General features: G+C 43.2%; 2 protein-coding genes and 1 pseudogene across 3 annotated transcripts in view; 2 read left to right on the top strand and 1 right to left on the bottom strand.

The window, feature by feature from the left end:
• LOC148443212 (mitochondrial import inner membrane translocase subunit Tim23) overlaps positions 1-1,015 on the top strand; it is a 25,583-nt gene extending 24,568 nt beyond the window's left edge. The window contains exon 7 of the mRNA XM_088463080.1: positions 113-1,015. Coding sequence (XP_088319206.1) covers positions 113-228 — 116 coding nt within the window. The 3' untranslated portion in view covers positions 229-1,015. The remainder of the gene's footprint in view (positions 1-112) is intronic.
• Positions 1,016-17,555: 16,540 nt separating this feature from the next.
• Positions 17,556-50,773, bottom strand: NCOA4 (nuclear receptor coactivator 4). Of its 2 annotated transcripts, none has more exons than XM_088463048.1 (10): positions 50,670-50,773; positions 29,383-29,531; positions 25,280-25,420; positions 24,595-24,683; positions 24,254-24,362; positions 23,816-23,914; positions 21,532-21,681; positions 19,916-20,908; positions 19,355-19,447; positions 17,556-18,801 (listed from the first exon to the last, which is right to left on the bottom strand). In XM_088463048.1, the coding sequence occupies exons 1-10, from the start codon at positions 50,671-50,673 to the stop codon at positions 18,796-18,798; spliced, it is 1,833 nt and encodes a 610-aa protein (XP_088319174.1). In that variant the 5' UTR covers positions 50,674-50,773; the 3' UTR covers positions 17,556-18,795. The 2 variants fall into 2 exon arrangements, with proteins under 2 accessions (XP_088319174.1, XP_088319173.1); XM_088463047.1 differs by lacking the exon at positions 50,670-50,773 and adding an exon at positions 32,719-32,811.
• Positions 50,774-53,504: 2,731 nt separating this feature from the next.
• LOC148443210 (5S ribosomal RNA) lies at positions 53,505-53,621 on the top strand (annotated as a pseudogene).
• Positions 53,622-72,089: the final 18,468 nt, after the last annotated feature.

Raw genomic sequence — 72,089 nt, 5'->3', positions numbered from 1 at the left:
GAAATTGTACTGTCAGTCAATATTTGGGAGGGGTGCTAAAAGTGTGTTTTCATCTGCTAGTGCTAGCTTTTGAATTTTAGGAGACTAACATTTCTTAATTTTTCTCCCTTAGCTGGATTGCGTGGAATCGCCCGTGGTGGACTTGCCGGCTTAGCACTTACAAGTATCTATGCAGTATATAACAACTGGGAGCATATTAAGGGATCATCAACACATCTGTCGTTATAAAAATTATTCGGACTGCACAGAAATAATTAACTATTGTTGGAACTGTACTTCGTCTCTTTCTGGACATCAGTCTTGTGAATATTTTTGCATTTGGACCCCTGAATTGAACACGTTTTGGTTGGAGATTGGAACGTTTCACTGGCACTGAACATTGATTTTGTGGTTGTGGTTCTAAAGCCCTCGTACCCCACAGTCATTCCTGAAAGACTGAAGTCTATAGCCGGCAAATAGTGCTGGCATCTATAGGCTTAATTACGATGGTCTTCTGTCAGTTTTAATGCAAAAATAAATAAATCTCTATATTTAAATGTTATTTTGCCAAATATTTAATGAGTTGCTGTATTGTAACTCTAGATTTTCTGTAATTTTAGTTAAAACAAACCTTTGAAGTCAAAATATGTATTTATCATTTAAAAAAAAGAAAAATTAAGTGAAATATATATCAAAAGAAATCTTAATATTCCTCTAGCATCGCTGTAACTCGATGTATAGTTATTTTAAAGTGGAGCTGAGCACACGTTGGTTTTATGTAAGAAACGTTACGACATGCCTTTTAGAAATGACAGCAGAATGGATGCATGCATCTCCTGTCACAGCCTTTTCTTGCCTGACTGGGAGCTTATGTTATGAGGACAAAGCATTCCATGGCAATGGTCACTACTACTATCTTGTTAGATTTAGGTCCCATGAAACCCAATGGCGCCAGATCAGTGATAGATAAATTATAATGGTGATGTCAAGTTTAGTTGTAACATTGGAATAAATGGTACTGTAGTTATTCAATGTAGTTTTTTCACCCTCTTCTGTCTCTTATTTTTCATAATGTTACAGTCAGCGTTAAGTTATTGTGCATGTTGTATGTAGCTCAGAACACTTAGATCCCTTGTGTATGGGAGGGGTAAAAACAAAATCACTTGGCGAGCCAAACAACTGTTAAGTTTTTCTTTGCTTGCTGATAAATTGTACTATTGTATATATGTTCAAAGCATTTTGAAATCACTATGTTCATGCAGCCTCTGTGCTGCCTATATGACAGGTATCCAATAAGGATTTTACACTTTTTGTGTTGCTGAAACTCTTGACTGTTATTATTTCAAGGATTTCTCCAACATACAGTGCATCTGGAAAGTATTCACAATGCTTCACTTTTTCCACATTTTGTTGTTACAGCCTTATTCCAAAATGGAATAAATTCATTCATTGTCCTCAAAATTCTACACACAATACCCCATAATGACGTGTACATTTTTTTGAGAATTTTGCAAATTTAATAATAAAATAAAAAAAAAAACAGAAATCACATGTACTTAAGTATTCACAGCCTTTGCCATGAAGCTCAAAATTGAGCTCAGGTGCATCCTGTTTCCACTGATCATCCTTGAGATGTTAAGGCCCCCATATATCAGAGATGGATTGCAGCAATCGCGCAATTTGCAATCGATTGTGTATAAAAATCTGCAATGTATGGGCTTCACAGATTGTAACCAAAAAGTGATTGGAATTGTTTAATCAGATTGTCCAACATGTTGGATTTCACAGATCGATCGGGCCTGTAAATTGCTAGTGTATGGACATGATCAGAAGATTTGCAGACCGTTTCTAGCAAAATGATGGGCCTTTCAAGATTGCCAGATCTGTGTTTGCTGCAATCGATCTGCAAATCACTGAAAAAGATCTGTAGTGTATGGGCGCAGATTGCTCGATTGGGAAATCCTAAGATCGGGCAATAAATCTTCAAATTGTTCAATTGTGGTTTTCAGATTGCTGATGTATGGGGGCCTTTAGGCTTAATTGGAGTCCTCCTGTGGTAAATTCAGTTGATTGGACATTATTTTGAAAGGCATACACCTGTCTATATAAAGTCCCACACTTGACAGTGCATGTCAGAGCACTAACCAAGCATGAAGTCCAAGGAATTGTCTGTAGGCATCTAAGACAGGAATGTTTTGAGGCACAAATCTGGGGAAGGGTACAGAAATATGTCTGCTGCTTTGAATGTCCCAATGAGCACAGTGGCCTCCATCATCCGTAAATGGAAGAAGTTTGGAACCACCAGGACTCTTCCTAGAGTTGGCCGGCCGTCTAAACTGAGCGATCGTGGGAGAAGGGCCCTAGTCGGGGAGGTGACCAAGAACCCAATGGTCACTTGTCAGAGCTACAGCATTCCTCTGTGTAGAGAGGAGAACCTTCCAAAAGGACAACCATCTCTGCAGCAATCCACCAATTAGTCCTGTATATTAAAGGGGCCAGATGGAAGACACTCCTTAGTAGGGATGTGCGGGCTCGGATAGGTTCGAGTTTGCACGCCGAGTTCGGCTTTTTCCCTCCAAAAAAAACGGAACTCAGAAAGAGGCTAAACGTCATCTTGCATGGACAAACGCCATCATTCCTGGACAAAAGTCCAGGAATGATGTTTGTCCATGCAAGATGACTTTTAGCCTCTTTCTGAGTTCCGTTTTTCTGGAGGGAAAAATCCGAACTCGGCGTGCAAACTCGAACCTATCCGAGCCTACACATGCCTTCTCCTTAGTAAATAGCACATGGCAGCCCACCTGGAGTTTGCCAAAATGCACCTGATGAGACAAAGATTGAACTCTTTGGCGTGAATGCCAGGTGTTACGTTTGGAGGAAACCAGGCACCGCTCATCACCAGACCAATACCATCCCTACAGTGAAACATGGTGGTGGCAGCATCATGCTCTGGGGATGTTTTCAGCTGCAGGAACTGGGAGACTAGTCAGGAGAGAGGGAAAGATAAATGCAGCAATGTACAGAGACATCCTGGATGAAAACCTGCTGCAAAGCGCTCTTGACCTCAGACTGGGGCGACTGTTCATCTTTCAGCAGGACAACTACCCTAAGCACACAGCCAAAATATAAAAGGAGTGGCTTCAGGACAACTCTGTGAATGTCCTTGAGTGGCGAAGACTTGAATCCAATTGAACATCTCTGAAAATGGCTGTGCACTGATGCTTCCCATCCAACCTGATGGAGCTTGAGAGGTGCTGCAAAGAGGAATTGGCAAAACTGCCCAAAGATAGGTGTGCCAAGCTTATACAATCATATTCAAAAAGACTTGAGGCTGTAATTGCTGTCAAAGGTGCATCAACAAGGTATTGAGCATACTTATGTACGTGTGATTTTTGTGTTTTCTTTATAAAATTTGCAAAAATCGCAAAAAAACTTTACACGTCATTATGGGGTATTGTGTGTAGAATTTTGAAGACAAAACATGAATTTATTCCATTTTGAAATAAGGCTGTAACAACAAAATGTGGAAAAAGTGAAGCGTTGTGAATACTTTCCGGATGCACTGTACAGTACTTACTTGGGGAATTTTACCCTACATAGTTCTTCAATTATTGATTCATTTAAGGACTTGGAGAACAATATTTTTTTTTCTGGGATTTTAAACTTCACCTTTTCTTGATGCATCTTATTTTAAAGAATTTCAATAAATTATGTCTTAATATTTAAACTACACTTTTTGTAAATTTATTATGCACACATTTAATAAAAATACCAGCTCAAATGGTGGTAGAATAGCACAAACTTTTTTTTTTTTTTAATCTATTAATGTACTTACAGAATTTTCAAAATAAAATTGAACTTTGTATTTTTTTTTTAAACCACCTCCCAAAGATTAAATGTTTCTAATTGAGTTCCATGGTCATGCAAATTTTTATAAATTATTAATTCTTATGCTGGGCATACATCATGTAATTATCGGTCTGGTTGAAATGAAAAATTTTGTAGTGTATGAGAGCAAATGACAATCTACTATATACGCACAAACACAGGACAACAGACAAATGATCGTTCAGACAAACTGGTTAAATCAAATGAATTTAACCGGTTTGAACAATTGTTTTTGTTAGTTTTACAATGGTTGGAACCATAAGGTTGAATGTTATTTGCGCTCATACATTACCAGGTTTCTCCTTCATCCACTAGGGCACACTAGAAGCTTCAAGACAGTGGGGTATAGACTGTGCCCCCTCCCCTCCTACAAGCCCAGTCCTAGTTTGTGCCCGAGGGGAGCTGGTTGTGTTTCACACTCCTCAGGGTTTTGTAATTAGAAGTGCTGAAGTACAGAAGATTCAAGAAGACAGGCAGTAGCACTTTGCCTGGGGTCCCTGACTACAGAGACCTCAGTCTCCACTTGATGCACTATGCGCGCTGCAAGCAGCAGCATGCAGGACCTTATCTACACACACTGCATGAAACTGGTAGCCTACCTGGACTGTAAGTAATACAGTGGGGTTTAGGCTGGTCAGGAGAGTATTTAAAGCAGATAAGTAACTAATTATCAATGGTTATTTCTTTTATATGCCTAGCGTTTTCTGACACTGCTAGGAGCGCTATTAGGGCAAATGTGGCTCTCTCCTGACTATAATCTTTTTCACCTTGCGTATGTTGTTTGTATGTAGCCTGAATGGCAGATCTAAGGCGGCTCAAGTTATTTACCTGCAAAAAGTGTAGATATTTACACGGGCAGTCATCTACCTCCTGATTGTGTGACATTTGTAATTCTGAGCAACGATCAGGGATGTCAGAACCACCGCAGGTTACATCCGTTATGTCCGCTCTCTTTGCTGAACTGGAGGCTTCTTGAAAAGAAAAAGAGTCTTCCAGATCAGCGCCTCTAGAAGAACCAGCATGGGCAAGGTCCTCAGCAAGATCCATGGAGGGGATTTCAAAAGCCATGACTCTACGGGAGCCACTCCTCAGGTCAAGAGACTGTTACCCTCCAGTCCTCCAATCGGAGGATATGCCAGTTTTAGAAGAAGGCGAATATGCTCCAGATTAGCCTAAAGAACTCAAGGAGGAATCTGAGCAGGTATCTGAGGGGATAGAGGCTTTAATTTCTGCAATCCGCCAGGTATTGTAGATACAGGAGGAGGACACAGGTCCTGTTTGACAGTCTTTCTAAAGAAACAAAGACATGCTATTGCTTTTCTGGTCTCAGAAGAGCTGGATTCTCTTCTGATGTCAGCTCGGGAACATCTGGATAAAAAGAATATCAGATGTCCAGGTGGTTATTATCCTTTTCCAATAGAGAGCAGAAAATGTTGTAGATGGTAGATCCATCGGTATCATGGTTGTCTAAGAAGACTATGCTACCAGTTCCTGGGGCCACGTCTTTGAAAGACATCTGAGTGCAAGAATTTATTCCGTTAGAGTATATAGGCGAAGCTGCGACTTACCTGGGTGAGGCGTCCAAAGACGTTTGCAATATTGCATCCAGAACTTCAGCTCTGTCAATTTCAGCATATAGGGCGCTGTGGCTTAAACAATGGCAGGCGGATGCAGAATCCAAGAAAGCTGTGGCATCACTTCCATTCACGGGAAGTGTATTATTTGGAGCAGAACTAGATAAATGGATTTACCTCCTGTAGCTTGAGAAATTCACTAATCTTCCTTCTGCAGCTCCTCCTCCTAGAAGATTTTACTTGGGACCCTCGTTTCGGTCCTTTTGTGCTCTGGGATGTTCACGTGGTCACTTTTAGAAGAGGATCATCAACTTCACGTGGTTCCAGAGGTCGGGGCAGAGCCGCAACCATCTCTACTCCAACTTGAGGTTAAGTCCACTACTTTCAGTTTCTACCACCTCCTGTTTCTTACCACAGGTTTGCCAGTTTCCGATGACAGGAGTTTTACAGCAAGCTATAGACAAGCATCTGTCCGCCAGAGTAGTGGTCCACGTTCCCATCTTTCATCTGCAACCTACGCAGAGGCTACAGTTTCTGGGAATGATCATTACACCTTATGTCAGCGAGTGTTCCCTCAGGAAAAAGACAGTGGAGTACATTAACAGACAAGGCGGCACCAGAAGTTGAGCAGCTATGAAAGTAGTAAGCCGGATACTAACCTGGACGGAAAGGATCGCAATGGCAATCTTCATTCCAGGCGTAGAAAATTGGGAAGCAGACTACATCAGCCGGCAGGATGTGCATCCAGGGGAATGGGCACTACATCTGCAGATTTTCCAACAGCTGGTCCAATGGTGGGGTCTTCTAGGGGTCGACCTCGTGGCATACAGTCAAAATAATCAACTGCCTCTCTACTGCTCTCGGACAAGAGACCTGGAGGCAGTGGACACACTGTCAACTCCGTGGCAGTTCCAATTTGTCTGTTTCCTCCATTTCCTCTTCTCCATCACATTCTACAATGCATCAAAAGGACGAAGTCCAAGGTTCTATTGGTAGCTCCGGATTGGCCTTGCAGAGCTTGGTATTCCAAACTTCAACTTCTGCTGCTCGATGATCTGTGGCCCCTTCCTCTGAGAGTAGATCTCTTACCACAAGGTCCTTTAGTCTAGCCAGACTTAAATCGGCTACGTTTGACGGCGTGGCTGTTGAAAGGGCCATCCTGAGACGTAAAGGGATCCCATCCAGGGTAATCCCTACTATGCTTAGAGCTCAGAAGGAAGTTACTTCTAAACATTACCACCGAATTTGGAAGACTTATGTTTCATGGTGTGAATGTAGAGGGCTCTTCCTACAGTATTCAACCTAGCCAGACTTCTGCAAGCAGGTTTCTCAGCTGGTCTGTGGTTGGGTTCTCTGAAACTTAAAATTTCAGCTCTGACTGTTTTCTTTCAGAAGAAGCTGGCCTTGATACCGGAGGTACAGACTTTTCTACAAGGTGTGATTCGGTTACAACCTCCCTTTGTTCCTCCTATGGCTCCATGTGATCTTGTACTTTCCTTTTTTAAGTCTCCTCTGTTCGAACCTTTGGAGTTAAAATATCTTTCGTGGAAGGTAACACTTTTTCTTCTAGCACTGGCCTCAGCCAGGAGTTTATCGGAACTAGGAGCTCTATCCTGTCGTCCTCCATACTTGGTATTTCACGAGGATAGAGCAGAACTCCGTACAAGAATGGACTTTCTTCCAAAGGTTGTTTCGGCTTTCTACATCAACCAATTCACTTTCTTCAAGATCCTTGGATGTTGTCAGGGCTTTTTGTATTTATGTGGAGAGGACTGCAGCCATATGTAAAACAGACACTATTTGTTTTGTATGATGTGCTCGTCCTGGTTGCCCAGCATCCAAACAGTCGCTGGCCCGCTAGATTCATCCGACCATCAGACAGGCGTATATGGCCTCATCTAAGGAGCCTCCAACTTCTATAACAGCACATTTCACTCGCTCTGTGGGTTCTTCATAGGCGGCTACTAGCGGGGTTTCCATGGAGTCACTTTGCCGAGTGGCTACTTGGTCTGGCCGACATACCTTTATTCGTCTTTATAGATTTGACACGTTTGCTGCCTCTGAAGCGCAGTGTGGCCAGTCTGTTTTGCAGGGTTCTCTGCATTCTTCCGCCATGGTTGGGAGCTCTGGGACGTCCCTATTGTATTGAAACCTCCAGTGTCCCCTAGTGGATGAAGGAGAAAATGGGATTTTGGTACTTTACAGATAAACCCCTTTCTCCAAATCCATAGGGGACACTGGACGCCCACCCTGCGCTGTTTTTTCCTATAAGGGTTGTTATGGCATGTTATGATTGTTAGAGAACTGTTTGATGTCTCTGGTTGTGTTAATGTTATTTCAACCTTTTCATATGTTCTGTGGACTTGCTTCGCCTCCTCCTCTTCCGTTTGTCTTTTTCTTGCCTGCCCTCGGGCAGTTTCAGAGCAGTGGCAGAGACTTCCCTGATTGGCCAACCACCCGCTCTATAAGGCAAGTAGGATGTCTATCAATCGATTAATGCCATAGATGATTCAGAGGGTTAACAATCAATTGGCACAAAGAAGATCTAGGCTTTTAAGCGTCTTAGTCATCACAACAGCAATTCAAAGACACAAAAACATTATAAACCAGGAAGGCAAAGACAATTTTATTTCCACATCTAAGCAGCCACTTGGGGCCTTTATTCTTATTTAAATGGCCCCACCAAGTGTCCATAGTGCCATAAAAGGGACAAGGGGGGGGAATCATACACCGTGAAAACAGCCACCATTCAAAATTAAGAAAGTCCATATGAAAGAAACACAATGACTATTGCCAGGATCAGTCCCATGTAAGAGGCAGAATTATGAGCTATGCACACATTCAATTAAAAATATGTATTCTAGACATCAAAAAGAATGGTCACTATTTAATTTGCAGCTCAGTCTTTATATGCAGATATATGCTAATGCTACATCCAAAGAAATTTTTAGAGATGACTAAAGACCGTCTGCAATCTGCCGCTTGCATACAAAGATGCACCATCGATCTTCTAAGCAACTCTATAGGTACACAGACGCAGTCTCTATCTGTGACATGTTTGTGTTTGACTTACCTTTCAAATGCACGCTGACTGTCACTCTGCATCCAAATGTCACTGTGACCGCCGTTGGTAACCATTCTCCACACGTGCGCAGTATATAAAACAGCTCAACTGCACGAACTTTGGCATAGTCTCCACCTCAGAAACAGGCACAGTGTTTCATCAGTATCCAAAAGGAAGTGCATTTTTACAGAAGACTCCTATACACAGAACTAAAGGCATTGCAGAACAGCCTGCACGGTATAATCAAAATCTGTGTAGTTGCCCGAGTATCTTCAGATCAGAAGGGCAAAAGCTTTTATTCCAAACTATTTTTGTCAAAAAGCCATTGAGAGCCTTTCGTACCATTCTAAAGCTGAGGAGGGTAAAACAAAAGTTTGTCAATGCCAGAGTATTCCAAATGGAATCCTTGAACTCAATCTTCTTGGCTACCAGCAAAAAGGAATTACAATCCCACTAAGATTTGTAACATACTTAATGTTAATAGCAGCTCAGGAGAGGAATTGTCTGAATAACACAATAATAAAATTTTCAATTGTTGGTCTTTTGACCTGGTAATTTCTTCAAGAATCTTTTAAAAAAAAGGTTGTTACCTCACAGCAAATGCACTTCTAGGGCAACAAATACCATACAGTACAAAGTGTCGAAGTCGGATGATTGGCTGAGACCAGATCTTAAAATTAATATCTGCACGACGCCATCTTGCGGAGCCTACACTATACCTTCGTGTACAGCGCTAGGTTATGATATCATCTGCCACTGCCCTGTATTAAAAGTCCTCACAAAACAATACATACATTTATTAGAACATACTGTATAATATGAACAACTCCGCAAAGCACGTACCATGGTGTACTCCACAAACACGTAGACGCACAACGCCTACTAGCGTCTTTACTTAAATATCCCTACACTTACACATTGCACACTTACACTGAAAGGTTCCCTAGCATTAAGGTTAATATCCAAGGTTTTATTCGTTATCAATTATGTTGTGAAATGAATGTATTTGTGATCTAAGGTTTAGTACATAATAAGCAGACTGTGTTTGGTGCCATTCTAAACCACTGTCAATTTGCAGATCTCCGGTTCCATTGGCAAGGAGATCGCAACATGCGTCTGCAAGTTATGAAGTATGGAGAATTAGGTGATAGAATGTACTTTGTATGTAGTGTCTATTGATTACTTATTCAGCGGAAAAACACAAAGACGTTGGAGGGCTGAACTCCTACTGCACAAATTGACCTATGAACTGTACCATAACAAAAGAACCAAGAGGAAGAACCAATGGGATTATGCCAACTCGTTCCTATTGTATTGCCTACTCTCTGTGAGGGTATATATTCAGGCACTCTATTGCCAGTAGTCAGTCATCTTATTCTTTCTTTTGAGATGGAGGCTTCACCGTTGATGCCAGGAAATCTGGATCCAGAGCGCCTGCGTATGTATCGACTGTACCTTGTAAATGTATAGTCTTTTTGCGCTAATTGTATTTTAGATCAAGGAGTGTAACTGAATGTTTTTACATGAATAATAACTTTTTGTGCTTTGGAACCACACTCAAAGTCTGGAAAGCAATTATTTCTTGTGCGACTCGTAACGCTAAATAGCGACATTTGGGTATAAAGATTATTAGGTATTCATAACTGTTGGAGGAAATGTGCTTCTAAATACAGCACCTCATCTATTAAGTACTGTTTTATCACTGGACAACAGCTGTTGGGAATGTTCTCCACAATAAGAAAAGTTCCCTGGGCAAAATGGCACATGCACAGTCTCCAGCTAGAATTTTTAAATTAGGTGGAATCACAAACAGGCTTCACTAAGCTTATCTGTCTGTCATGAACTACCAATAATTTTATAATATAGTGCTTATAGTGTGTACCAGCTCCCCCCCCCCCCCCCTCTCCTTTTTGCTGTAGAACTACTGGTCTCAGCATGGTAGCACCTATTATCATGTTTAATATTAGGATGTGCAGCATAGCCCCTCCCATTTCCTGTGTGTGTGTATTTAAGGTACATTCTGAAGGTGAGACCCCTTCTTTGGCCTAGCACTGCCCCAGGTGATTTTAACTGGTATGGGTCCTTGCATTGCAGTACACACATCTAATGGGCTCTATGATAGGTAAGACCTAGATAAATTAATTAGTGTATTAGTATTAGAGATGTTAGGGACCCACCTGTATAAGGTTCACCGTGACGTGGTAGGTGGGCAAACATCTTTGGCCAAACATGTACTAAGAAACCTTACATTTAAAACCATGTTAATTATTGCAGTCTATTATAGATATTTTGATCATTTGTATTCTTAGTACTTATAGTGTGCACCTGCTCCTCCCCCCCTCTCCTTTTTGCTGTAGAACTACTGATCTCAGCATGGTAGCACCTATTATCATGTTTAATATTAGGATGTGCAGCCCAGCCCCTCCCACTGAATGCCCCATTTGTGTGTGCATTACTAGCAACACCCAGGAATGTCCATCAATTTTCTGCCTCCTTTCTGATACTGTCTTTCCTGATCGCCACAGCACCTATGTGTGTATTCACATTGTAACGCATGCATCGTAGGGGTTTTCAGTCAGTCATTTTCACACACATGCACGGTTGAAAATAATTGCTCCACTATATTAACATCGGCATTCTGTTCCACTAACAATTGGTGTTTTCTTATAGGCTAAATTGGCTTCAGAAGAATTAACCATTTGTTTTTCCCAGGTGGTGAGGAAACTTCTCCCCTTTGTTAAATCCTGTGTCTATGTACAAGGGTAACAGTTATAAGAACCAAACCAACTTTTATACCAAAAGTATATCAAAGAAGAGACCATCTTCACTAATTTAGTTACAAAAATTTGTACTAAATTGATAAGAACAGTTATTTTGTGATTCCAGCAGGTCCTTGGAGAGGTTTTGCCCCTTTCAAACAAGCCATTTCTGGAGTGCTCAGATAAGTTATCATACATGCATACAAGAAAGGTGGACAAAGTACCACAGATATTGAAAGCTCACTCTTTTTTTACAGTGGTGACAACTTCTTAAGGCAGGTATCCACTTATAGATATACAAACGAGAGCAGGATTAAGACATTGCTGTCGTGCTCTCGTTTCTATATCTAGTGATGTGCCTAGACTGAACATTCACTCGTTCAGTCCAGGCACATCTCTAATCCCCGCACATGCTGAACCTGACGAGATCGTCAGGTTGACCAGCATGTACGGGCGATGTCTGAAGCGACCAGCGGGCACGAGCATCGCTGGTCGCTTCCAACCAAAACATGCACGATGCATGCGCGATTTGCAAGCGATTGCACTATAACGTCGTTATCGTGCAAGCGCTTGGCTAAATCGCTGAGTGGATACCCCCTTTTAGGCTCAGGCTATGGTGACATCATTTTGCAAGGCAGCAGGATGTCTATCCATACCTTCTCTAGTCATTAGCACTTGTTTGGAGATCAATTTGGGAGACATGTTCTCCACACAACCACTAAGTGTATGACTACATAGCATTTGTGGATTGTGTCCTAGGTCACTTTCCCTATTGTGTTTGAGTATATCCCATTGTAAGGGTTGTTACAAAGTTACATCCACTGGAAGCAGTCTTTGAGATATTTTGAGTTGTTAGATATTTGACCAAAAGCAATTGAGTGTTTTGATTTTATATAAATAGAATTGGTACTCATCCTTTATAAATGCCAGACGGGTAAGAGCATAATTAAAGACAACCGTACCATTTCTATGAGATTCTGCAGCAGTCATCTATATAAAATATCTATGTAGTCTAGTTTGTTAGTAAGAATAGCCAATGGTTAAACTAGGATTCCAGAAATAGGACTCAAATATTAAGTGTCATCCTTTCTCTCTTTTGGAGATTTTAAATGCCAGTTGTACCACGTACTTTTATTTCAAAACATATATTCTTACATGCTTATATGTGCTGTGTATCTGCTCTAGAATCCTGAAAACTAAGAGAAGAATTTGTATTAAATTGTGCAAAATATCTCAAAGCAATTCTGATTATTTTACAGCGTAATTTTAACCATTGTAGTTATAACAATAAATTACCTTGACCTGTCCTTCCAAGAGTTTGTTGCAGAGTTTATCAGTAACTAGCTGGCGTTGCCCGAGTTGAAGACTGGACCCTGATGTACACCTGCAGCCTTCATTTTTTATTTTAATTTTTTTTACATTGTCCTCGCCTATAACCTGAATAACTGTGCAAATTAGGAGTACATGACAGTGCAGGCAGGCGTATTCTCATACCATTTGGAATGGAGTATATCGGGCAGACTGACTTACAAAACAAAAATCAGTATTGCTTCCAAAATCACTTGAGTTTCAGAAATCACTGCAGAATGGGGTGATTCAGCTGCGGATGGATATGCTATCGCAGCTGCTAACATGTTAGCTGAGTGACCACGGGTCATGCAAGCCGGCTGCCGCAGATGAGGTAAAGTGGCCAGGAAATCTCCATCACCCCGCAGACCCATACTGCACTTGCACATTACGTGTCAGGTGCATGACCTGTAATGTGCAATCGTAAATCTGTGTGATCCCCATCAATGCGTCTGCAGCTGTATCACCACCTGAAATCACTCTGTAGACCAACACTGAAGACGATGTCTAGCCATCAGGGGAGGGAGGGGTGGGATGTTGGGACTGGAGTCCCGTTCTACGGACAGAAGAGGGCCCGCCCCTAGTGACACTGTGTGGCTGCGACTAATCTTCCCTGCTGTTTGTAAGCTCTTTATGTTGAGCTTTGCCAGGAACAAAGATTGTGAATTGCTTATGCTGTCTGCCAGTCTAAGTATCGAGTGCTGAGCTGCTCATGAGCTTGCCAGGCATTCTACCAAGACCCCCAGGCAGCTGCTGTAAAATGAGACAGTGAGTGAAAAGCTAATAATGCACACGGTTTAATGATAAAGTTTACCATGCAACCACAGAGGGCTGACTTACTCCATATTTCATGTATGTGGATGTTGGAAATGTGATATAAGACAGCACTTTGGAAGAGATGATAGTGTGACAGCGTGTTTATTAATCCAGAACCAGTGTAATTTAAGAGTGTCCCATTTTTATGGGATTGTGTGACAGCGTTCGGCCCTGACGAAGTGCTAACCTAGGCAAAGTCCTAATCCTGTTCAAACTATACCACCATGCCAAATGTGGTAGAGCTAGATACAAAACTATGGCCATGCTTAAAGGACAGACACCTTCTCGCTTATTAGATTATCTGTTTGTAGTTTTAGTATATTATGTATCACATTATGTAACAGTTTAATGTTCCACCAAATCAATAATTTAAATTACCTATATAAAAGGTAATCTGTACATGATATATTAAAATTTACTAGAAATGTTATGTTTATGGACTCATAGGGGGGAATTCAATTGTTTTATCACTGTGTTTTTACCCGTGATAAACATGTGTTTAGGTGTGATAAAATTCAGTCGCTATTCAATTGAACATTTTGTGATCGTGATAATTGTGATTTATCATGCCTAAATTTCAGGCCATCTGTAACATGGCCAGGGCTATTCAATTGTTGGAAATTAGACGTGATAAAAAATATTTTTGTCGACCTATTTTTCGCTTTATCACCTGTCATTTCTCACCACCCGTAAGGGGTGTGAGTTTTGAATGAAAATTATTTTAATATTTGATTTTTGTTATTAACTGGTATGTTATTTTTAAGGGTTAATATAAATTATTTACTCAAATATTTCAATAAAATGACTTTTTGTAGGGACAAAGTACAGGGAAAAAATAAGCTGCGTGGGAAGGTGATCAGGAAGTAGCCGGTGGGTTGGGTATGAAATCCCGGCTGTCGGGATGCCGCTGGTCAGAATACCGACAGCGGCATCCCGACAGTCAAAATCCAGACACCCGTAAAGAATCAAGGTAAGGCTAACCCTAACCCCTACTTCTCCCACCCCGATGCCTAAACCTAACACCCCCTCCCCACACCCTAATCCTAACACTCCCTCCCTGGTGCCTAACCCTGCCGCTGCTCCTACTGCCTAATCCTAACACCGCACCCTAACCCCCGATACTTGAAATATACCAGATGGTGAAAACTCACAAGCATACCTTAATGCTTTGTGTATACCTTGTTTAAGTAATCCCAATGTAACCTTATTTGTTTTCATGAAAATCTAGCAACATTGCTTTAGTTATCCTTTTTGCTACACATGAAAATAGAAATATGTTACAGGATGTAGACAGGCATGATAAAAGTTTAAATGAACATTAGCCGTTCTAGTGCCTGGTACCAAAGCACGAGAGGAGCTTCTTCATGCAGAACAACCTATATGAATTTCATAATGACCTATGTGGCAATTGATCAGGAGCCATCTCTAATCAAAAGGATGGTGTGAGAAATTGGTACCCAGACAATTGTAACTAATCTGAGCAACAGCGGCGACAGGAGGGGAGGGGGCCACTTCGTAGTTACAACAAATATAAGGGAAATCAAGGCACGGGCTATGGTGGGGAAGTCCATGCTGGCACAGACGTGTGTAGGGAATACGTAACCAGTGCTGGCTGTACTGAAGGATGCCTTTCTCCGCTCCTCTGATCGCAGTGATTACACAACGCCTCCTGGTTGCTGCACGGGCTTGGAAGGGAAGGGTCTCCTGTGGATCCTCGCACATCCCCGAGTTGCGCCCAGTTGGTGTGGCAGGTCAGGGGATGGCACATGGTCCTTGTAGGGATCAGAGACCCGCCGCTACCACTACCATGCTTTCCAGTTACATCTGAGTAGATCTGTCTGGCTTGGCCCCCCCCCCAGCCAGCTCGGGTTCTGCTGCGGTGCATCCCAGCCACCACCCCGTTCCATGCTCCCTCCGAGCAGTGTGAGCTGCCTTGAGTTACATTATGGCAGAGGCACACATGGCGTGGAGGAGGAGGGGAGAGGGTCCCCTGCCTGCGGCCAGGATCCGGTCGAGATCCCTCTGTGCCCTTGTCATGCTGCTGGTGTGCGGTGAGTGTCGGAGAGGGGGTGGGGTTGCTGTGTGTGTGGAGGGGAGTAACTGCTGGGTCTTCATCACTGGTTAAGGCAGCCGGAGGGACGCTGAGTCTGGGCACTGAAGACAAGCGGGCGTGCTGAGAAGCTCATCGCCGCTCACCTGTTTACACGCCCACATCCTAAACAATTGAATTACGACCCAAGAAGCAGGCTGGCTAGCAGCGATGACGGCGAATAAACAGGGCAGTGAAATAGCGCGCCCTAAATAAAAACAATTGAATCACCCCCATAGAGCCTGATTCAAAGAAGGACTCAATACTGATGTTTACACAGTTGAGTGATTATCGGTGGTCTGCACATGCATCGTAGTCCATTTTCATTACCGATGGCACAGGTAGTGAGGATTTATTTGTAAAGTAAGTAACAGGCAGGGACCGCTTATAGGCAGCAACAGGGAGGTGGTGATTCAAATGCAGTCATGTAGTGATGGTTCCGGGGTGTGTCTTTACCTGCGACTGCGATCCGGTATACAGTAAAAATGGCTCAGGCGTCTGAGTTCCCACGGCAATAGGGTTATTCAGAAGTCCGATAATCAACTGATCTGCAGCCAAGCTGTGTCTTTTTACGCAATTTTTTGGATTTGTAAAGCCGCCAATAGGCGTCTCAATAGAAATTCCAGCAGCTGCGATAACTGAATATTTTCACAGCTGCGGCAGCAGTAGCGTACATCTTTGAATCAGGCCTGTGGACAGCAAAACCAAAATATACAAACATTTTCAGGTCTATTGCAGAGAACTGCATACATGCAAAGGTACTCCTCACAATGACCTTTTGCTATTGTTTTAGTCAAGTGAAATGAAATTCTATTAAAATAATAGTGTTTGCATGCTGTTATTAAAAGATGTGCTGCTGAACTCGGGTCACTGTGCCTTCAAGTGTGTACTTGGACATGTTGCATATGTAATTCAAACCAGAGAAATAAACAAACAGCTTTTTAAATTAGCATTACAATTTTATTTGAAACAGAAAGTTTTGGCAGAATGGGGCAGCAGAGGCTGGATGGCTGGTGACATGAAAGAGCATAGATGCAGTTTCAATATAACGTGGAGTTGTAGCAGGCCAAGTAGGGTAGAATATGTTCTTTAAAAATACTTGTCTGACATCTCAAGTCTTCTACTGCAACCATGTGAGAAGTATGTAGGGAAACAAAAGCAGCATTGTAAAAATACCACTATAATATGAATTATAACAAACAGCTGGAATCAATTTCCTCCAGAACAAAATGCTACTTGGGTATTAAATTACAGATGCAGTTAGAACCTCTAATGATTTCTTTTTATTATGGGCAGCGATACGATTATAAAAAGTCAGCAGTAAATACTGCCATTGTCATACATGTCACAGATCAATCTGTAGAAGTTTAATTCTTATTTGATCAGTTGGTTAGATTGAAATCTTTCGCTAGTCTTTAATGAACAGTTATAAGCTTTTGCAGAAACCATCTACTTTTATATTTGTTGTAACAGACATTAAGTCTTCCATTGCCAGTAGAAATGAATGGTGTTGGCATCATGCCCGTCTCCCCTAACTTTCCAGACATCAGACGCACTAATAGGCAGACTCAGTTAAAAAATGACGTTCCTCTTCACTGTAAGTAAAGAAATGAAAAAAGTGCAAACTTGTAGGAAAAATGTCTATATATGACCCCTGTCCCCAAAGCAAACTACAATCAATAACTAAAAGATGTCAGATTACAAAGTGGTTTTGGTGTCAGGCAAGAGAGATAATATATGTTAAACAATATTTTATTATTAGAGTCTTATTTTTTATTTTAATTTGCTAAATAAGTGTCATGTTCTTACTGTGGAAGTAGATCGGATAATTACTGACCCAGCAAAATAGGTTACCTCACCTGTGCACAGTCTAAGAAATCCAGCAAACATGACCTACTGGGGGTACCTGAGTTGAGTTTTTTCCTTCCGAGATTGTTTTTAATTTGAAATTATTAATTTGCACCTCAACAACCATCCCATGAAAATCAAAGATGCACTGTTAAACAATGTAAGACACACACACACCACAAAGCCATGTGTATTGCTGTAACTCTTTAATGGAACACTTCAAATGAAAGTAAAATAATATATTGAAGACATTTATCCATTATGAAAAGTTATGTAAAATAGGCGGTTTACAATGTTTGATGGAAAATAGATCATGGCACCTGTGCATTCCAAATAAAAATATATCTGCATGACACATTCAAGTGCTCCAAGCTAATCACCTACAAGCTCCTGATTGGGTATGCTGGGAGTTGTAGTCAATCATCAATTGAAGACCCTATAGTGTATCTATTTAGAGACTGCATTACAATAAAATGTTCCTGTGTTTTGTTGATGGAAATATACAACAATATGATAGGCTAAACTAAACAAAATTGATTAAATAAAATAAAGGCTTCCAAACAGTTAAACATAATCAATACAAATATATAGTTATTAAGTTTTCAGGAAGCAAAAAGAAAGAAAAAATTACATATCTAAATGTTAAAAGTCATGAGGTTTTAAAATAAACTGCCTTTCCCCCCATCATTCTGTGCAAATTGCTATAATTTGAAAAGGACTAGAGGATGTTTCCTGCTCATTTCATTACTTGTAAAAGAAATGTGATTTAAAGCACCTTTGCCTTAAAAACAATGCTTTATGTTTCAGACATTACATTGCCTTTTCAGTCTGTGGCAAGGATCTTTTGCTGTGATGAGAAGCGTTTTTTTCATTATATTAACATGTGTTGGCAAAAAACACAGAAAATCTTTAATTACAAAGTATTGTATAATAGAATACTGTAGTATGCTCAGATTTCATTTGCTACACATCGCTATAAAGAATGCACACAGATAACTTTAAGGTGGATCTTCAGGAATGCCCAATATGGAGGACCATGAACTTGGCAGTAATAAGTAGTAAGAAACCACTGCAGTTCTTCAGGCCACCTTTTATATGTAATTGGATTCTTTTGGTGTATTCTTTTTACAACAAAAGAATCCAATTACAGGGATAGACAGGTATAATTGGGCGCTGGAGAAAATGTATCATATATTGAAAACAGAATTTGATTTAACTGAAACAATGTTTCTAATGCTCAAGGTTTAAGCATCGCCTTAAATGTCATATTTCAACACGTTAATGATCAGCAGGATGACATTCTGAATGACAAAAAAAAAAAAAAAAAGAATGTGCAGAACAAACCGACAAACACTTTCATGGAGGTCTGAGAGAGAGTGCGTCGTCAGCGTGAAGGTTGTAGAGTGGTTCAGAAATCACAAGGTTCTACATTCACATCTATATATAAAAAGAAAAACAATCAATTAAAGCAAGTCAAACACATCCCTGTCTTACAGTACTTGCATAAAGATAAATCACCAATATTATGCAGACCCCTTAAATGTGTGCAACCGTGACGTTATAAACAACTTTAAAAAAAAAAAGGTAGTTATTATATTAGGTGTTGCAATTTTACACTAAAGCTGCGTACACACTGTAGCAATGTGTACCTGGACGATATGGCGGCCGACAGGTCTTATCTGCTGTACACATCAGAAGGATGTAATGAAGGGTGGAGCGCTCCCTCTTTGTCCTTCATTAACTTGCCGCATGCGATATCGTCCGATTGGCCAGCAGCACGGCCGACCTGAAGATATCGTAAATGGTGGCAGGTGTGCGCAGATTGGCCGAACACACTAAACTATATGTCGTTCCGATTTGGCCAGAAACTACATATCGGGCCGATATCACTCCAGTGTGTACCCATCTAAAGATGATCAATAATTTCTGGACTGCAAGCCCCGATACATTGAATTGTTGCCCAGTTGCATGAGACTGTGGAACATGTTACCTGTAGGGGTGTATGGAATAACCACTTGTCTTTGTCAGCTGCAAGTTTCATACAGGCAAACAGGTCACAGACACTGGGAAGTCCATTATAATCCTAAAGAACAAGAATGTGGATTATGCCCATTAAAAATACTACTAAAATACTCTTGTGGTGATAACCCATAAATAACTTTAATGTAGCACTTTTGATTATGCTATTAACATTGTTCAATAAGGACACTATATTTGTGATTGAATATAAACAGACAAGAATCAGGCTATTTTTCTCTTTGGGTCTGCTCAAGATTTGTAAAAACTTGCAGACAATGTGTCCATACAAACTAAATACTCCTACTAGATTACACTGCACAGACACACATTCAATAAGCAAACTGGAGGCAAATTAGGTAATGCTGGATAATTATTTCACTCAATGATACTATAATATAGCAATATGATATAATAGAATATGGCACTATGGTATTCCTCATTTCTGAAATCTGTATACCGGCTGCTCTCTCTTTCACTAGTTACCCTAATCTGCAGAGAGGACGCTAATAAAGACTGTTATCTAGACACTTACATGTGCTTTTTTACGTAGTAGCCACTTATCCTCCAGTCCAAGCTGTTCTAGCTTTTCCACGTTATCTGTATTCTTTGGGGACAACACCCAGCTGTCTGCATTTAGAGGAAAATGGAATGGAGAGAGTGTTTCTACTGTGGGAAGGTTCCATTTACTGTCTGCTTTTTCATTTGCTGTACAGGACTTGATAACCCAGTTGGTCAATGGCGTTTCAAGCAAAGATTTTAAATGCCGAAGGCAGTGGTCACGTTCTTCTGTCTTCTTGCTACAACTCTGGTCATCTGAGTCTTGTCTGCACGGATGTAGCCACATGTTAATGGAAGGCTTTGACTTTTCAGATTGCCCAGTTTTGTCTTTGTGCTCCTGATTTATGGGAATCCCATTCTTATCTTTTCCTTCTTTTTTCAACAACCACTTTCTAAGGGCCTCTTTCTCACAGCTTTCATCACAAACACACTCAGAAAAGGTAGAGCAGGGCTCATTAGCTTTGCAGATTTCTTCTACCTTAAAATGAGGCTGAGGTTGATTTAAGAGCCACATATCATTGGTAGAAACTGATGTCTTCTTTCCTCCAAGCTGCTCATTGAGGCACTTGAGGTTGCCAAGATTTTCTATCTCCAAAGCAGATGTTTGACCACCACAACAGTTACTACAGGACTCCATTTTCAGAAGCCAATCACTAATACTGTAGTCTTCCACAAAAGGCTTGAAGAGGAGCCTCATCTTGTCCATAACATCACTGGACTGTTCGGTTTCAGATGGGGAAATTAGCCATTCTGAGAGATCCATCTCTTCTTGATCTTGGAGGTCAAAATCATCATTGTCTACTTTTTCAAAAGAAAAAGAAGAGCTGGAAAAGGAGTCATCACGTGCACGGATGCTAGTTTTCTCTGGGCAATCTTCTTTATTCTGGGACTGTAGCCAATTGTGCAATTCCCCCAACTGACCCCACATTTGCTCAATATTAAATGTAGGTTTGGGAGTTTCGGTACACTGTGAGGTATAGAGTAAATAATTAGCTGCTATAATATTTCAATCTAGCTAATCTCCACAAATTAACTAGTTAATGGCTATAAGCTTGACAACTCAATATTTACCGTTCAACTTAAAAAATACATCAAAACAATATTTATACCATGCACTAACAAATACACTTCATTTTCAACAGACCACTCAATTGCAACTTCAAAGAACAAAATGACCATCAGAAATGTATAGTAGTAAAACTTATAATTGGTAACTCCACTCAAAAAAACATTGCTATGTAGCTAAAAACATTACGCTGGCTATAAAATAAAAGGAAAACCATAGTTTTATTACATATGTTGCCTGTAATAAATTCTAAAACTATGGTTTTGCAAATGTGGCTTCTGACAAAAGTCCTTTATCAAATCGCAGAAACCAATACAGTAATGTTACAGGAAACTATTCTTACAATTCAAGTGACCGTAGGAAAATCATTCTAAGATTATGCTAGTTCATAAGACTCAGGGAACGAACAGTTTAAATATTTTATCGATTACAAAGATTTAATGATTATATAACAGAATTCATTATATCACTACAAGTGATAGAACGTTATCATATATGCACCAATGACCTGCTTCAAAGCATACCTTGATAGGTTCAGTAATTTGTGTTCTTATAAGCCAATCTTGGGGAGAAGAGCTTGGAACCTGTACAGCAGGACACGGATGAAGGTTGGGAGCCTGGTTTTCCAACAGCCAATCACACAGAGGGGTGTTCAGAGTCCCAGACAGGGGTTTCTACTCACAATAAAATATTCAATCAAAATAAATAAACTGAGCAGTACAGTTCCTGGATTTACTTTACAATTGCAACAACACTAGTCCAAGTGCTATGATTTGTCTAAATGGCTATCACTCAGCTAAGCACTAAGGGGTGATTCTGAGTCGGATGCAGATCTCTCCAGCGTCTTCGTATGGAACTGCTTTTCGCGACACTCCCGTAAGATGCAACTTCGCCAGGGATTTTTTTAAGCCATCCCCGTTACCTCCCAGTCAGCGTCCAGGAACACCCCTCACATATCTGCAACCGTGCGTTCAAATTTATACTGTGACCCTGTATGAACTAACATCTGGACACATGTGCAGACAAGAAACATCGCTCCACTGCATCAGACTCAGAATCAAGCTCCAAATGTTTAAATTACTACAGCATGAATGTTTTCTCCTGCATCAGGTTCTCTAGATATAAGGGTAGAGGAGGTCCTTCCAGTGTGCAGATAAAACGATCAGTGCTAAAGTAGAACGGCAAGTAAATGTGGAGACATTTCTAGGTGACTAAATGTCTATTACTAAGAGGGGTATTCAATTTGAGGCGAAAACCTGTTATCGGCAATAATTTATCGCCGATGACATCATTTTCGCCTGTTTTAATTATCCCCATATTCAATTTCAAAGACTTTTCGCCGATGTGAAAAAAGTCTTTATAAAAAAAAAAACGGGGATAACTTTTCTCCACACAATAGGTGGCGAAAAAAAGTGCAGAATTGTTAGGGGTGCAGACAAAAAAAATAAAAAACTATATAGCCTGCACCCCTGGGAATGTCCCCTAATATTAATGTGTCAAAAAAAGTTAAACAATCAGGACACCCCAAAAAATTAACTTGAATTTTGGGGTTAAAACAAAAAAAAGAGAAAGGGGGACAAAATCCTAAAGTAGCTAAATAGATTCCAGAGGGGTTCCCAAGTATGCGGTAGGTGTTTTCTTCATTGCGGGTGGGTAGTAGCGGCAGGTGCATTTTTGAAGAATTTTTAAAAAAACATTTTAGGGACTTAAAAATATGCTTGCACCCATTTTCATGTACCCCAAATTTGATGGCCATAGTTATTTAAAAAAAAAAAAATGCTCTTCACCGGCGCATTTATGCACCTGCCGCAGCTATTTGAAAACCCCGACTCCCTTCAACAGGCAAAAACTGGGGTACCCATAGTGATCCCCCATGTCTGGACATCTTTAGGGGGTCCCAGGATGATTTCCCGAAAATGCCCTGCACTTTCCCATACTTACCTTTCCGCCTGGTCCCGTTGTCGCCGCATCCTAATTGAATACTGGGATAAAGCGGGCACGTGCCCGATACTTTATCCCAGAAAAATCGGCGATGATGGCGAAAAGTCCGACCTCGAACTTTGCCATCAAATTGAATACCCCCCTTAATGTACTACAACTTGTTACAGTTGTAATGTTCACATTTTGCATATTAGCTAAGCATCAAGGGAGTACAGGTTGAGTCTCCCATATCCAAAATGCTTGGGACCAGGGGTATTTTGAATATCGGATTATTCCTTAGTTTGGAATATTTGCATACTATAATGAAGTATCTTGGGTATGGGACCCAAATTTAAACACAGAATGCATTTATGTGTTATATACACCTTATACACACAGCCTGCAGGTAATTTTATACAATATTTTCAACAATTTTGAGTATCAAAAAAAAATTGTGTACATACATGAAATTCATTTATTTTTCATATACACCTTATACACACAGCCTGAAGGTTATTGTATACTGTATTTTAATGATTTTGTGCTTTAAAAAAAGTTTGTGTACATTGAACCATCAGAAAGCAAAGGTTTCACTTTCTCAGTCATACTAAAAATATTCCGTAATTTGGAATATTCCATATTTCGGAATATTTGGATATGGGAGACTCAACCTGTATTTGAATTTCAATTACAATAATTTCAAACAAATATTGTGCTTGCAACATGCAGTTTTCATTAGGAATATGCATCAATGATAATGTATAAAAACTCAAATAACAAAAAATTCAAAGAACACAAGCTCAGTATGCACATTAACTCTCCCTTTACAGCAAATTAACTCAAATCCTTTGAGGAAAAGACATTATAAAAAGCAGAGCTAAATATTACCTGTTCAATAGGCCGAACATAATTATTGAGAAGCCAGGGATTTTGAGTGACAAAACTACGATGTGTGGTGTTAAGTGTCTCTGGTATTTCATCACAGTTCTTGGAACACAAGTGGAGAAAAGAAAAAAAAAAAAGGAAGGTAAACACAGGAGTAGGTCTAGTAAAATCCAAAGAATACTACTAGTTCTAGGAATGCAAAAATAATGGGGTGATAACATTAAGAGGTACAACATGTGACTTATTGAGAAAATGGCAATGGAAAAAAAAAAAAGAAAGCTTCGGGGTAGGGTGCTATGCTAGTCCCAAGTCATTGGATATAAGAAAGTATAATACTACTCATCTTTGAAATACCTTGTAATGCTAATTTTTTTGGGAAAAGACTGTGTACAGAATTCTTTATTTTACTTTTAGTGGAGAGTTGATTTGACATTTTCCTACCACAGTTTTGATTGATCCAAACAGAGTAATTGCTTTTCTGAGAGAAGGGATGTCTGCTTCAAAACTCATGGTGGAAGATTCCTCAGGTTTCAGAGTAAGGCTGCCCAGCCTGGTGAAGGAAAAAATAACTCCATGTAAAAACAATATCGCAGAATTTACACATTTTGCAGGTAGACGTGTGCTTTTCAGGCACTTTCAGAACCAAAAAGTGCAGTCACATTGTAGAGATGAGAACAAAAGCCCTTTTATTAAAAAGTAAAAAAGTAGTACACACTTTTCTCCTGACCAAATTACTACTGTATATTCATGCTTTACTTTCTTTTTTTTAAAAAGGTACTAACCTTTCTAAGCAAACAGTGATCTGATTGGCAAGATCATTACTATGAGGGGTCTCCAGTTGATGAATCAGGCAATTGAACTGCCCCAACAACTAAACAAAGAAACTAGTGTTAGAAAAGCTAAAAATGTATTATGAAAACAAATGTCTAACATTCTTTAAGGACATATGCTTTAAGAGACTGAAGAGAAGAAATAAACAAACGGGACTGATGGAGAAATGTATAGTCATTTTAAATCACCTTCCTACAGTGAGTTGGAACTGGTGTGACAACTACACACTTGTGTCTTCTGAGCTGTAATTCCCGATACTTCAAGCTGTAAGGACCTGCTCTGCAAGCCTGCTACCCCCATGTAACTTACAGGCGTAGATCAGACCAAGTCATCTGTGCAGCGGGGCAACCGACTTATGGGGGCCCCGACCAATAAGTTAATCAATAAGATATGGTGATGTTATTAAAATGTACACTATGTAAATGCTCCCTGCACCACAAATGCGTAAAACACACTGTAGTGGGCCCAGTTCAAATTATGTCACACACAAACCCCAGTTTACATATGCCACAGTGGTTTCCATGCTGGTGATGTAGGCATGTGTGAGGGCCCCTCCAGTTTGTGGAATGGGCGATATATCGGTCAGTGTGTAGCCATCATTAGAGAGCCAGATATCAATTTGAACGTAACCCTTACCCAATACAGCTGCTGAGCTTGTTCCCGCAGGGCCTCTTCCTTAAGCTGCTGTATCAGGTCCGCCTGCTCCAAAAGATAGATTTCGCGGCTGCGCAGGCACTCCAAGTTACGGCTAATGCAAGAGTGGATCTCAGCTTTCACCTGCGTGGAAAATATTTTTGTACCATAATGTCAGCAAGCCTCCAAATAATTTGAGTATGTGTCATGAATAGATATTAGCAGCGTTCTGCATTTTGCTCTCCAAGCAATACAACACATACAGAACAAGTTTGTAAAGGAATGCATACAGATAGATGGCTCAGGTAAGTATAAACAGCTTTTCATGAGCACGAACATATACCCCATCTTCACTAGCTTATACTATAGACTACCATCTTCACTAATTTATGTACAGAGGCACACTTGGTTATCGTTGGACTGTATTTACCAAGCAAGGTATGGTTAATGCGAATGTCAAGCAGTGAGCGCTAATGTTTTCACCAGCTACACACCACCTTGAATGAGAATGACACTACTATAGATTGTAAGCTTGTGGCCCTTTTTCCACAATTTTTTTTTGTTCAGCAAAACAAATAGGAGTTTAGGTGCAGCAGAAATCAAATCATCCGCAGAACTGGCAAGAATCCAGGGGCGGATTGGGCCGCCGGGAAAGCAGGAGAGTTCCCGCTGGGCTGGTCCCATTCTCCCCTCTTCAGGGCCGGCTCACCCTGCCTGCACTCATTCATAGATCGGCCGGGCCAGCTGCAGAGCTTCCTGGATTTGCGTTCTGCTGTGGAACACAAACCAGAAGCTTTAACAGTCATCTACTCAGGCTAGCTCCGGGATCAGAGCAACGGGATAGCGATGCAGGGATGTCCTCATTACCATTATCAGCTGTACCGATTCGTGCGTGTGTGTGTAGAGCACGCTGCTGCATGCCTGGCTCTGCATATGAACGGTGGCCTCATGGGAGTTGTAGTGTTCCTTCCAATCCATAGAATGCTAGTCTGTGGCTTGGGAAACTCCATTTCCCAGCATGCTCTGGGACCCAACAGCTTGCTAGAGCATGTTTTAACAGGAAGTGTCAGGGATCACTGAGGAGAGCTGCCGATATCACTACACACAGGAGACAATCTGATCTGCACAGCCCTTTTTATGTAAGCCTTCTGCTCTGGACCACTGTAGTAAATGTGATTATAACACGCTTAATACAGCTCTGTCCTGCTCTTCTACATCTATCACCCTCTGTTACACACTATCCTCTCTGCTACACGCTATTCTCTTCTGCTACATCTATCACCCTCTGTTACACACAATATACCACACTGCTGTATCACCCTCTACTACACACTATCCTCCCCTACTACATCTATCACCCACTAATATACACAATCGTCCTCTACTACATACATCACCCTCTGTTACACACGATCCTCCTCTGCTTTATCTTTCACATTCCGCTTTATCTATAAGCCCCATAGACCCAAACTCCCCCCCCGGCTCTAGGGACATACACTCCTCACCCTACCCCTTGCCTACCTAGACACAGTACTCAACATCCCAGGGGCAAACACTATTCACCATATCACACATTCCCCACCCCCCAGCCCCAGGAACATACACTGCCCACTCTACACCTGTCCCAGATTTTATTTTTTTTCCGGTGGGGGCCAATGCATTTTATTCTTTACCTGTGTGGGCTATTGTGTTTTATATTTACTTATTGTGGCCAATATGTATGTTTGGTTTTTTTTCAGTGGGGGCCAATGTGTGTTTTTTTTTTTTCCTGGAGGGACAATGTGTTTTATTTTATTCTTATGCAATGTATTTTTTGTCGGCGCTTGCATTACAGCATCTCTTACACGCTACTGTAGGCCCTCAGTCCTTGCATATTCAGATGTACACCAGGGAAAGACAGCGTAGTGGCGTTAGCATAAAGTCGCAGACACCGATTCAGCAAAAGATGCAAGAAAAGCTACAACTGCATCCAATTCAGAATCAGGCCCTCCTCCTCTGACAGACCCCGCCCCCATTAGGGCTGCTTCCATAAATTTCCCGGGCTGGTTTTCTGACCCAATCCGCCCCTGCAAGAATCGGTTTTAAAATATCAAGGATATACTTCCTTACACTAACTTAGCACTCATTATAGAATATTCTGTATTAACAGGACTGGAGAACAGGCAATTACTTTCACAGCAATGCCACAACCAAACAAGAACACGGCTGATCGTGTCTTTGCAGGTCACAAATACAAATTGATGTTTGGGAAGATTGTGAATCATATGAAGAAAAACAGGATAATTGGGTTGTGTATTAGAGATGATAATATTGGATCGTGGATTATAGAATTCCACATTGCATCAAAACAAAAAACAGAAAAGCAGATTTACTGCACAACAACATACACATCTGTGGTAAAATATCACATACCCACACATGATTTCAGCCCTTTAATTCAGGACATGTGAATTACACAGGCTCTGTGGCTGCTTAAAACCAGGTGAAATGGAGACTTGAAGACAGCCAACCACATAATATTTTATATATATGATGCGTCTCCCATATCCAAAATATTTTGGATATCAGAATATTCCGTAATTTGGAATATGTGCATACCATAATGAAATATCTTGGGAATGGGACCCAAATCTAAACACAGAAACATTTGTGTGTTATATACACATAATACGCACAGCCTGCAGGTAATTTTATATAATATCTTCAATAATTTTGTGACTCAAAGTTTGTGTACATGCATGAAATTAATTTTTGATTCATGTACACCGTATACACACAGCCTGACGGTCATTTTATACAATATTTTTAATAATTGTGTGCCTTAAACAAAGTATGTGCACATTGAACTATAAAAAAGCAAAAAGCTTTCATTATCTCAGTCATGCCAAAAAAAAAAAAAAAAACTTTCGGAATATTGGATATGGGAGACTCAACCTGTATAAATATACAGTGTGATATATATATATATATATATATATATATATATATATATATATATATATATATATATATTTTTTTTATTTTTTTTTTATTATTACCCATACATATTATATATACACACACACAGCTCGATTCAGTTGAATGTAAATTAAATAGTGTCGGGAGGGATTTCCCGGAGCTATTCAATTCAGCACGCTGTTAAGGATTTCTTCTCGCACCCCTCAACAATCCGACAAAACTACAGGTGTAATGCTGTTTAGTCGTAGAATGCCCGCTCTTGCGACTAAACACCCTGTTAAGGCACAAGGGGCGGGAGAACCTGCATTCTCCGGCCTAACAGAAGGCTGAATGGAATAGCTCCCTCCCAGTGCTATATAATTCAAGGTCGATTGAATCGAGGTCAAGGTTTATACATGGAAAAGAAGCTTGACCACGATGTCAATATTTTTCATTAACTCTGAGGGAATGCAATTGTTTTAAAGCAGCCACAGCTCCCATCTAATATGACGGGAGCTATTTAATGGCTTGTGCCGCTGGGCGCGATTGCCGCGAGCACCAATTTCTTCAGCTCGCACCCTCTTGAGGTGCGAGCAGAAATTTGCCCAAAGTTGAGCTTTTGGGCGCCCAAACTCATCATGCACAATAGTTTTCATGGGTTTAGCAGTTTTACATAACAAATTCCGGTGCATTTGGACGCGAGATGCAAGATTAGTATGATAAGTAATGGGCATATAGTACGACCTATATAGTTAGAGGGTGGTGTCATACTGGCAATTACAGTGCCTAGTGTCCAAAACGCGCCATAGTAACCTCCTCTAATTGCAATAATTATATTTGAGCACATACTGACAAAAATATTTTAAGCACCATTATAAGCAGCTGTAAAAATATTGGACTTTTTCAGCAGAGATAAAACACTATGAAAACACACAAGTGTAATGCAAACATATGACTCCAGCTCCTTACAATAGGAATACAGAAGATGCCCAATAAAGCCAGATACAAAACCCCAAATAAATTTAGAAACAAAAAATGCATATGTACAATGTACTGGAATGTAAAACACTATGAAATTAGTGAATATAACAGATCCTATTGCTTGCAAGCCACCATTTATTTTAGCTGAACTCTCTCATTAATTACAGTTTATGTAACAAATGCAGTACCTCTCTACTGTGTTCTTTTATTTGTTGCTCTGCTTTTAATAGTGCTTCAATTGCAGATTCCAGTTCCTTCCTAGCGTGGAGGCATTTAGACAGCGGATCTCGGCCACGGGATGGGAGGTCTTGGCCCAAATCCATTTCTTTTGGCACTTCTAAAAAGACAGCAGGAACATGAATACGAGTCCACCAGGCAGTTGTACACATTATGCTGCTCTTACCAGGGACTGCAAGCTCAGCAACATTACCTACGTTGAATGTACGCTGTTTGGAAAAATTTAACAGATAAAAGGTCTTATCAGTAAATGACCATGTAAAAACATACCACAAGAAATAATGTGCCCCACTGCATCAAGCAATACAGCAAATACGAACACCCACAAATATCAGCTTCTTTTATCCCCCAGCAGCATGGTAAAGAACAACAGGGAAATATACTGCCTTTAAACGTTATTTATAGACTATGGGGCATACTCAATTAGCCGCGAAAAGTCCCGTCATTCCCGCCTGCTGGATTTTCTGCCTACATCGCATGTTTTTTTGAGAAAACACTTTCCGTGCGCGTGGCCGCTTTTGCACTCAATAGCGGCTAATTAGCGTCTTTGCAGAAGTGGTGAAGAATAGCATTTAGCAGGTTTTTTTGCTGAAAATAAATAGTCCCAGCAAATTTGGGGTACAGGATAATGGGTGCAAGCATGGTTAAAAATCGCTTAAGTGAGGTTTTAAAAACGTAAAAAACACACCTTCAGCAATCACCTGCAATCAAAAAAACACTCTGGGGACCCGCTGGAGTCTATTTCGCTAGTTTTTAAGTTTGTCCTCCAACTTTGGACTTTTTCGCTCCCAAAACGAGGGTACTTTTTTGGGTTGATCTAAAGTATTTTTTAAACTTTTTTTATGCAGTTTACCTTTGGGGGGGTGTCCCAAAGCTGCAGGGGTGTTCCCCCAACTTTGCACCCCAAACCCCCAATTCTGCACTTTTTTCCGCCTGCATTCAGAGGCAAATTTTTTCTGCTGGTTACGAGATTTCGCACTGGTGAAAGGTCTTTGGAATTGAATACGAGGATAAGTTATCGCCTAGAAAAAACGGCTTATCGCGGCTAATTAAATACGGCCCCAAGGCATTGTGGACCACTTGTGGTGCCTTAGAAATAAAACATAATAATAAATATTGATTATACATAAGTGTACATTGTAAGCAAACTATTGAAAAAACAAAAAAACCCTTAGGGTGCATACACACGATTTTTTTAACGATTATCGTTAAACGATAATCATTAGTAAAAATCGTTCGCTTTCTTAGTCAAACGATGAACGATTTTCGTTCATGCGCGTTCAACGTTTGTAGTTCAGTCAGACTTGTCAACTCAACGATTTTCAGTAAGGGAATATGCAAAAATCGTTTGTAGTTCTAAAAAATCGTTCATTACATTTAAATGAACATAGTAAATGAGCAACTTTAGTAAATGATTTTAGTTCATTTTTTCAAGGGAGAAAATCGTTTACTAAAATCGTTCATTAACTAAATCGTTGTGTGTGTATGCAGCTTAATGGTGCATACACACGGTCAGATTTTTCCTTCAGATATGAACGATAATGATTTAAAAATCGTTCAGTCGTTCATATCTGAAGGAAAATCGTTCATATCTGACATGCCTGAACGATGGACGATCAACGATGCGCGTTCCCGATGGTCAGATAACGATTTCTGACATCTGATGTGTTTGCAGTCAGACTTGGATGATTCCATTCATTTTAATGCAGTCAAAAATCGTTCAATCGTTCAAATCGTTCAAAACTTTGGTAAAATCGTTCAAATCGTTTAATCGTTCAATCGTTCATCTGACAAATCTGACAAGTCTGACAAATCTGACCGTGTGTATGCTCCATAAGGCTTGAAATTTCAGGAAACAATAAGGAGCGTACACACGGTCAGATTTGTCAGATTTGTCAGATGAACGATTGAACGATTAAACGATTTGAACGATTTTACCAAAGTTTTGAACGATTTGAACGATTTGAACGATTTTTGACTGCATTAAAATGAATGGAATCGTCCAAGTCTGACTGCAAACACATCAGATATCAGAAATCGTTATCTGACCATCGGGAACGCGCATCGTTGATCGTCCATCGTTCAGGCATGTCAGATATGAACGATTTTCCTTCAGATATGAACGACTGAACGATTTTTAAATCGTTATCGTTCATATCTGAAGGAAAAATCTGATCGTGTGTATGCACCATAATAAGATGGATATCACTTTTTCACCTTTTTTCCGTGAAATATTAAACAAATTCTAGCAAACTTTAACATAATAACAAAAGCTTATACATTTTATTACAGGAACAACTTCAGATTGATATATGTTGGAAATGCAGTAATAAAGTAGTGATTGCACCTAACATCAAAACTTCCATACCAACAGACGGGCTACATATGTCAATACTTAAAAAAACAGCGCTGTGAAAATGAAAGTGTACCCACGATTTAATAAAATATATTTTAATAAAACATATCAACACTCTAGTAATGACTGTTCAAAGCATAAAATACATTCTTTAATTTTCACAGCGCTGTTTTTTTAAGTATTAATTTTCGCTTTTTGGTTAGCCACCATTTAAACAGCTGCGTGAAGTGAAAATTTGAATTAGAGGTTCTCCTTTTTAGTTACTATACATCTGGAGCTACATATGCGCCTGACATATAATCACCATTTTCAGCAGTGCTTACTGGGGCCAGAACAAGGTTCACATTCCAGGCTGCATGCAGAAGCAAACTATACTGCAATACATTCTGAGCATAGATAGCTTTAGTATGGATCTTCCTTCTCCTACACAATTTCATATTCATCTATATTTATTTTACAATTGTGCCACTTTTTATATTTCCACCTAAGCTGTTCTGACAGATAGAGGGGACCATAGACCTGCGCAGGCAGCAGGAAAGTAGTATTCTAGGTAATGGTACTGAAATGTCACAAATCATATACACATTACATTCTGTATGTACAGTAGTTTTGACAATAGCCTAATAGAAGAATTAAACACTGCAAGTGGGCAGAGGTCACTGCCATTCTCCTGGTGAGTAACCCTATCAGTATAAGGGAGCATGCATAACTACACACACTTGGAAGACATAACATGGGCATGCATCAGAGTATAGTACGGGTCGCTCACAACTTAACATCACCTCTACAGACAGTAGCTGACACGTAAACACCTCACTCTTGTGATGCAATTCAACTGCTAAATAGCCACAATGCAGAGCGCTCCCAACAAACACATGCAATGCTCTGCAGACACACAATACCCTGCCGTATGACTACAGACGCCCGGTACCTGGGTCACCGCAAAGACGCATAGCCCGGTAGCAGCAGCAGGAGGAGGAAGCGCAGCCCGGATAACAGCAGGGTATAAAGCGCTGCCGGTGACGTCAGAGCACAGGGGCGGGGCATAGGGAGGACAGGGGCGGGGCTTAGGGAGGACAGACGCCACAGGCAGGGAGCAGCGGCTCACGTACACACACAGCTCAGCTGAGCTCAGCCAGGGGGAGGCGGCTAGTAGTGTCACTATCTCCTCATGCACATAACAGCTGAGCCTGAGCAATACACAACTGATAAGAAGTATTATTTTGGGACGTGTACAAAAAAATAATAATATATCCATATAACAGAGGTTCCCAAACACGGGCCTCAAGGTTCCCCAATAGTTCAGGTTATAGAGATAGCCATGGTTGAGCACAGGGGTTAAATGAAATTGACTGAGGTATCACCTATGCTTAACCGTGGATATCTGTAAAACCTGCACTGTTTGGAAGCTTTGAGGACCACGTTTGGGAACCTCTGCTATATAATAATCGTCTACATAGCAATCCAAATATATTTGATTCATTTTGCACACCCAGTGACCAACTTATAATTTCTAGTGACATACAAAACCATGCTGCAGCTTTACAGGCTGCTGTATATTCTGTCCATTACTCCTCACCCAAACACGCAGGGGAAAAAAAAGTTTCCTTAAGAGCAGTGAAACTTAATTTTATTTATTTTTTTCTACAATTTCATATTTTGATTACTATATTTAGACTTTCCAAAAGAGTCCCTTTGTATTATTTATTTCATTACAGACTGGGAACACACTTGTCAATATATCATTTGCGCAGCGGTTGTGTACACAATATATGTCTGAACAATGTAGTTCACAGACATATCAGGTCGTCCCTGCAGCACAGCCGATGCAGAAAAATCATGCAGCTATAACGGTACATCTGCATGTGTGCACGGGCGATCCACCAACCACCTGTACAATGGCTGCAGGGTCCGCCGACACTGATATCACAACTGGGATGGGTAATTTAAATGGCCGCCCCGGATGTGCTGTCTGGCCAGACATATCGAGTGGCTTATTGGTAAGGGGGTATAGCATACAAAATTGGCCATTTGGTCGGTGTGACGGCTGGGTCAGGTAAGTGTATCTACCTTCAGATCGCTGAGTAAAATAAATCTACCATGGAGCCAACATATAAACAAACTAATCAACATGCAAGCTTCTACCATCACCTCTTCTAATGTCACACAGACGAGTTGGGTATGGGATCCCAGCGGTTGGGATGCTGCTGGTTAGAATACAGACAGCAGCATCCCGACAGTCAGAATTCCAACCCTCTTCGTTAAGCAAGGCAAGACTAACCCTTACCCCTAACCCTGCCTCTCTGGTGCCTAACCCGAACCTCCCCCCTGAGTGCCTAACCCGAACCTCCCCCCTGAGTGCCTAACCCGAACCTCCCCCCTGAGTGCCTAACCTCCCCCCTGAGTGCCTAACGTTAAACCCTGCCTCCTTTGTGCCTGTGCCTAACCCTGCCTCCTTTGTGCCTAACCCTGCCTCCTTTGTGCCTAACCCTGCCTCCTTCGTGCCTAACCCTGCCTCCTTCGTGCCTAACCCTGCCTCCTTCGTGCCTAACCCTGCCTCCTTCGTGCCTAACCCTGCCTCCTTCGTGCCTAACCCTGCCTCCTTCGTGCCTAACCCTGCCTCCTTCGTGCCTAACCCTGCCTCCTTCGTGCCTAACCCTGCCTCCTTCGTGCCTAACCCTGCCTCCTTCGTGCCTAACCCTGCCTCCTTCGTGCCTAACCCTGCCTCCTTCGTGCCTAACCCTGCCTCCTTCGTGCCTAACCCTGCCTCCTTCGTGCCTAACCCTGCCTCCTTCGTGCCTAACCCTGCCTCCTTCGTGCCTAACCCTAACCTCCCCCTTGCCAGTACCCAAACCTCTCTCCTTAGTGCTTAACCCTAACCCTCTCTCCTTAGTGCCTAACCCTAACCTCCCCCTTAGTTCCTAACTTTAACCCTGCCTCCTTAGTGCCTAACCCTAACCTCCCCCTTAGTGCCTAACTCTAACCCTGCCTCCTTAGTGCCTAACCCTAACCTCCCCCTTGCCGATGCCCAAACCTCTCTCCTTAGTGCTTAACCCTAACCCTCTCTCCTTAGTGCCCAACTTCCCATCTTATTATTACATTTTATTTATAGGGCGCCACAAGTGGTCCGCAGCGCCGTACATACAGTAAAGGGCACACAGAACATTACAATACAGTAACCAAAATACAAACAGAACACAAGTAACAATTAGCAACACAATCCTCCATACACAGTACAGCTCTGAAGGGGAAGGCTGTCATAGAAGTGCTATAGAAGAAGACTGCGAGACAGTGGGGAGGAGGACCCTGCTCCTAGGAGCTTACAATCTAGGGCCTAACCCTATACTCCCCCTGCCCGGTGCCTAAACTTAACCCTCCCCCTAACCCCCAATACTCAGTGTTCACTCTTGGTCCTGCGGCAGGCAGGGAGCTGGACCTAGAGCAAGGACAAGTCTGTGCGCATCGAAGGCGCGCACGCGCCCCAAAAAGGGGGCATGGCCAATGAAAAGGGGGGAGTGTCTTTATGACGCATCCCCTTTTCGTCACTCTTGGGGGCGTGCCCAGCATTTCGGGACATGCCAGGAAGCCCCCAAGCACCGCCGTCACTGTGAATGGATACCGGGCGCATGCTCTGCCGTTTTCCACACCCGCGGGGGGAGGACAGAACCCGCAGGCTGTTTCAACGGGGCGCCGCGCTGGAGGGCAGGGTGCTTTCTACCCTTCAGAAATAGGGCAGGGCGCGGCACGCTATACTTACCTTCAGGATGCCAGCGCCAGCATTTCCTCCGTCGGCATCCCACACGCCGGGATGCTGACTACATCCCCACACAGACACTGCCATTTAGTACAGTTGAATAACCTGGGGATTATACAGCACACCTCTTGCAAGGAGTAATAATTCTATATATTTTTACACACTCTGATCAGCAGTTTACATCAAGAGAAATAATTTCCATAGACTTTCTGGTTTATACCAGGGGTATTCAACACGCAGCCCTCCAGCTGCTGTGGAATTACACACCCCAGCATGCCATTCCAAACAACTTGCCTTTATCGCAAAACTGTGGCAGGGCATTCTGGGATGTGTAGTTCCACAGCAGCTGAAGGACTGCATGTTGAATACCCCTGGCTTATGCTGATGCTCCTACTGCTCAGTCTTTGGTCTAGGCTCAATTACCTAAATCCTGCAAAAATGGGAATGTAAAGCACTATAGCAGGTAATAGCCTTCTTTATCTTGGGCAACTGTGGTGAGGGTTTTCTCAATCTTGTGCTGAACCCATTGTTTTTTCCTGACACGGACATTCTATTTTAAGCAGTACCCACACAAAATTACTCATTTCAGAAGACATTGCATTTTTAGAAATGATAATCTTTTTGCTCAGTCTAATATCAAGTACAATTTCACAAAATGACCAAAAAGTGGATTTTTAAAGAAAGGATTGGAATCACTGTTGTTCCTGCTTAATCCACCTTTCCAAAATTACTACAGTATTATTTTATTTGTATCTGACACATGATGGGGGAGATCTGGGCTTTAGATCCCCCATCTGTGCCAAACTTGATTTTTTGGAACGGCTTGTGTCATTGTCTGATCACCAGACAAGAACTACTTTACTAGGGTGTTGCCTGATTTGACATTTCATAGGAACCATAATTCCATGCTCTACTTCTGCCTCTCCAATACAATAGATTGCAATATGCATTATTTATATGCGATCATATACACTCTCAAAATAGCAGTAAAGCTGCACGGTAATACATATGTGCAGGCAGCAGGCAGCCTAGCTTTGTGCAATGACTATTCTGCTGTATTAGCTATGGAATCAACAGCTGGATAAGTAGAAGTAAATTGCCCATTATTTTATGGGGGTGGTGGTAATTATGTTGGCTGGAGAGTTCATTCAATTTTCAAAAAACACACTGGTGAGTTGCACACCAAAGTACACAGGTTCATAGTCTGTCTAGACATAAACAGTGTGTGTTCCTTGCAGGAAGACTACCTCATACTGTAGGCACCGTTCAGGTAATCAACTTCTACATAGTTATGGGACATTATTGTTTGGCAGCAAACTGGAAACTTCAGAAATAAGTGCAAGGGTAAATTTTGTATAGAAGTACATTATGGTTAATGTAAAGGGCTGCAAAGGCAGAATTCTTGAAGTGTGTTACATTAATTGTGATTTGGAAAAGTTTAAGGGACACCAATATCAATATTATGCATAAAATATTTACTGATTAACATAACAGAACCACATCTTTGATTTTCTTTTTTTTTATAAAATATATATATATTTTTTTTATTGAAGCGTTGTACAAACATCCATCCAATGATCAGTGAAAACACATTGGAAATCATTGTTAAATAGAAAAATAATATTATGAACAGAGAATTAGAGGAAAATTAGCTTAATACTACAAATTCAACTGCCTTGTACAATTTTCAAAGAGAATCAGAATCATATATTGTAGTTCCAAGTTTGAAAAACAACAACTACATCGATATTAGTGCCGGGTCAGGCTGCCAGTCTGAAAGGGGTCTCGCCTGTAAACAAAATCCCAGGTGTGACCCGGCATTCAGATGTGAAAAGGGTATTAGAGAGAACTAAAGAGGACTCGCTACTATTCAGCATTGTAATTTCTTAAGAAAACATGATGTTTAAAGAATTGAAACTACTGTAGGGATGTGTACACAGTCACAACTACATTCCTGTAATGGACTATTTATAACACTACAGAATGAGTCTATATAGAAACTGTCACATACAGTACAAGATGCAACTTTTACTTTAATTGGCATCTACATGTTCTTGCTGCAGAATAAGGTCCACAGACTAATTTATAGCTGATACAATATGTACTATTGTTTAAATTGAAATCTAGCTATTCTCTATCAATGATCTGGGGCGAGTTGTGGGGCCGTTGCAATGGCAACCTTCCCCCACGTACTTAATAGGTCAACCCCTTAAAGATATTAAAGTGAGCTCCGCAAGCTCTAATTGAGGTGGCGGGCCTGCCAATTTCATTAGTCCCAGGACCCACAATTGCTGATGGCAGCCTCGCACATGCACAGCATTGGGCGCAGATCATGCAAATATGGACTTCCAGAATGTGTCTATGGTCACTCAGATTGGACTCCCAGGGGGTCTAAGGGTTAGGCACTCCCCACGGGAGGGTTAGGGTCAGGCACCCCTGGGGGAGGTTAGGGTTAGACATCCCTAAGGGAGTGTTAGGGTTGGTAGGCGGTGCGGGGGAGGGGAGGGTTAGGGGTCTTACTTGACTCTGTCGGGACCTTCATGTGCCGGACTTCCAGCATCTGTATTTCATCCGCCGGGCTTAGGCCCGCGGTAATTCATACAGATTCCCCCAAACTAACAAACTACGTGGGACTTCTGTCTCTTTATTGAGTCAGTGGGTATAAACCCTGCTATCAATTTTCGCACAAAGCACACCCTCCCATTTAATGGAACATGTTAAAATTCATAACTTTCCAGGAATCTGTCAAAACATTGTTTTTACAAAGTTGCATATTTCTATTAGTAAAAATGTGCTGAGGTTTCAATATGTCACAAAAACAACTTTCTTCCCTGTTTCAGATCTCATATCTGGATATGTTCAAAAGGGCAATAAACTGCAGCATTCTGCAGAAAGCAAAGGATGTCAAGAGTTGAAACCACAAAGCAAAGGATTGCACAGCCAACTTCCGTTTCCATTTGACCATCCGATTGAATAATGTATTTCATAATCATGACAACTGTACTTTAAATATAATGCTTCAAATCACATAAAGAAGCTTGTTTACTATATGCAGAGTTCTTTGTATGTAGGATATCCCATATTGTTAGAATACACAATCTCTCTGTTGGAGTGGAGCATGTCTTTACAGTCTGGATGTTTTCCACTATGTGTATGTGCCAGCTAAGTAGCAGGTATACAAATAAAGCATGTCTGTGGATAAATTGATTCATGCCTACACACCAATTACATCTAAATCAAGTTAGACGAGTGGTGGATATCCTATGTTTTGTGAAAAATCAACAGATCTTATGGTTTTTAGAACAGCGGAACAAGGTGGACAGAAGGTTGACATATATATGTCTTGTCAAAATGATGACAAAACCATCACCACCCAAATATAGATTACCAAGTTTGCGAAGTCAGCCAAGGACAGCAGATACACTAGGCAGCGGACCGAAAAGGACATACAACCCTGTGAAGTAAGGCGGTAATTATTTTTTTCTCTATTTACTTTAAATTTCTTCTCTTGAGGAAAACAGCTTCAGAAAGACAAGGGGGTTTGGGGAGGATCAATCAGGCATGGTAATGTACGCGGCCAATTGATCCTGCTGCCGACAGCCCTTATTGGGGTTTTTATTTGAGGAGCTCAGCAGGCTCCAAAGAAAAAAAAACAACAATTAATGACCCAGTTATCGGGAAGCTGGCAGCGAAAACACATAGGATCCATCATAATTTCACGGACCTGTGTGTATTCACCCGAAAACAGGTACATTTTTGGGCAGCTAAAACAGGACTTTAATTGAATTGCCTGAAGATAAAAAAAAATGCTGCAAGTCCTGTTTTATCCACCTTAAAAATTAATCGGGGCTAAATTCCAAGTTTGGAAGCAAGAAAATAGAGGGAAGAATTATCCTTACCTTATACAATGCAAGTATCTTGATTATATTAGGTAAGCAATATCTTTAGGGTGTGAAAGACACTACAAACTATTTTGCAACTAATGGACATTTGTATAAAAAAAATAGCTGCTCAAATATTTTATTAACTATTCTATTTTTCTTATTTGGAATATAAACATACTCAGCGTTATTTTTCTGGATATATGTATATATGCATTTTTACTAACTCAGTTTTGGACATTATGATTTTCCTCCCATGTTTTACTTTAGGAGTGGAAAGGAGGCTCATATTAATGGGGACAGAACTATTGCCATTTTCTTGTTTGAAATTTCACTTGTTAATTCAGGTTAAGGTACATTTTAAACTCTGATATGTTCGTAACTACTAAAGCTGCATACACACACAACGATTTTGTTAGCAACGATTTTATGAACGATTTTCTGTCAGATTATCTGTCAGATTTTTTAAAGTGTAATGAACGATTTTTATGAACTACAAACGATTTTTGCATATTCCCTTAATGAAAATCGTTCAGTTGACAAGTCTGACTGAACTACAAACGTGAACGCGCATGAACGATAATCGTTCATCATTTGACTCAGAAAGTGAACGATTTTTTCAAACGATTATCGTTTAACGATATCGTTTAACGATAATCATTAAAAAAATCGTTGTGTGTATGCAGCTTTACTGTTTACTATACTGTTTTATTTATCCCCTTGTACCATCTGTTTGTATTTTTCATATTGAAGTGGAAATTATACTGTTATTAACACTTGCTGGCATTATATAGGTGTGTGTAAATATGTGAATACATTGTACTTGTTGGAATGCAGAATGCTGCATAATAGTGACACCGTACTATTGCTTTCCTAAAGATTTTCTGTCCAACCATCCAACTAGTTGATTGGTTGGAATGAAAATCTGGTAACATATGGGAGTAACTGATTATCAGCAATTTGCTCCTAAATGCCAGAAAACAGATGAAAATGGTCATTGAGACAAGTTTGTTAAATGTTTGATCTAAACAATTTGTTCAAACAGTTTTTGTCCATTTTCTGGCATTGGGGGAGCAAATTGCTGATTGTCATTTGCTTTCATACCTTACCAGATTTTCATTCCAATCAAATCAACTAGTTGGATGGTTGGACAGAAAATCTTTAGGCGTGTACCCAGCCTAAATCACTGGTTCTTAATTTCCTGGGTTCCATGGCAATTTATCACAATTGTGAGCCACTCGGGCCAAGTATCCTCACTATAGTGAATTTTCAGGCAGCAAACATCAGCAGGATTTAGTATACATTCTTGCTACTCTGATTTAGAAAGTGTCCGGGTATACAGGCACCGCAATACCAGTACATATACGTGGAATGAAAATTACCCTAGCTATGGGGAATGATAGGTTACAAAAAGACCTGGGTGACAAGCCTACTATCAGTTATAGCCCTATATGCCACCTTTATACACCACAACTGTTTCAAGTGATTAAGCAGTTGCTTTCATAATAACTGAAATAGTTCACAGTCTTCAGCAGTGTAAATATACCCAGTGTTCTTTGATATACTTCATAATATACTAACCAGAATTTGTGGGTTTTTGTTTGTCCACCAGCCTCTTGAGGATTGACCACAAGTTCTCAATAGGATTAAGGTCTGGGGAGATTCCTGGCTATGGACCCAAAATGTTGATGTTTTGTTCCCTGAGCCACTTGGTTATCACTTTTGTCTTATGGCAAGGTGCTCCATCATGCTGGAAAAGGCATTGTTCCTCACCAAGCTGTTCTTGGATGGTTGGGAGAAGTTGCTCTTGGAGGATGTTTTGGTATCATTCTTTATTCATGGCTGTGTTCTTAGGCAAAATTGTGAGTGAGCCCACTCCCTTGGCTGAGAAGAAACCCCACACATGAATGGTCTCATGATGCTTTACTGTTGGGATGACACAGGACTGATGGTAGCGCTCACCTTTCCTTCTCTGGACAATCTGAAAAGGGGATTCATCCGAGAAAATAAAGGGGCCTATCTATTACACGACTTTTTGAATGATCCGACCAAAACCAGGATGTTTCGGTCGCATTGTTCACAAAGTCGTGTAATGGATAGCCGGCAAGGACCAGCGATGCGCGTGCACGCTGGGTCCTTGCCGACCCAGACTATCTACGGAGAATGCTGGTCAATCTGACGATAGTCAGGTTCCCCCATGAGCCGAGATAGGAGGTCAGGATCCGTCACTGAAAGGCGTTCAAGTGAACGCCTTTCAGTGCGGGCACCGCACCCGGCCACCTGAAGGACTGAACGCTAGCTGTTCAGTCTTTCAGGTCGCCTAAAGGATAGGCTCTTAATTTACCCCAGTCCTCAGCAGTCCAATCCCTGTACGTTTTGCAGAATATCAGTCTGTCCCTGATGTTTTTCCTTGAGAGAAGTGTCTTCTTTGCTGCCCTTCTTGACACCTGGCCATCCTCCAAAAGTCTTCGCCTCACTGTGCGTGAAGATGCACTCACACCTGCTTGCTGCCATTCCTGAGCAAGCTCTGCACAGGTGGGGCCCCGATCCCTCAGCTGAATCAACTTTAGGAGACGGTCCTGGCGCTTGCTGGACGTTCTTGGGCGCCCTGAAGCCTTCTTCATAACTACTGAGCCTCTCTCCTTGAAATTGTTGATGATCCGATAAATGGTTGATTTAGGTGCAAGCTTACTAGCAGCAATATCCTTGCCTGTGAAGCCCTTTTTGTGCAAAGCAATGATGACAGCACGTGTTTCCTTGCAGGTAACCATGGTTAACAGAGGAAGAACAATGAATTCAAGCTCCACCCTCCTTTTAAAGCTTCCAGTCTGTTGTTATAACTCAATCAGCATGACAGAGAAATCTCCAGCCTTGCCCTCGTCAACACTCACCCGTGTTAACGACAGGATCACTGACAATGTCAGCTGGTCCTTTTGTGGCAGGGCTGAAATGCAGTGGAAATGTTCATTGTCATGGCAAAGAGGGACTTTGCAATTAATTGCAATTTATCTGATCACTCTTCATGACATTCCGGAGTATATGCAAATTGCCATCATAAAAACAGAAGCAGCAGACTTTGTGAAAAACAAAAATTGTGTCATTCTCAAAACTTTTGGCCATGACTGTAGATAGTTGTTTAATTTGGTGTACACAAATATATACATTTCATAAGCCTCTTTCTGTTCTTATGCTTTAATGCTTTCACAAAACCATAACCATCATTGCAACTTTGCAGCCACAGTAATGCATAATGTCACCGACTGTAATAGAGCCTGATAATGGCACTGGCCGACATATCGGTCGTGTGCGCGTCGGGCAATGTGTACAGACTATATGTCTGTTGACAATGTCGTTTAAAGACATATCACGTTGGCTGTGCAGCACAGCCGAAGGCAGTTATATCTGCACATCGTGCTGAGTGTACGGGCGGTCAGCCGACCGCCCATACACTTGTTGCAGAGGCCGCAGGTGACTGACATCCCAACTGGGCGGGCACATGTAAATGCCCGCCCATTTGTGACTTTAGGCACGACACATTGGGCAGACGATTGGTAAGTGTGTTTACAATTACCAATCATCAAATGATCCGCCGTCCTAGTGTGTACCCACCTTTATTTTGGCTGTATTTTCCAGATATGGTCGTAGTATTTAATATCGAAGAATATGCAATAAATGATCATGTAAATTATAATTTGTATAGGTTGTCTCCTGTCTTTCCATCTTAAACCGTTTGTGTTGCTGCACAAATACAATTATACTGTGTAAATGTAATTGCTCAACACACTCAATAAAGCAACAGCAATATGAGTAATGTGTTTTTTTGTATGTGAGGGCCTACAACTTGCATTTTACTTACTTTAAAAAACTCTCCGAACAAGCACCAGGATATGTACATTCTTCAATGGCCTAGTCCAGGGGTCTTCAACCTTCCACACAGTGTGGGCCACATTAAGAGTTCAACGAAGCCCAAGGGCCACTAAGCTATACGCCACACAGTAGCACAATCTTGATTCACCCAATTCACATTACACCACAGAGCCGTATTCAATTTGAGCTGAGCCGAGTTAAGTTAACACGGCCCGGACTTAACGCCGACTAATGGAGCGTACACACGGTCAGATTTGTCAGACTTGTCAGATGAACGATTGAACGATTAAACGATTTGAACGATTTTACCATAGTTTTGAACGATTTGAACGATTGAACGATTTTTGACTGCATTAAAATGAATGGAATCGTCCAAGTCTGACTGCAAACCCATCAGATGTCAGATATCGTTATCTGACAAACAGGAATGCGCATTGTTGATCGTCCATCGTTCAGGCATGTCAGATATGAACGATTTTCCTTCAGATATGAACGACTGAACGATTTTTAAATCGTTATCGTTCATATCTGAAGGAAAAATCTGATCGTGTGTATGCACCATTAGCCTGTGTTGGAGGCAGAAAAGTATCGTGCATGTGCACGCTTTACCACGTATTCAATTTGAAAGTACGCGTAAACGGGACCCGGCGATACTTTAACAAGCGGAAAGTACTGTCAGTTTTGGGGAAATCAACCTGACACCCCCCCCAAATGATGCTCTGACATGGGGGTTCACTATGGTACCCCCCGATTTGGCTTGCTGAAGTTATTTGGTGTTTTTAAATGGGCTCAATAGCTGCTAAATAGTGTTTTTCTATACCTGATGCAGAATAGTATTTAGGAATATTTTTTTTCAGAAAATAAGTTATCCCAGCAAATTTGGGGTACTTGAAAATACGGGTCAGCATATTTAAAGTTGAAAAAGTGAATTTGAAAAAATTGTGAAAAATCCACCTGCCGCAAACACTTGCAATAAAAAAAAACACTTGGGGACCCCCCCAGAGTTAAGTTAGTTAGTTTTTAAGTTTGCACCCCAACATTTTTTTTTCCGCCCCCTTTTTCAAAGTCACTTTTTGGGGTGTCCTTAAGAATTTTAAAATTTTTTGACACAGATTACCTTTGGGGGACTGTCTGAAGGCTGCACAGGAGTTCCCGCAACGTTGCACCCCAAACCCCAATTCTGCACTTTTTTCCGCCTGCCATTCATAGGCGATACTTTACTGCCTATTACATTGCATTGACTTTCCGCCTAGGCGAAATGTCTTTCAAATTGAATACGGGGTAAAACCAAAACAGGCGATAACGACGACATCGGTGGAAACTTAACGCGGATCCGGACGTAACGCTTCAAATTGAATACGGGCCATAGTCATGTCCCTTAGTCATGTATGACACAGCAGTGTCCCTTTTACACAATGCCGTCATTTGTGCCATATATAAACATAATGCCACAGTAGTAGTGCCCCTTGCACATAATGCCCACAACAGTAGTGCCCCTAATGCAAAGCCCACTGTAGTGGGGCCCCTTGTGCAATTCCCCCAGTAGTGGTAGTGCCCCATGTGCAGTGCCCCCAGTAGTGGTAGTACAGTGCCCCTCATGCAGTGCCCACAGTGGTAATGCACCCATTAGTGGTGCCCCAGTATTAGTGCCCCCAGTAGTAATTCCCCCAGTACTAGGGCCCCTAATGGAAATGCCCCCTAGTAGTATTGCCCCTAATAGTAATGCCCCCCATAGTAATACCCCTAGTATTGGTACCCCCTAGTAGTAGTGAAGCAGATTACAAAAAAATAAAATAAACTACTACTTACCTTAAACCCCGCTCCCGCGTCTGCTGCCTCCGGTCCGCCCGGCTGCTCTTCTGTCTGAAGTATGGGAGAGACGTCATGACATCTCTCCCATAGTGCACTGCACACACTGCGGGTGCTGGAGCTCGAGAGTGAGCTCCAGCCTCCGGCTGGCGGTGCAGGTAGTGAGCCGGGCGCCCGCTGGTAACAAAATCTCAGCAGGCGCCTGGCAAATGGAGCCTATTGGCAGGCGGCGGGGAACAGCTCCGCCCGGTCTTTAACCCGTGGCTTCGCAGGCCACGGGTTAAAGACCCCTGGCCTAGTCAAAAAAAGAAAAGCAAAACAAAAAAACAGACTGTTATTTCACAAAAGATAAACAAAGTAGCAACAAATAGAATACACAGATCATGAAGTGCTGATAACCAATATACCAAACTTCAGTAGATAAGGAGAATTAACTTCAAAGATAGAACAAGGTTTATTCTCAGAGATCACAGCTATTCCAGACTTGTGACCAAACAATGCTGGAGACCTTCCTATAAAATGTGTTTAACTGAACTAAGGAGTCTTAGTTGGACTTTTAAATCTCGGCACAAGATTCAAACTGAGTTGAGTGAAGGTTATTGGATAAAGTAGCACCTGTGCAAATTTCTATAAAAATTTGCATCTGCAATAACCTTGTGCGTCTCCGGATAACAACCGAGATGTCATATATTAATAAACTGATCAAAGTGAAGCTAGGATAGTTCAGAGGAGTTTTAAGAAGCAGTGGTCCTGTCTACAGGATTAGTGTACACAGTTAAAGGGATCCTATACAGCTCACCCAGCACCCACACTTTTATACTGCAGACAATATTTTCTTTTTTATTAATGTTGCACAGATCTATTGCCCTGCACTAAAAAATAAGAATGCTCAGTCCTCCCTTCCCGGCTAACTGGACATGGGCTTCTTTCCCACTTGCTTCTGCATTGACAGCTTGGCATTTCTGCAGAGGTTCCCAAACGCGGTCCTCAAGGCTCCCCAACAGTTCAGGTTTTAGAGATATCCATGGTTGAGCACAAGTGGTTACATCAAATTGACTGAGGTACTAACTAAGTCACCTGTGCTCAACCATGGATCTCTCTAAAACCTGAACTGTTGGGGAGCCTTGAGGACCGCGCTTGGGAACCTCTGTACTGGTGGATGGATCTACAGTCTTGTGATATATCAAAACATCTAGGGCTGGGTACACAACAGTACAACATCGGCACAATATGTAGTTTTCGGGCAATCATGCATGTCATTCAGTGTGTACCCTCAATTGCATGCTCCTGCAGGCTGTACACAATATCTTTTTGTTGGTCATGCTACACAGTCAATTAGAAGATATAATTTACAATGCCATGCTGCTAAATGTAGAATGGCGCGGTGCATTGCGCCGTTGTACCACTGCATCATGCACTTTGTACGCACAGGACAATATGTCAGCCAGTGGATCGGCCGGGAACACACACCATTCTGATGTGTGCCCGGCAGACTGGTGCGTATTCCTGTGGTAGACCATTTATAGTGTTAGCTCTAATGGGACATGGACTGATATAAATAAGATGAAGGGCGGACCTAGATAAACGTTAATAAGTGTAGTCAAAACACAACCTTGAATGACCTAGTGACTTGTGTGCACCGTCATCTTCCAACCACAGCATTCTCTCCACGCTTTATTCCTCAGGAGGTCCGTTCAGCAAAATACCCCTGCTGTCTAGCACTGTGACGCTGCTGAAAGACGTGCTGCACTGACAATTCACATAGAAACTTCAGTGCAGCGCAACTTATTCTCCACGTCACAGTGACAAGTGGCATCAGGCTGGAAGGCAGAGAAGAACCCTCCCCTAGTATAAAAGAAAGGGCGTGGAATGGTTGCCGGCAGGAACAGTCACTATTGAATAGTGAAGAGAGCGAACTGCCTACATTTCAATGGCTGTGTGTTGTTTCTTACTGGGTTTTCTGTGTAGACAGTAAGTGGAGCAGTATCTACGCTGGCTATCAGTCCAGCCAGCAACTGGGGCAGTATCTGGTTAGCAAGTGCGGCAGAAACTGGGCACTGTTCAAAAATGTGTGTCCAAAATGCAATTGGGCACTGTCTGGTCAGCGCTGCCATCTGTGCCCAGACAGCAGGTGGGTCTGGCTATCTGGGTACATAAAGCAAATGGCTAGTATCTGGGCGCTGTTAAAAAAAAATATTTGTGTACAACCAGATGTTAACTAGAATTAAAACCTGTTTAAGGAAACAAATGAAGTAGAAAACACTAAACCCGATGCCGATTTCATTAGAGGAACCGGATCTACAGTATTATAGAGTGTAAGCTTGCGAGCAGGGCCTTCCTACCTCTATGTATGTCTGTTATTACCCAGTAATACGGAATATGTTGCGCTATATAAGAAATTGTTAATAAATAATTATACAAAAGCTGCAGACAACTGGGCATCTAAGAAGAACAGATAAATACATAAAATGTTAATCTTGCATTTAAATCAATATAAGGGCAAGTCATTATTGCAAAGGCCCCACCTGGCTACTTCTTGATGCCACCCGGCTGGCAAAACTTTCTGGGGAGAACAGTGAACCTCACAAACTGGTCCAGTGATTTCACCAAAGTGAGAAACAGTATCAGAACTACAGCATGTACCAAGCACAGCTATACAGACACCCTTGTGTAGGTACAGCCGTGGGGAAAAATTTTGAGAATGATTTGACAATTACATTAAGTTTATGCAAAGAGCCAATATTTGCAGTGGCATGCTGTCAATCAACTTCTGGGTCACATACTGACTGATGGCCGCCCATGCTTGGAGTTTGCCAGAATTTGTGGGTTTTTGTTTGTCCACCCGCCTCTTGAGGATTGACCACAAGTTCTCAATGGGATTAAGGCCTTGGGCGTTTTCTGGCCATGGACCCAAAATTTCAATGTTTTGTTCTCCGAGCCACTTAGTTATCACTTTTGTCTTATGGCAAGGTGCTCCATCATGCTGGAAAAGGCATTGTTCCTCACCAAACTGTTCTTGGATGGTTGGGAGAAGTTGCTCTTGGAGGATGTTTTGGGACAATTCTTTATTCATGGCTTTGTGAGCGATCCCACTCCCTTGGCTGAGAAGCAACCGCACACATGAATGGTCTCCGGCTGCTTTACTGTTGCCATGGCACAGGACAAAGACTTTTGGAGGATGGCCTGGTATCAAGAAGGGCAGCAAAGAAGCCACTTCTCTCCAGGAAAAACATCAGGGGCAGATTGATACTCTACAAAAGATACAGGGATTGGACAGGAATTGGACTGCTGACGACTGGGGTAAAGTTATTTTCTCTGATGAATCCCCTTTCAGATTGTTTGAGGCATCTGGAAAACGCTTGTCCGGAGAAGGAAAGGTGAGCGCTACCATCAGTCCCGTGTCATGCCAAGACAGAGCGCCTGTACTTTTGTCGGATTTCTGCTCAGAAGAAATCCTTATCAGCACGCTGAATTGAATAGCCTATTAAATTTGCAGTTAAGTGAATCAAGCCCTATGTCTCCCTACGGGATTAAAAACAAAAATTCTAATATGAATCACATCTCCCCGAGTCACAAACATCTTAATTTCAGAAAATGACAGACATTAAGAGATTAGTGATTATGGTTGTTATGACTGTTTCAAATAAGCAATTAGTATATGGTTTATGGTATCTTTTCAGAATCAGTATGTAATGCCGGCGGCTGTTTAGCCTGATTTTTTCTGCTGCACAATAATGTATATGCAAAGTAATAATAATCCAGGGGACAGAGTAAAGATCAGAAAACATTACATAGTTCAAACACATTCATGATAAAGCTTGTGATCATCATATATACATGCAGAATTTAACTATGTTTAAATCCTAAATATCTTTCAGAACACGATGGCAATCTATTATCCACACACAACACACGTGTATAACACCCACAGTGGATGTATGTCACCAGCACGTAAGCTATTGCTTAAGCAAAACAAAAATAGATTTTAAAGAATTGTTCCAACAAAGAATCATATAGCATTACTATAAAAACCTTAAGTATATTGTCTATAAAAAAAATGCACCTTGCATACAGCATTTACTGTATGTGATTTCAACCACCAGTAACATGTCTGGCCTTGTTAGGTTTCTAGTTTATAATTTAACTACTGTAGGCTAATGGATTTATATTGAGAATATGGCTCTTCAGAACCAAAAAATTTAAAAATGCTCCACAACAACATTTACATGTTACATAGCCACTGGCCTTTTGTTTATTTTTTAAAACCTTATATCTTGTGTTTGATATGCAGTTTTACAAGAAGCTGTTGGCTTTTTGATATTTCGCAATCCAGCAATGCATAGAGATGGACCAAGCAGCACCCTGAAACACAATAATGGCTGATGACACCAGAGACAAAGGTATCTAGTGTCAGTCCTGGTTACAAGTGTGCTATAGAAACTTAAAACTATATAGGTGTGCTGTTAGTTTTTACTTGATTATGTTCATATCTCAAAAACAGCATCATATTGGATGAGTCTCACGTGTTTTGGACAGCCAATACGATAATCCGAACTTGCGCTAATTTGGCAAAAAGAACCAAGTCAAAACCGAACATTTGTACTGAAAACACATGTAAAAAACATTTAAACAGCACCACAGGGTACAAGGCTAAAGGTATATAATTAGATCATATTTGTGGCCCACACCAAACAGGTCACATTCTTGTTGTGAATATAAATCTGTGGTGTTATGAAAACATTTGTAGATATTTATTGATTACTAAAGGTTTTTGTACTTCGCGCTTTACTCAATATTAATAGCATAAGCAACACAACAAAAGAGTATGAATAAAGCAGTGATGAGAAACTGATGACCCTAGTATAAAATGCCTCCCGAGGTTTCTTTGATTTAATTAAACATATTGAATCAATATGTAACGTGTGGCTCTTTCCAATGTTGTCAAGTTGCCGATCAATGGAATAAATTATTCTAGTGTCATTGTAAGTGTAATAGTAAATGTGAAATTGCTCTAACAAAAGAAAATTCATATGGGGACACACAAGTTAAACTGGCACACTTCAGTTCAAACTATTAAATGACAGCATTTTTTTTATATGAATGCAACTTAAATGTAAAATATATCTCAACTAGGAGATAAGTGGTTTGGCAGTCCCAACTACAACAATCAACTAGATTTCATTGAGCAGAGCAACATACAGAACTGTATCAAAGTAAACGTAGGATCCATCTTCATTGTTTCCAGGAAACACATGGAATCCTGTGAGTCACAAGAGCTACAGTCCAACAAAGACCATCAGAAAGTGACGTCTCCCAATCTATGGGTGTTATGTTCCCTCTCATAGCCAGCTCATATGAGCAGCACAGTACATAGTAACAGGCCTGTACAGCGATGGCCAGATGATCACACCTACAGTCACCCCTTGAAGCCAAGTTACCCCACTCTGACGGACACTACCGCGCAGGCGCAGCTCCCTAACCAGACCCGGTTAGAGGGCAGCAGCCAATGACCGGACTATAGCAGAGGAAGGTGACTCTATCAGGGGGTAGCACGGAGCACCAGTCACTCACCCATTCCCTTTCGACGGGGAACCGACCTCCTTCTGATAATCCGCCCTGTAGGCCGAGACCCGGCGTCCTGCCACCAGGATGGTGCGCAGGCAGCAAACAGAGAAAGGAAGAAGAGGGCGGAAATACCGTGTAGTATAGATGTTAGTGGTGACTAGTATCAGTCAATCCCAGCGATGCGGTGCTGCCCTCTGCTGACCGGAGGATGTTATGCTAATGGCTATAGAGTTCAGTCTTCTAATTTTGTATAATGCACACAATTATAATAATTATTATTATTATTATTATTAGTCGTGTTAATCATAAAATACTTTTCTCCAAATAGTAATCAAAATCCTCTATATTTACAAAAAAAATACAGTATAAAAAATAAACAACTTTTTTTTTTTAAACTAAAGGGGCATTTGCCACTTAAAATTCTAATTTGTTTTCAAAATTCTTTTTATATTTACATTTAGAATGTACTTTTAAATTTGATTTAAATATTTTATTAAAAAAAAAAATGCCAATTATGCCCCCCCCGTCCCCCACAAGGCCCCTTTGTAACAGTACCTCCCACCACCATTATTTGTACACTATATAATTATAGATAGATACATAGATAGATACATATATCATACCTCACAACTTTTAGGTTCCCTGAAGAGGAACAGAGGGGGGGGCTTCTCAGAAAAGGGGTGGAGCCTCATGAAAATGGAGCGGAGCCTCACAGCACCCCTGTTTACGTCGCTGTGGGGGTGTGCCCAGCATGTGCCCTACACTGGTGAACAGGCATCTGGTCTCCTTCTGTTCTCCTTAAGGTATGTGCTCACCCCAACTTCCACCCCACCAAGGGACACTGCGGACCGCAGGTGGGACAGCGGGACAGTCCCAGAAAAAGGCACTGTCCCACTGAATGCGATATAGTTGGGAGGTATGCATATACTATTATTATTATTATTATTATTATTATTACTACCACTAGGGAGTGGGGAACAATGCCACTTCGGATCTATGACATTTTGTGTGCAGCAAATTCGGCAGTGATGCCAGCGGTCAGAGACCATGACTTCACTGCCAAGGTGCTGTAGTAGCAGGTGAAAATCCATTGTACACGTGATTTCTGTAGGAGAGTAGCGCACGGTCTCCTCTCTGTTATATTTGTCGGGCACTAGGACCCAGAGGGTCATTCAGACCCGGTCGTTAGCGCCGATGCGCTCGGACCGGGTCGCTTGGCCCCCCACAGAGCATGCGCACGACAGCGCCGGTGCCGTCGTGCGCATGCGTGAGACCCACTATGACCGACAGCACCGGTCGTAGTTGGGCTCGATCCAAAGGGGGCGAGCTGTCGATGTTGATTGACAGCTCACCCCGTTTGGAAGGCGGGCCGGGGGGGTGGCAGCCCAAACGGAGAGCCTCAGACAGAGCCAAAAGATCTCCGGGGGTTACGACAAGGGAGACCCTACCCTAGGGTCTCATCGTAAGCCCCGATGCTCTCGATGGTCTCTGACCATCGCGACCATCACCGGAGCGGTCATTAGAGCTGTGGGTGTTAACCCACAGCCTAACGACCGCAACAGAGGCGGGCGGTCAGGATGCAAGTAGCCGCCCAGTTTCTGAGCGACCGCTTGCATCCTCCGACCGCCTCTGAATGAGGCAACCAGTGCCTTCAGAAAGTGCGACCTCCGAACCGTTACATGCATGACTGTGTAGAGTGTCACAGTACTGTGCAGACGCACAGTACTTAGCTTTTCTCTTTCATCCACTAGGGGACACTGGAGGTGCTTACGCTGGGGTGTAGAGGCGTGGATAACTGGAGTCGGCACTTTAATTAATTTAGAAGTTTGAAGCTCCTCCCCCTCTATGCCCCATCAGCCCTCAGTTTAGAAAATGTGCCTACTAGGAGCTGGTCACAATTTGCTGTGCTCCAGCAACACATATATTTTATTTATTTAGGTTATTTTATTTTTTTGCATCTTTTTAACACTTGTAGGTACCCTTCGCCACCTCTCTAAATGTGGGGTCCGGGTACCTGGCGCCCTGTCCTTATAGAAGGCAGGAAGGAGTGCACAGCGCTTATACTAAAAGCACTGACAGCTCCTTACCACCACAGCACATTCTCAACAAGGAAGAAGAGAAGTGCTGAATGTTGCAGAGAGACTCCATCGGGGACCACGCAGTGAGTAACCACCTGTGCATCCCCCGGCTCACGCTCCCGCCGCTGCCCAGCGTTATTACAGTTCTTAGTGTGCTGGGCAGCTAATGCAGATGGCTCCCTGCTCTGCTGACTAAGTGCGCTCTCCCTCCTCCCACTCTTAAGGCGCTGAACCCCGCTCTTACAGTGGCGCGGGGCTGGTAATGCAGTCTCCTTATCTCCGCGCTATTACAAGGCGCGGGGCTGATGTCTGAGCGCTACAGCGCGGCGGCACCCGGCTCTCCCTCCCCCTGCTATTACAGGATGCGCGGGGCTGCTGACTAAGAGCGCTACAGCGCGGCACCCGGCTCTCTCTCTCCCCGCTGATTAAGTGGCCTGGGGCAGCTAATTAAGTGCGCTACCGCGCGGCTGCACCTGCTCTGCCTATCCCCGCTGTACATGCGGTGAGGCACGCGGGGGGGAGGTTAATGGCCAGAATCTTGTATAGCCCTTTAGGGCATAAAGAAGGGGCGGAGCTTAAAGGCAGCACGGGTCTCTCTCCTCTACGCGGCAACGGCTGTATAACAGCAGGGCTGCCATTCTCTCATACACAGCAGCTCATACTGCATCTCCATTACAAGAAGATTGCAGTGTAAGACACAGAAGGCTGGACTCCTGTTCTAAGTGTAACAACAAACAGACCAAGCCACATGCCACGGGGTCCAGCCTACGGCCACACCACCCTGAACACTTCCGATCTCGTCTGATCTCGGAAGCTAAGCAAGGTCAGACCTGGTTAGTACTTGTATGGGACCGCCTGGGAATACCAGGTGCTGTACGTTATGTGATGCTAACAACGGATCCACAGATGACGATTACTAACTCTCCTACACCGCCATGGGCCACTGACGTGGTAGGAGTTATGTCAGACTTAGCAAAGTTGGCTGAGGCGCGCAGGTCTTAACCTCCCTGGATAGCTGGGTTAACCAAATCTCCAGACAAGCTGGGTCAGGTAAGGGGTGCAGCGGTGCCTGCATCCTTCACTTCCTACCAAAAAAAAAAAACTGTCACAAAAGCGTACTCTAATGCCTGTTCTCCAGTCAGAAGAGTCGGTCGAAGAATTCCTCGATGTGCGGTACTTATAAGACAGCATCTGTTGAGCAATGTAGCCAGATAAGTGGTTCCAAATTCCACGTAGGTTTCCATCTAGCTTCCCTTTTCCATCATCCATGATGGAGAAGTGGGAAACACCTCCTCCTATACATGTCTGTTTCCCGTCTCTCTAAGAAAACAGCACTTCCGGTGTCGGGAGCTACTGTTTTAAAGGACCCTTCAGATCGTAGGTTGGAGACAACACGAAGATCTATATATACCGCAGCGGGAGCTCAACTTAGACCTACCCTTGTTACCGCCTGGGTTAACAAGGCTGTGGTTTGCTGGGCTGACCAGTCAGATTAGTGCTCGCATATCTGCATCTGCTATTTCAGGATCCCAGAAGACCTTATACTGGACCTTCCTTTGATTCCTTTCGAGCACCTCATTTCTTTCGTGGTAGAGCCAGAAAGTTCCCACGCAACCGGAGGCGGCAGAGTTAAAGGTCGTCCTCACACGGTTCCACGTAGACCAGAGCCTAAACCAGTTGAGAAACAGGTGGCATGAAGGTCTTCCGTCCCACCTGGGGTCTCCTGCGGTGGGAGCCCGCTTGCAAGAATTTCAACAGGTTTGGAACCAGACCTCTTCAGAACCGTGGATTCACAGTACCGAATAGACTTCGAAGCCCCCCCCTCCACCTCGGTTCTTCACTATGAATTCTACAGGAGGCTCTCTGGTCTCTAGTGGTGTCATCTGTGCTAGTTCCGGTTCCGGAGCATTAGTGAGCATTTACTCAAAACTGTTTGTAGTGCTCAAGCCGGATGGTTCGGTCAGACCCATACTAAGCCTTAAGTCTTTAAACCTGTATCTGAAGATGTATCGTCCAAACTCATGTCAGTCATGATCGCTCTCCTTCGGTCATCAGGAGTGAACATTGTGAGCTTGAAACCAGGGGAGTTCCTATTATCCCTGGATATCAAGGATGCTTATCTCCTTGTTCCCATTTGGGAACCACACCAGGCTTTTCTGCATTTTGCCATAATTAAGATCATTGCCAGTTTCAGACATTGCCGTTCGGGTTATCCTCGGCTCCCCGCATAATCCCTTATTTGGACGATCTGTTGCTCAAGACTCCATCGGTATCTCTTCTATTAGATATGCCTTACTGATCTATCACACTCTAACCCAACACGGTTGGATAGTCAACTTCAAGAAGTCAAATCTCAATCCGTACCAGAAACTTCTATTTCTGGGCATGATATTGGATACGAATCACAGAGGATTTTTCTTCCAACAGACAAGGCCATGGATATCCTGTTGTTAGTTCAGCTGCTCCTCAGAATAAGGAAGGTGTCAATGCTTCTTTGTCTGCGTCTCTTAGGAAGGATGGTAGCTGCCTTTAAGGCACTGAAGTTAGTACAGGGATCAGGGTCTCATCTGCTTCTACATTGACAGATCCGTCTGAGCCCGGTTACCAGAGTGGCCCTTTTCTGCTGGACGTAATCCACCAATTTTTTAGCGGGCCGGAAATTCGGAGTGGGAGACTGGATCATCGTAACACGGATGCCTGCCTCCGAGGATGGCAAGCAGTAGTCCTCAATTTCCACTTTCAGGGTAGATGGTCTCCTCTAGAACAGACGTGGCCCATAAATGTGTTGGAACTCAGAGCGATTTACAATGCTCTGATAGAGACAATAGAGTTTCTACAGGCTCGTCCTGTAAGAGTTGAGGCCAACAACGCGACGTCCGTCGCTTACATCAACCACCTAGGAGGAACTTGGAGTCGCATGGCTATGCGAGAAGTAACTCAGATCCTCCGGTTGGCCGAGAACCGGTCAGTAATCCTGTCGGCGGTATTCATTCCGGGTGTGAACAACTGGGAAGCAGATTACCTAAATCGACAGGATGTCCATCCCGGGGAATGGATGCTTCATCCATCGCGCTGATACGTCGATGGGGAGGTCCTCAGGTGGACCTCATGGCGTCATGACTGAATTGTCAGCTCCCGGTATACGTGTCCAAAACTCGAGATCCACAAGCGGAAGCAGTAGACGCTCTGACAAGTCCGTGGATCTACGACTTCGTTTACCTTTTTCCTTCTATCTCGCTTCTTCCTCGTCTTCTACAAAGGATAAACAAGAGACAGCCTCTGTAATTCTCGTGGCTCCGATCTGGCTTCGGAGAAGTTGATTGTCGGACCTTCGGTCCCTATTGTCGAATGATCCGTGGCCCCTTCCTCGGCGCCCTGGATCTTCTACAGCAGGGCCCCTTTTCATACACCCCAACTTAGCACAACTGCGTTTCGCTGGGTGGCTCTTAAAACCGGTATCCTAGGATGCAGAGGCATACCAAACACGGTTATTCCTACCATGATACGCGCCAGAAAGCCATTTTCGGCTGTGCATTATCATCGCTTCTGGCGTGCTTATATCTCAAATGGTGTTCCAGTCGGTGTCTTCCGTCTAGGACTTTTCGTTTGTCTTGTTTCTGCTTTTCCTTCGGAAAGGTCTGGATTCTGGTCTGGGAACCTTTAAAGGTGTAGGTTTGTGCCCTTTCCATTTTCTTTCAAGGGAAATTGGCCCTCATTCCTGAGGTGCAGAAGTTTCTTCTAGGGGTCTTGCGTGTGCAGCCCCCTTTTGTACCTCCAATAGCTCCCTGGGATCTAAACTTGGTGCTTCTGTTTCTTTAGTCGCCCATGTTTGAACCTTTGGAGGAAGTTGATCTTAAGCACCAGGATTGAAAGACTGTCCTCCTCCTGACTCTCGCTTCGGCTCGTAGATTTTCAGATTTGGGTGCTCTGTCTTATAGCCACCTAGAGTGGAACTCTAGGACGGTACCGCCTTCCTTCCCAGGGTTGTGTCGGCTTTTCATTTCAATCAGCCTCTTGTGGTACAGTCGTCGGTGGAGGACTCTGGTGGTTTTTCTACCTTGGATATGGTTAGGGCTTTCCGCATCTATGTTGCCAGGACAGCGTCCCTTCGTAGTCTGAGTCGCTTTTTTGTCCTCTATGTTGTTGTTCGGAGGAGTTGGCCAGCATCTAAGCAGATTTTGGCATGTTGCATTCGGCTGACTATTCATCAGCCTTATGTTAGTGCCGACCGTGGGCCTCCTTCGTCCATTTTGGCTCATTCCACACGTTCTGTGGGTGAGTCATGGGCAGCCGGTAGAGGAGCCTCCACGTCACAATTGTGCCGTGCGGCCATTTGGTCTTCAGTTCTCACGTTCATCAAGTTTTACAAATTTGGTAAGTTTGCTGCTTCGGCATACAGTTTTGGCCGTCTAGTTCTGCAGGCGCCGCAGAGCGCTCCCGCCCATTGGGAAAACTTTGGGACGTCCCCAGCGTAAGCACCTCCAGTGTCCCCTAGTGGATGAAAGAGAAAATGGGATTTCGGTACCTACCGGTAAATCCTTTTCTCTGATTCCTCAGGGGACACTGGACGCCCACCTCTGCGCTCTTTGCCTGCCTGTTCGGCTTGTTCCGTAAGTTGTATGATTCAGTTATTGTGTTTTCTTCTCTCCTTTTTATTACTCAGCTTGTTCTCCATCTCCTCTCGGTCTTCCATTTTCTAAACTGAGGGCTGACGGGGCATAGAGGGGGAGGAGCTTCACACTTCTAAATTAATTAAAGTGCCGGCTCCACGCCTCTATACCCCAGCGTAAGCACCTCCAGTGTCCCCTGTGGAATCAGAGAAAAGGATTTACCGGTAGGTACCAAAATCCCATTTTCTCAGGTGTTACCCTAAATATACTGCTGTTACTCTGGGGCCTATTTGTCATCACTTTTTTTTTACAAGAGCAGGTGAAAATTAACTTTTTCACATACTTTTGTAAAAATTAAGTGTCAGGGCCATTCGTCAAGTTCCGAAAAACATTTTTTTCGGAATTTGATGGTGTTACTGAATGCCACCCTGAGATAGCGTTCAGACCCCAATAATCTTCATAGGCTGCTGTACACATGGCTGTCTGTGAAGATTTACATGCCAGCCACAGCAGAGAGATCTATCAAGATCCCTCTCTGCTGTGTCTGCACTGAAAAGCAGACTCACTGGCAGAAGACAGGTGAGCCAGGGGGAGAGGATGTAGCGGCGGGGGGAGGGGTGGGTTCGGTTACCCACGGGGAATGGAGAATCAGACACATGCGTGGGGTCTTGATCAGAAACCCGCGGGGAGGGGGGTCTGGATCAATCACCCACGGGGGTAAGGGGGGACCGGATCAGACACCCGCGGGGGCAGGGCCGGTGCAAGGTTTCCGGGTGCCCTGGGCAACATTTCACCAAAAGTAATTGGGTCTGCACTAGTAAGTAAGAAAATAATTGCAGTGTATGTTAATAGACCAGTTTGCAGACGTGTCACATGTACATAAAAGCTGCACCATACATGATTAGTGGTGCTCCCAGAAGTTTTGTAGACATTAACTACATAGATTAGATAAAGCAGAAAGGAAAAAAAAAATTGGGGGGGCACTCTCTGACAATAATATCAATAATCAATGAAAAATGTTTGTACTTTTAATATTATACCCTTAAAACCTTTGTGGTTTGCAAAACATTGGGCCACAGATGAGAGGGTGATGTACAGTATGTACAGTCCTGGGGCAGAAATACAGAGGACGCCTCTGCTGTTTGTACTAAAACTAAAAAGGACCTGTTACACAATGTGCATTGCAGTACCTAGTATGAATCTTTTCCAAATGGGAGAGCATCTGAAGAATTAAGGTAATGTGTAAAAATATGTTGGAGTTAATACTCCCAATTAGACCATTAGTAACTGATTAAATATATCTTGCTTGATTAGCTTATGTTTCCCCATGCAATTAGTACAAACATAAGGGCAATAAGTGCCCCAATTTACTGTATGTTAGCACCCATTACCCCCTTCCCCCAACACCACCACCACCACACACACTCACCCTGCCAGAACTCAATACACACACTCACCCTGTCAGGACTCAACACACACACTCACCGTGGCAGGACTCAATACACACACACACTGACCCTGCCAGGACTTAATCCACACACACACCCTACAAGGACTCAATCCACGCACACACTCACCCTGTCTGGACTCAATCCACACACACACTAATACCCCTTTTCCACCTAAATTCCGGGTCTGACCCGGAGTTGGAACAAAGTTCCTATCCGGATCAGACCCGGAATTTTGCCGGCGCTGACTCGGGATATTCCCGAGTCAGCGCCGCACACACCGCAGTCGGGTCTGCATGGACCCGGCTTTTGCGGAGTGAAAGTGGACGCTTGGAGATGACGTCATCTCCAAGCGCCACTGAAGCCGGACCAATCGGCCGGCTAGCAGCGCACTCCAGGTCTTCATGACCCGGAGTGCGCTGTTCCCATAGCAGGGTTTCACGGGCTACGCCCGTGTTAAACCCTGCTAGTTACCTGGGTTGGATTGCCGGGTCACTCGACCCGGCGATCCAACCCTCTGCCCTTTTACACCAGGGAGCTGCCCGGGTTAACCATTCAAAAACCCTGGTTTTAGCTCCGGTGTAAAAGGGGTATAACACTGCCAGGACTCCTTACCTGGCTCCATTCAGCTGCAGCAGCAGTTCTTCGTGTTGCTTAGGGGGGTGTAGCTTCCTATGTGATGGGCTGGCAGCACCGGAGGGATGGAGGGGAATGTAGGAGACAGAAAGGGCTGCCACCACTGCTGCTGAATGCTGATTCTACCGAACTGTACTGACAGGTGAGAGTGCATTCCCAGGGGGGCTGGGGGAGATCCAGAGGCTTGCAAAGAATGAAAAAATGCACCCCTTATTCTTTTTTATTGTGGACTCAGTGGTACCCTCTAGTGGTCCACGCCCTTAGGCATCTGCCTAAAGGTAAATAATGGTAGCACCGGCCCTGCCCGGGGGGCGGATCGGACACCCGTGGGGGGAAGAGGTGAGACACAGCGGGGGAATAGAGCATGGGGAAGGGAGGGAGACACATGCAGCAGTGATGAAATTCTTATGGATATCTCAGCTACATGGGGAAATGTATCACTTTTACGAAAAGCTGACTCCGCAAAATTAGCAGCTTTTTGGATGTGATACTTTTGTTAGGGAGACATGATGAATACCTCCGAAACATTTTTTTAACTTGCAGCGAGTTAAAACGTAATTATCACTATTGATAATAATTATGTCATGATGAATAGGTTGAATAGGCCCCTCTGTGTGATCACCACTGTTACCCTTAGTAGTAACTCTATTACAGACATCACTGTGTTGCCGCTGTTACCATTGTTAACACTCCGGCGTTACCGGTGTACACTGCTGTTACCAATAAACCTGCAAACCTGCTTAAGGACACCTGTGTGGCCTAACGTCTACTTTCACATTCCACTTTACACCTATTGTGACCATGCAGCAAGAGAGGGTAAAGAAAAAGACTCCTTTGCACACCCCACAATTTCATAATCACAAAAAATAGAATAGTAGATAAAACATACCTTTTATTAAATACTCAATAAAAAGAGAAAAAGAGAAAATCAATATCTATGACCATATTACGGCGATAAATGAATGATCAAAGCACTAATATCACACACAGACAAAAAAAAATATAATAAAAATAGATGAAAAATAACAATAGTGACACAGGATAGTTGTGTATAATCACAGACACTGTTATCATGTATGAAAAAAAGTACCTTTGCTGGGAGCAGAGGTAGGGGGAAAGACAATTAACGTCTATATTGGGGCACTCTTAAATGAAATGTGAAAGGCTATATAGTAATGATATGAAAGGGGTTAAAACTTAACCTTTAATCAATAACCTTAAAAAGAAAAAAACATGAACAGAGACACTGGAAATATACTGGATGTACATATAGAGGATCAATTATCAAATATTCTTAATTGAATGAGGAGTGAAATGAGCAAATTTATCATATCAATATATCCAGTAGGGTTAAATAACAATTATCGTACACTTTTACACATATTAACATAAGTCATCTAATCAAAAAAGATGACAATCAGACTCATGGTACCCAAAGGCATACCAGTACGAGAAATATACTGGATGTACATATAGATAATCAATTATCAAATATTCTTAATTGAATGAGAGTGAAATGAGCAAATTTATCATATCGATATATCCAGTAGGGTTAAATAACAATTATCGTACACTTTTACACATATTAACATATAAGTCATCTAATCAAAAAAGATGACAATCAGACTCATGGTACCCAAAGGCATACCAGTACGTTTTAGTCACAAGAGAACATCTACTGTGACGCATGTAATGACTCTGAAAATATCACAATATATCATATAGCGTCACAAAAGGACATCTATTGTGACACTTGTATTGACTCTGTAACATAACAAAATCATAAAATATATCATAAGGCGAAATTTTATTTATCTGATGCTGCCCTCAATAGACGAATTGTATTTATCAATTAGAATGATACCACACACAAAAATAGTATGGAGAGTGCTGATTATAGGGATCATCCGGATATCTGTGATCAATTAATATATATTAATGACCAAAACCAAAAGAAGAAGAAAGTAAGACCTGGGATAGAATTGCGCCCATACACTTGTGCTGTCACCTGTCTATATCAGACAGGAGATGAGAGAGTGTGTCTGATGCGTCATTCCCAGGTGAAGAGTAAGGCAACACTTCTGGTTTCTGGGACATCTATATATCAATCTCCTCTGATACAGATTGCATTGCAGACGGAGTGATAGGAAAATAACCCAGATGAGAGAGCTTGTTGGAGGGTACAAAAGATATAGAAGACGTGTACTATGGTGAATTCAGTCCGCAACTAAAATTTGTAAGGTTTCATAAATTACGCAAATAGTTCATGATGGTACATAGAAGTATTAGTATACCACAAAATAGGGTTGAATACTGATAAAAATTGGTGCTGGGAATATCATTGATACACACATATACGGACAAAATCAACAGAATGGGTCAACTGATACCAAATGTGAGTGAGAGGAGAAAAGGAAAGAAGTAAGTCCTGTGATCACACAAAGGCAGGGCCCCTTCCAAAGTCCCCAGTCAGACTCAAATGGAGGACTAGCAGAGGGGTAGCCGCCAGGGTCACAGGGGAAATGCAGGAACGCTGCTGGCAGCAGAGATATCAGCTGTGTCACTCCCCTGTTACCAAACAGGCATAGCGGGGGGGGGGTCACCCGCTGGTTTCCTCTGTGCAGCAGCGCGATAGAGCGATAGAAAAATACCTGTGGTTGAGAAGGTGGTAGGCAGCACAATGTGTGGAGGGCCGCATGCAGATTGCAAACGGATGCGCGTTTCGCCAGAGAGCTTGGTCTGCATGCTGCCCTCCACACATTGTGCTGCCTACCACATTTATAATGACAGTGTATTGTTGTCATCAATATGTATAGCTTGCTACATTTGCTGCACACATGTATAGTATATACATGGAATCTAGTCGTTCTGCATGCAGCGGTGAAATAAAAAAATGGAGATGATATATTTTCAATGTGACACCTCACTGTGATAGTCACACACCCATATGCAGAATCTAATAGTGCTGTATGCAGCAGAAGAGATACATAAGTAGGAGCTCATGAGCAAAAATCATACATCTGAAATAAATGCCGATCACAAAGTACAGTAAGGGCAATGTCACAAGATAGACAGCACATGAATATTACATAAATTATAAGAAATAGAAAAGGCGAAAATGAAACTTAAATAAATTTAATATACATCTAGTCTACTACATATATGCTAAAAAGCTGTTCACCATCAAACAGAATCATAATCTAACACAATGGATATAGTGGTGATACGAGGCGTCCCTCTGTTTATACCAGGGAGAGTACAGGTTCAAATGACATTTAAATAGACTGAAAAGTCAGAGTATGTGCACTTACAGGCCAGACTCTGCTGTCCAACGTCATACAATGTAGAGGACGATGAATGAGTTTCACTGTCTCTAAGCACTATTGGAAACAGTGTAGTCTGCTTCTGTTGTTAGTGCCTATAATATCCTGAAATCCCTGTTGCACTAAGCAGAGCAGGGAATCAGATTAAATGGCAACTAATGAGAGAGCAGAGAGATGAAAAGAGAAATAGTACCTGTCCCTAAATCTCCCAGGAGGTTGATGGCGTGGAGATCCACAGTGCGCACTGGGATCCCCTCAGCTGAAGAACCGACACGTGTTTCGCCGGATGCAGGCTTTGTCAAGGAAGCTTTTTTTTGTCTGTGTGTGATATTAGTGCTTTGATCATTCATTTATCTCCGTAATGTGGTCATAGATAGTTATTCTAGTGATTTTCTCTTTTTCTTGGGTATTTAATAAAAGGTATGTTTTAACTACAATTCTATTTTTTGTGATTATGAAATTGTGGGGTGTGCCTCGCAAAGAAGTCTTTTTCTTTATCCTCTCTTGCTGCATATAAACGTACACTCTAGGGAGCACCCCCATCTTTTCCTTTAAGTAGAGATCCTACCAGAGTAGACTTCATTTTCTGATACTATTACCCCTGTGCAATTGTTTTTCCGTTTCTTCCCCTCTTCCTTTCTTTTTACCTATTGTGACCACCCAGGTCCCTCCAAATAGTTTATATTAATAATTTACTCACTAACAGCCAGTGGATGGTCGCGGATGGTAAGGTTGCATGTAGAGATGAGCGGTTCGGATTCTGTGGAATCTGAACCGCTCCGAACATAGGGGATCCGAGTCCACCCGAACCCTGTTCGGGTGATCCCCGCCTAACTCGGATCCGCGTTCGGGGCCGAACGGCGGCCGCCTGATGTCGGATTCTCACTAGAGAATCCGACGTCAGGGCTCCTCGAGTGTAGGGCAGACCGCTGTGATAGCGGTCTGCCCTACACAGAACAAACACACAGCCGCCAGTGGCAGCTGTGTGTTTGTTACAGCAGCCAATGAGAGTCACACAGATTCTCATTGGCTGCTGCACGGAGGGAGCCGGCTGGAGCTCACTCATGAGCTCCGTCTTCCGGCTCCCTCCTCGTCGCGTGGCAGCAGAGCGGGCGGCGGCTGGTGCGGGGATACAGGTAAGTTTTTTTTTTTTTTTTTTAATGTGTGTATGGGGGCCTACTAATGGAGGGGCCTACTACTGGGGGGGGAATACTACAGGGGGCCTGCTACTGGGGGGCCTACTACTGGGGGGGCATACTACAGCGGGGGGCATAATACAGGGGGCCTGCTACTGGGGGGCCTACTACTGGGGGGGTATACTACAGGGGGCCTGCTACTGGGGGGCCTACTACTGGGGGGGTATACTACAGGGGGCCTGCTACTGGGGGGCCTACTACTGGGGGAGCATACTACAGGTGGCCTGCTACTGGGGGGCCTGCTACTGGGGGACATACTACAAAGGGCCTGCTACTGGGGGGGCATACTACTGGGGGCTTGCTAATGGGGGGCATACTACTGGGGGGGCCTGCTACTGGGGAGGGCATACTACTGGGGGTCTGCTCATGGGGGGAATACTACTACTGGGGGCACTGCATAGGGGGCCCTACTACTAAGGGGACTGCATAGGGGGGACCACTACTAGGGGCATTGTGTAAGGGACACTATTGCTGTGGGCATTGTATAAGTGGCACTACTACTGTGGGCATTGTATAAGGGGCATTACTACTGTGGTCTTTGTGTATAAGGGCCACTACTGTGGGCATTGCGTAAAAGGGTCACTACTGTGGGCTTTGTGTAAAAGGGGCACTACTGTGGGGGGCATACTACAGGGGGCCTGCTACTGGGGGTCCTACTACGGGGGGAGCATACTACAGGGGGCCTGCTACTGGGGGGCCTACTACTGGGGGGGCATACTACAGCGGGGGGCATAATACAGGGGGCCTGCTACTGGGGGGCATTGTGTAAAAGAGGTCACTACTGTGGGCATTGTGTAAAAGGGGCACTACTGTGTGTCGTAACATAAATAAGAGACACTACTTTATGGTGTAATGTGAATCAGGGGCACTATGTGCGGTGTAATGTGAATAAGATTGTGCACTGTGACTCCTTGGGCCGTAGCCCACTGTGTAAACAAGTACAGTGATTCTGCTGGCCATACCCCACTGGGTGGGTGCACTACTTTTCATTTCTGCCACTGCTGTGTGGCAATGTGTCATAGATGTGCTTTATACTGTGGTGTCTGTGTCGTTGTGCCGCTGCTTTGTCGCTTAGTAACCAGTCAGCTTACTGCAACCTTTGGCCAATAATGTTGAAAACAATATTATAAGCTGTGAGGTGTTCTAAATTGACTGGAAATTAATGTTATAATACTCTAGGAAGAAAAAAAAAGACAAATTTATGTGATTTTAGCTTTTTTTGTCAATTTTTGTAAAAAAATCCAAATCCAAATCCAGTCACCGCAGTTTGGCAAATCCAAATCCGGACGACGAATTAGAACCAAATCCAAATCCGGCAAAAAAATGTTGGCGTACATCCCTAGTTGCATGTGATGCAATCGTGTCAGCAAAAACTCAGCTGGCTGCTGTTGCATGATTGCATCCCATGCCAGTTAACTGATTAATGAAATGATTGAGTAAACAATCACTTTACTTGTGTTCCTTTAAAATGTTTCTACAGTGAAGGCCCCTTGAATTGTGCGAAGAAGCAAGTTCCACAGCGTCTGAGCCACAAAGCAAAAAGCTCGACCCACAAATGAATTAAGGGAGATTCTAGATTCTGCTTGTAGCCCTTCATTTGCAGATTAAAGTAAGAGGGTGTGGGTGTAAGCAATCAGAAGCTTCAACAGGTACCTTTAACTGTGGTTATTATGTAGTTCCTTGAAAGTCAGTAATGCCCCTTTTACACCGGAGCTAAAACCCGGGTTTTTGAAGGCTTAACCCGGGCAGCTCCCTGGTGTAAAAGGGCAGAGGGTTGGATCGCCGGGTCGAGTGACCCGGCAATCCAACCCAGGTAACTAGCAGGGTTTAACACGGGCGTAGCCCGTGAAACCCTGCTATGGGAACAGCGCACTCCGGGTCACGAAGACCTGGAGTGCGCTGCTAGCCGGCCGATTGGTCCGGCTTCAGTGGCGCTTGGAGATGACATCATCTCCAAGCATCCACTTTCACTCCGCAAAAGCCGGGTCTATGCAGACCCGACTGCGGTGTGAGCGGCGCTGACTCCGGAATATCCCGAGTCAGCGCCGGCAAAATTCCGGGTCTGATCCGGATAGGAACTTTGGCCCTCATTCAGAGCCACTCGCTAGCGGCAGTACGCTCGTTCCGAGCGATGTTCGCACATCTGCGCATGCGTACGGATCGTTATACGCATGCGCGAACCAGTCAGTGCGGCTGAAATTCATGTGCTCGCAATATAGCGAATGCCTGCTATTTTGAGTGACAGAATGAGGCGTATGTGGGTGGTAACAGGGGAAGGTGCTTGAAAATGGGGAGTGGAGATCCGAACGCAGGCGTGCTTAAAGGTCAAAACGGGCGTTTTATGGGTGTGCATAATTAATACAGCAGCGTCATTGACCACGTCACTGGGTTATTTTATAGCCAGAACTGCTCGCAAGATTGTGGTAGCAAAAACCAACCACAAGAATAGCGAGCAGTTCATACGCTGGTCGATGTACTCGATTAATCTAATAAATAGCGGACATGACGTATGGTGCGTGCGGCCAGGGGGCGTTTTTAACAAATAAACGAGCATATGTTTTGCTCGCTCATTCAGACTTAGAGGTGTGAACAGACTGCAATTTGCGAACTGATCATTTGAATAGCCACCCCTTGTTTTTGAACGAACGACCGCAAATAGCGAACGGCTCTGAATCAGGCCCTTTGTTCCAACTCCAGGTCAGACCCGGAATTTAGGTGGAAAAGGGGTATTAGCCAATCCTGAAATAGATTTACCTTTTTACAGGCATCCAATGAAGGGAGAGAAGAATTGGTGTTATGTGGCAGGAACGGGGCTGGTTAGTAAACTGACTGCTGTATTTTGTGTTAGCTGCAAACCGTTCAGTTCTTTTGTTGCTGGGAGATCTATATAGAGAGCATTGTCAATGCATGATGATCCAAATGCATGTATGAGTGTAGGCAGATCTTCTGAGGGAATTAAGCTTTTTCCAAGAAATATCTACTTTTGTGCACCAAGATTCACAATTTTTGAAAAATCAACATAGCAAAAGGGTCTAGGGCAATATGGGTGCATTATATGCACGGCGAATTTTGACACAATTATTATTTTTCTTTGTATACTAACAATGCAGTGTGAACATATTATACACATTTAACCATAGGGTGAATAAGGGCTAAATCATTTCCAAGTACTTGTTTTCATACAAAGTGGATGAACTGTAGGATGCATAGGCAAACGCAGGGGGGGGGGGGGGGGGGAGGTTTGGCATCTGCCTGGAAACCCCCCTCCCCAGCACATACCATGACCACAGTAGAAATAGCAATAGAATATAATTTTACTAGTGCTACATCTACTTCTCAGTATCACAAATTAAATAATTAGCACCACTTGTGGATCTTCTAACATGTTTCGGCCAGTAATAAATAACCTGTGCACCAACTAGAAGATCTGGAACACATGCATTGTTAGGGATGCACTGCTATAGAGGCCAATATCTACATATATGTCCAGGGCAGTGCTAGGTTCTTCTGCTGCTCCTCCAGACTCCCGGACTTGCTCCAATGCTCTGGAATGGTGCCCACATCTCAAATAAAAACATTCAGCTCAGACAGGATGGCTTACGGCCGCATCAAATTACTTACTGTGATCCTGCATATGCTGGAATTATTACACACAATACACATTGTTTGATGCATATTAAAGCTGGTTAAGTACTAATTCTGCCCTCTTCATGGACTGGCCACGCTTGCTTTAAAATCAACCATTTGGAAACCCCTCCTCTAGAAATCCTGCGTTTGCCACTGGGATGGGACCATAGGAAGTTCTGAAAGTAGTGGTATATACAGTACAGCATGTTCTAGTGGCAGAGGTGTAACTAGGGTAAATGGCAGCTGGGGCAAGTTTAATAAAAAGGTGCTCTTAAATTGTAATTTAAAATTCTCATAGCCTATTGGTACTCAAATAAACATACATTGTTATAAAATGTGTGCAACACAGATGGTGTAATGGTTAGGATTACGCCTCACAGCACGTGGGTTTTCTCTGGGTACTCCAGTTTTCTCCCACACTCCAAAAATATACTGGTAGGTTATTTCCCTGTAAAGCGCTGCAGAAACTGTGTGTGCTATATAAATAACTGATAATAAATAAAGTGTCCTCCCTTGGAGAGAGATAAAGTACCAATCAATCAGCAAACCTAACTGTCAGTTTGCAGGCTGTGTTTGAAAAATGACAGGAGCTGATTGGTTGGTACTTTATCTCTCTTCAAGGCTTGGTGCATCGCCCCCTTGTCTTTATTCTCCTTATAGTGCTCCCTTTGTCTGTATTCTAATCTTAGTGCGCATTGTCTGTATACTACTCATAGTTTATCCATTGTCTGTACTGTCCTTATAGTACCCCCTTGTCTGTACTCTCTTCATAATGCCCCTTATTTTCTGTACTCTCCTCTCAGTGCCCATTCTTGTCTATGCTCCCTTATAGTGCCCCGTCCCCCTTATCTGTAGTCTTATAGTGCTCCTATTTATCTATACTCTCTCATAGTTACCCCCAACCTTATCTGTACTCTCCGCATGGTGCCCATCCTTGTCTGGTTTCTCCTCATAGTGCCCCTTCTTCTCTGTACTCTCCTCACGGTGCCCCCATTATCTGTACTCTCCTCATAGTGCCCATTCTTTTCTATGCTTTCCTTATAGTACCCCCCTCCCCCTTATCTGTACTCTCCTTATTGTGCTCCTATTTATCTATAATCCTCTCGTCTTTACCCCCAACCTTGTCTGTACTCTTCTCACAGTGCCCATCCTTGTTTATATTCTCCTCATAGTGCCCCTTCTCTGTACTCTCCTAACAGTGCCCCCCATTAAATGTACTCTCCTCGTAGTTACTCCCAACATTGTCTGTACTCTGATCATAGCATCATACTTGCCTACCCTCCCGATTTGGTCGGGAGCCTCCTGAAAATCGGGTGCCACTCCCGACCTCCAAGGAAGGCAGGCAAGTCTCCCGGCAGCTGCCGACCCCTCCTGCCCCCCGCCGCAATTACAGGAAAATCCTCGGTAGCGGGGGGCCTGTGACGCGATTCACATCAAATCGCGTCATTTTGGCCCCGCCCCCTGCTTCACGCTGCCTGTAATATCGGCAGTGTGTAGCAGGGGCGGAGCCAAAATGACACGATCATGTGGCTCTGCCCACTGCTCCGCCCACAAACTCTTGTAGTCTGGCCGGCCCCGCCCCATTTGCTTGCCACGCCCCCCCAGTCAAGCCGATCTGGCTGCTCCCTCCCGGAAGGGGCAGCCAGATAGTCGGCAAGCGTGACATAGCATACTTCCCAACTGTCCCGATTTCAGCAGGACATTCCCGTTTTACAGACACTGGGCCTGATTCAGACCCGCTCACAAGCGCTTGAGCACTCGCAAGCAGGTCAGTGGTGGGCTCTGCGCATATGCAGCGGCCGGACTGCGCGTGCGCAAGCCCCGGAGCGAGAGAGAAAATCTCTTGCTCCGTGGCTCTCTACAAAAGGGGCGGCTGTCGATGTGGATCGACAGTTCGCCCATTTTGTAGGCGTGGCAGGGTGGTGGTTTCACAAACGGAGGCATTCCCAAGCGAATGCCTGCCGTTTGTGGGTGATGTCAGTGGGAGAGCTTCTGGCTCTATTAGAGCCGGAAGCTCTCTGGGGCTTGCGGCCATGAGACCCTACCACAAGGGTCTCGTCGCAAGCCCCGATGGTCGAGATGGTCTTGACCATCACGAGCATCATCCTGGCCGCTCGCAATAGCTGTGTGTGATGACCCACAGCTAAGCAAGCGGCCAGGGGGCCGCACAAGAAAAAAAAAAAAAACGCTCTGTCAGAGCGAGCCCTCTTTCAGAGCGTCCGTCTCTGAATCAGGCCCACTGTCCCACCCGAGGGCCACAGTGTCCGGCGGGTGGGGGTAAGTTGGGGAGGACACTTGCACACCGCTACTCGGCAAAGCGTGTCATCCATCTATATCTTGCCAGCTCCGGAAGAGGTTGTTCAGCAGCTCCCGGAGCGCTGGGCAAGCTCTCAGCATGAAGAAAATGTGTGCGTGCCTCGCAGGTACGGCCTATTTTCAGGAGCGTGTCTGTGGCGCGCGCCAAGTGTCCCGCTTCAGCAAGGGAGGTATGCTCATAGTGCCCGTCCTTGTCTGTACTCTCCTCATAGTGCCCCTTATTGTCTGTGCCCCATCTGTATTTTATTATCTAAGCAGTTCACCCCTCCATATGTTATTTATAGTGCCATCTCCCCATATTCTCCTTATTGTGCCACCTCTCCCTTAACTTCAACTCATGTCAGGTGTTACAAGTCGCAGGCATGATTTGCTTCCCTCTAGCAATTTACCTCCTTCTGGCAGTCTGGTTCCAGTTCTGTCACTTGCTAGGCAATCTGGACACCGCAGGATGTCTCATGCTGTCCACACCACGGCATGATTGGTTCCTTCCCCTTTTTGTACATGCTGGCCTTTTGCCGCCTCACTGACTATACCGATCCTGTAGGTCCTCTCGGCACAACAGCACCGTCAGCATTCTGTATCATCTTGTGGAAGTGTATTCTGGTACACCAGTAGAATTACCTTGATCCCAGTGTTCAGCCTCTTCAACGGCTCCCTAGTTGCACCAGCAGCTTCCATGCTGCCACCAGTTCACCAGCTTTTTCAAATGGCTCCCTAGCCGGACCAGCAGCTTCCGTGCTGCCACCAGCTCTCCAGCCTCTCCTACGGCTCCCTAGCTGCACCAGCAGCTTCTGGGCTGCCATCATCTCTCAAACCACTCCGCCGGCTTCTCAGTTGCACCAGCAGCCTCCGTGCTGCTGCCTTCTCTCAAAGCCATATCACAGTACACAGACTTGTGTACCGACTCTCAAAACTAATTAGTACCCAAACTAGTACACAAACTTTTGTACTGGCTCTCAAAGCCGCAGTACACTAATAAGTACACAAACTTGTGTACTGGCTCTCAAAGCCACATAAACTGTGTACTTTCTCCTGCTACCAGCTCCAAGCCGCACCATCTTCACTCAAAGCTGCATCAATTGTGTACTCTCTTCTGCTACCAGCTCCAAGCCATACCATCGGCTCTCAAAGCCATATCAATTGAGTACAATCATCTGCTACTGACTCCAAGCTGCACCATCTTCTCCAAAGCCACTGCACGTGCATACCAACTTCTGCAATCGGCCCCTGTCGCACCATCAGCTCACAAGCTGCACCATCGGCTCTCAAAGCCACGTCACTGGTAGCTCTGCTACCAGTTCTTGCTGCACCATCGGTTCACTAAGTCGTTCCATTGACTCTCAAGCCTACCCGTATCTGTTCCTGTCGTTCCTCTCACTACTGAATCCCATTGTACCTTTGTGTGAATCACTACTATGCAGAGTTTTAAGACCAGGTGGACGCCTAATTACTGGTGAACATGTCTCAGTTCTAAGGGAACAACGGGCGGTTGTTAGTGACAGAAGACCTCGCTATCCTGGGTTCTAGGGGGTTCACACGGAGCAGGTTTTGGGATTCATAATATCAGGAAATGTTTTATAATATGTGCATCATGTGCGAGATGCTGCTGGGAGCCTGGATCAGTGTCTGCTGTAGCAGATTGAAGAGGTCATCATTAGGAAACAGTGCTGCCAGAACATTGGTGGGTGGTGATCCGCCCCAGGGCTGGAAAATATTCTGGGGCTCTCAGCAGCTTTGCAGTGTGGACATTATGTGGGCCAGGTCCAACCCTCAATGCAAGTCCCTGCACTGGCACCCCTTCTGTGTTGGTGTCCGGGGCATGTGCCCCACACTTGTAATGCCACTTCCTAGAGGGCATTGAAATATAATGTATGTCTTGTCCCATAAACATAATTTCGCCACCTGCACATATTCTTCACTCTTGTTCTAGCAAATATGCTTGGTTGCTGATGAGCCATCCACTTACTGACAACTATAAAACCAATGTTGCAGATCTATATGACCCTCATGTTTTCAGAACTCACCAATATTCCCCCTTCTCAACAGGTTGAGAGGTACAGACATATTCACATACTCCACTGAAATTATCAGCTGTGCTAAGCATTTCACCAGAGTCATTTTTATTAAATAATGCGTCTAATTCACATCACTAATATAACACAATACAGGGGTACACTAAACACTGACGCTGC

Source organism: Taudactylus pleione, unplaced genomic scaffold (genome assembly GCF_031769625.1).
Source record: "Taudactylus pleione unplaced genomic scaffold, aTauple2 ptg001314l, whole genome shotgun sequence".
NCBI lineage: Eukaryota > Metazoa > Chordata > Amphibia > Anura > Myobatrachidae > Taudactylus > Taudactylus pleione.
The sequence above is the reverse complement of the archived record's forward strand: the minus strand, read 5'-3'. Positions and strand labels throughout refer to the sequence as shown.

What these genes read in the sequence shown, in the direction of transcription:
- NCOA4 (XM_088463047.1), bottom strand. Translation starts at nt 32,740, where the DNA reads ATGCGTCTTTGCGGTGACCCAG. An exon ending in TAAAAGAACACAGTAGAGAG is followed by an intron (nt 25,421 to 29,382) that starts GTACTGCATTTG and finishes TTTTCCACGCAG; the next exon opens with GTGAAAGCTGAGATCCACTC. An exon ending in ATGTTCGGCCTATTGAACAG is followed by an intron (nt 21,682 to 23,815) that starts GTAATATTTAGC and finishes TATTGTGAGTAG; the next exon opens with AAACCCCTGTCTGGGACTCT.